At 44.8% G+C, this 72,089-nt stretch overlaps 1 protein-coding gene across 1 annotated transcript; it reads left to right on the forward strand.

The window, feature by feature from the left end:
* The first annotated feature begins 6,360 nt into the window (after positions 1-6,360).
* LOC142573917 (solute carrier organic anion transporter family member 4A1-like) lies at positions 6,361-29,621 on the forward strand. The gene is made up of 13 exons (XM_075683122.1): positions 6,361-6,441; positions 8,013-8,339; positions 8,724-8,999; positions 14,215-14,317; positions 16,538-16,637; positions 19,517-19,638; positions 20,924-21,451; positions 23,445-23,534; positions 24,287-24,485; positions 25,464-25,620; positions 26,902-27,172; positions 28,534-28,736; positions 29,340-29,621. The coding sequence occupies exons 2-13, from the start codon at positions 8,031-8,033 to the stop codon at positions 29,550-29,552; spliced, it is 2,571 nt and encodes an 856-aa protein (XP_075539237.1). The 5' UTR covers positions 6,361-6,441; positions 8,013-8,030; the 3' UTR covers positions 29,553-29,621.
* The last annotated feature ends 42,468 nt before the right edge of the window (positions 29,622-72,089 follow it).

Below are 72,089 nucleotides of genomic sequence, written 5' to 3' on the forward strand. Positions count from 1 at the left end.
CCTTTAAGGGAATGAAACTGTGATGAATCAGATTCAAACGGATAGTTCCTTTTTTTTCAAATGCCCAACATGGATTCAGGCCTGGCTTGCCCTGCATGTCTCAAGTGGTAGAATTCTGCGATGATCTTTTTTATTCTTTCAATTTAGGTTACCAGGTAGACTGTACTTTCCGGCTTTCGAAAGGCCTTAGATATCGTTCCTCATGCTGTTACATAAATTATCATGTATCTACAATCCTCCTAATATAGTCGATTGGATCAGAAATTATTTTCTTGGGCGAACGTAGCATGTCTTGATCAAGAGAGCTAAATCAAATGGTGTCGCTGTACCTACTGGCGTGTCCCAAAGGTCTGTTCTGGGGCCATTGTTATATTTAGTTCATATAAATGGTATTGTGCAAGGACTTCATTGCAAAGTGCGGTTACGTGCAGACGACTGCGTCATTAAAAGAGAGATATACAAAGTGATCGCCATGTTAGCTCCTTACAGAGCGATTTAAATATAATTCAAGGTTGACACTCGAAGTTGGCAATTTTTGCAAGAGGGCAAAATGTAAATTAATGACTTTCACCCGTAAACGCCTCCCGGTGGAATTCGCTTATAATTTGGACGGACTGCCTCCTGAACGGGTTGAACATATCTTGGGGTCTAGTTGGGGTGTACTATTCGGTCTACTAAATATCTTGGGGTCTGCTTTTCAGAAAGTTCGACCTGCCATAAAGTCCTACCTTGCCATTGACCTACCTTAATGTCATCAAGGATACTCAACCTCCTTTAGACGTAATTTTCATAAAGCCCCCAAAGTGTAAAAGAGTAGCTTTACAACACAAATGCTCGCACAATATTCGAGCACGCTTGCGCGGCTTGGGACCCTCAAACCTCTTATCTTATAGACAAACTTGAACACATTCAAAACCGCGCTGCCAGGTTTTTTTTCTGGAAATTACAACTTCCGTAGCAGTATTACATTAATTAAAGAAAACCTTGGCTGGTAAACACTAGTAGAGCACCGCTTAGCATCGAAATTAGAACTTTCCAAATTTACTCGGTACTCAAAGGAATAAACAAAAACTTGTCCATATTTTCGCTCCATTTCATTTCTTTACGAAGCGATCACGAGTTTAAAGTTCTCGAAACACGCTTTCGCACTGATGTTTCCGCAAATTATTTTCACGCTTACTTTAACGCACTGGAATAAGTTTCTTGGGAGTATTGCTGGATGTAAAACTTGCTCTGAGTGTCAGTCAATTTTGTCGTCTAACCTGTCGTAAGCGCCTATCATTGCACTTCGTGCAATAAACCGTCCTTTCCTTCCTATGATGTGAATGCGGCTGTGAGCCTGCCGCGACGCTTTTTCTTTTCTTTTTTTCCTTTTATGTTGGCTTTGTGCCTTGCTGTATACTTAATTTTGTGAATCAGGTCATTTTTCTTGCTTATGTTTTCTTTTTGTTTCTTTACAAATGTCCCCCACCTCTGCAATAATGCCCCTGTGGCAATGCAAGTGCTTGTATAGATAAGTAAGAATTAAATACATTTGGAATAGAACCGTTGTACATTATCCGGGCCTGCTTGTGTACGCGACACGCTTTGCGCAGTTTACGAGTCGGTTTGAGTTATACGCATTAAATATTTTCGCACAGGTGCTCGTTTGCCCAAAGGCAAACAGCCTTAGCACTAAAGCTGTAAAAAAATGATTTAAATAATTATGAGCTCAAATAACACGTGGAACGTGAGATGCTGTAGTTGAATCACCACCACCTCCGCCGCCACCGCCACCGCCACCACCACCGCCACCGCCACCGCCACCACCACCACCACCACCACCTCCACCACCACCACCACCACCACCACCACTACCACCAAACAGGAAAATTTAATTTGTCGCCATCAACAATTCGATCTTACCCCTTGAGGGTGAATGTGTTGGGCATGGCACCATCAATGGTCCAAAAATTGTTGTGTAATGTGTATGCGTGTTTGTTAACCGAAAACAAAACATTGCCCAAAGCCGCCGAAACAAAGAAAAAAAAAAGATGCCGCAGAATTGTCGTATTTAACGTGACAGGTCATCCATAAATGTTGATTGCAAAAAAGACGAAACCATATGGCCATTAAAATGCACATATACTACAGTCAAACTGAATAACTTTCTTTTTGCCGTTGGTTGCGCAGGACGTAACAATAACAATTTTGTATTTCCTATTCTGTATGGGGTCACTGTCAGAGCTTAATTAAACGTCGTGCCATGGGCCTTTATGAAATAAATGAATGAATGAATGAATGAATGAATGAATGAATGAATGAATGAAGGTCGTTTATTATCAAATGGGGAGGGACTTGAAAGACGAGGACTTCTTTTCCAGCAAACAAACGCGAGCCTCCTGCGCTCTAACTAAAGCCTTCGGGTGCACGTCACAGCAGTTGGCTCGTGAGGCTGGTAGACAAGACGTCTCGCGGGAGCTTCACGACTGTACTTCAACGAAAAATACATAAATAAAAAGAACTCAGAGAAATTCTTACGGCCAGATGTTCAATTCTTTAATTAGATCCTAATATGCGCGTTAAAGGTTAGATACAGCGTTCTGAGGAATATAAAAGTCAACCTTGCTTCACCTCCCCTTTCACTAATCTCATTAGCGTTTTTCTTAGTTCAGCAGACTCGTGCGTTTCGCGAGAAGCTGTTCCGAGAAAGTCAGCCAGCCAGCCACTTCCTGTGCTCTCTGAGGGAATAAACGTCTCGTCGAATCAAAGCGCCTGCATATGGAAGAAGCGTCAGACTTACAGCGGAGCAGCCAAGTCTGATTGGGTTAGGACAAATACCAGCACCTTTCTTTTTTCTTTCGCGCGTGCCTCGTCTTCCGGAAATGTAAAAAAAAAGCGGGTTCATAACGTCATTATTTCCGTTTACCTGAGAAATATTGCGTCTCGCGAAGGTGCCACTCCCGTAGGACCTTTGACTAAACTTACGCACCACATAGCCATAAGCAGCGCCGAACTTAGGTTCGTATTAATTGAAGAGTGGCTGTCAGTGTAGAGCAAGGACGGTCTTCCTTTGACTCTTTCTGTTAGGAAGTGCCGACAGCCGGAAGCGTCAACCTGTATGCACTCAACTTTCACAAAAGGAGGGCTGTCGCTGCAGTGAAAAAATAAAAATAAAATAGAGTACGGGCTTTCCTTTTCGATAGAGAGCTTCGTGCATGGGTGTTGATTTCTCTCTCTCTTTCTCTCGCCATAATTTAGTAGTAGAGCAATGATGAAAGAGGGCAAGTTGGAATTACCTGTCGTGATCACAGCGCAAGTGAGTGAGTACAGAAGAGAGAACTAGAGAAACTACTGTCTATCAAATAAAAATTTTATATTTTTCAGAACAACGCATGTAGTACTAAGAACATTCGTTAAAACGGATGTAGTGCTTCCCGGCAGAGTTTTTAGAGCATTAGCAAGCCGATCCAATAAAGCACACGTGATCCTGCTTCTCTCTCCCGTTTAGCTCCAGTGTGCGTTGGTACACTCTCTCGGAGTCGTCTTGCTAGCGTCAAATTTGGTTGTGATGTTTGGTTTGCTAACTCTTCAGCAAATAAGTTGCGCGAAAATTCGAATGGTAGAGAAAGATTATAGAAACTGGAAATCGTAATCTAAGCGGAAGATCGCGAAGCAGCACTCTTATTGGTCATGATTATTGGCTTAGTAACTACGAATATCCTTAAACAATGGTTTGTGACAAATTATTTTCTTTTTATTTTTGTCCCGTGCCATACAGCACAATTGTTGGCCTTTACGTGTATCGCCCGTTAATGGTTTTTCCCGCATTACATGTCTTCCGACGAAGCAATGGTAACAGGATGCAACAGGGATTAAAAATTTTCAATTCCCTTACATTTTTTTTTTACTTTGGTTCTGTATTGTACTCTAGACCCTTCTTTTTTTCGATACCCTCCTTACTCAGTGCCGCAGACAGCCTGGCTGTCTTCTTCATCGTTTCGACACGGAAACTTCCAGCATAAACGGCTCTCTTCCAGTATGCACAAACCAGGGGCGCTATAACGTAAAACTATTCCAAACTTTTCTATTTTAATTCTGCAATCAGCCCGCCGCGATTGGTCAAACCACCCTCACTTAACCTGTCTGTCACGAGACGCCACGAAAACCGCGATAGCTCCCCATCCGATATGACATGTACCCACCTATTATGCGTAACTGTACCGAACAAAACAAAAATAATTATTTCTGATTCGACGCCTTTTTGCCATTAGCCCTCGGCTATTGGCCAAAAGTTTTCGGGCTGCACCCACTTCACCTGCCTCTCACGCGACGTCGCAAAACCGCAAGAACTTACCACGTCAAAGTGACGCGTACGCGTTAAAGATGCATTAATATGCCGAACAAAAGTGAATTTTTTTCTGAATAGCCGCAGGCTGCCCCGTTCCGAAAGGAATAAAAGATGGCCGCCGCCGATCGCTCAGGCACTGGCTACTCTCACCTACCGGATAGCATGCCGTTTATTTGCGTGTAATAAAACTTTTTGCGCGGCTGTGTAATGTTTTCGAGTACTTTCGGCACGTTTACGACCTCGTTCTACCAACTCTTCTTTGCTAAGGATCTGTTTTAACGTCATTCTTAAGCTTCCGTTGCATGCTGCCGCGATTGTCGACGAGCCGTCGCAAGCTATGTAAGAGAAAACGGACCAATCGCAGACGCCGGCACCACCCTCTCCATCCGGTTATCAATATTCAGTGCAGTGGCTCGGCCCCATCGAATCCCTCTCCACTTGTGCATGCTCCTCGCCTCTTGTGAGCAAATTAGATAAGACAATCCGCTCAGTGCAGGCAATTTTATTCGTTTTTCAAGCAAACAAAAGTTACCTCCTATGAACGAGGAGAGTGTTTGATTGGTCTGCACAGACAACCCTGCGGGTGACCGCCCGATGCTTGCGTCGGCGGTTACGCAAATTTGACGTCGGGAGATTGGAATAAAAACATATTGGAATAGTTTTACGCTATACGGCCCCAGAGCAATCTTAACGAAATGAAAAGAACGTGAGTTACCACATGACACGGTTCTAAAGAAACTTGAAAACGGATCAAAATACATTTAGGAAACACACTACGGAATCTTACTGTGATACAACTGTAACTGAAAATCACATATAGTGAGCGTGCTTCCACTAAAGGGTTATTGCACAGTCGTTTCTGTTGCCTTGGTAAGAGTTGCAACAAAAATAAATGAGAAAACATTTGACAGCGTGGATTCAAAGAGGCTGGATTTTAGAAGAATCTGGGCTCGTTTTCGCCATTAAGTTGTCGCGTTACAACTGTTCGCAAAAGCAGATTACAGTCACTCGCGATGCTGGACACACAATTAGTCAACAAAAGCGGCAAATGGCGAACAACACTTACGAGCAAAAAGCTTTGCGATTTTGACCTTCGTGAACGTGGAGCGACAAAAAAAAAGGTAAGGAAAATAGATATTTTCATTTTATCTAGTAGACGTTTCTCTGCAATAATATTAAGAATTTTACTATCTTCGTTTCAAAATCTTGGTCTAGATTTATCTGTTCGCGTTAGCCTGTTTTTGAGAACCCCGTTGTTTTTGAGTTCTACAACGAAAATGTTTACCTGACACCGCGGAGTTATCCAACTGAAACAAATCAATTATCTTGCTAAATTAAGTCTTCTTGCTTATTTTTTTCTTTAATTTAGCCTTTTCATGCTCGCTTTTTTAAACTTCTTCCGCTACCATAACACTTTAGCTGTAAGTGGCACTCTACAGATTGTTTATCCCGCCGTCCTATCTTTTTGCTTTTACCCCCCCCCCCCCCCCCCCCGATTCATAGCCGTTTCCCCGCTGTGGGTGTGCATCACCGATTTCCACTAGAAAAAACTTTAGTGGAGGCCAGTGGTCAGTGGTGTGCACCATGAACGCTGCGGACTGCATCAACAGCAAATTGATAGTGATGATAATGGTCCTCTTCTATGGCTCGCACCCACTAAGGTCGATAGGCAAAGAATCTGGCTGCAGGAGGTAGCTCAAAAAAATTCTTATTTGAAGAACAGAAACGCGAATTAGAGGAGGAAAAGACAAAAGGAGATACTGGAATAACTAAACTAGTATGCGATCGAGCAGTCAGACCAACGGAAGGGAATGTTTTAAAAGAGGTTATAATCAAGGAGAGAATAAATAAAATGTTACTAACGAATCTGGAGAAACAACTTACGTAGAATGAAATGGCGATCCGATAGGTAGAATAAAGCCACGGTACCTAGCCGGGTAATCGTTTCGTGTCCGTTAAAAAAAATTAAGAAGAGAAAAATGAAATAACCGACGAAGAAGAAACACGACGATTGCGCGTGCTGCACGTGAAGTCTTCAGCGCGGACACGTACAAGGTCGCATCATCCGCCGTCACCGTTCTCCGCCACTCTTCGCAGGATTCTACGCTGACGTGAGCAAAGCTTGGCTTTGATTTCGGCCTTTCAAACTGCATTAACTACCATGTGTCGCGGTCTGATTCTGTTGCTATTTGGAAACAATGTAAACGTTCGGTTTTGCGAAGCTGTCCCTGCGATTGACGCGAGAGTAAGAATTAGGCCACTATGGTTTTGAACACGATCTTGACAAAGAAGCTCCACGGCAAGCTAAGCTACATCCTAAATTGGTGCAGACGGACGGGTCTGCCGAATTATGATGTTAAATCGAAGTTTTCTTTGCTTCCTCTCCCCGTTTTGTGGTGGCTTCCTGCTGTATTGCACGATGATTCTTGAAGGGTCCGTGTTGAACCATATCCACATTGGCGGTGATGGTTGGCTAGAGGGCTCGGTTCAGTGCAGTGTTGTAGAACGCGTGGCATACTGGCTGAACTTGAGGAGCGTCCATGTCGAGAATGAACACCATGGATTGCGATTAACGTTTCGCCCCCCCCCCCCGCCCCCCCCAAGAAAGAAAGCGTAAGGCGGAGCGACGTCGATATGCAGCGAAGCATGGCTTTGAACGGAAGTGTCCACTTGGTCGTAAATTTGTCAAGCTAGCTGGCATCGACAGGCAGTGACTGGCATAGCGAGAGGCAGAGAGGCAGTAGTGAAACCTTACCATGTCGGTTTACGAGGGCGAACTAGTTCTTTGAGAAACACTTCGTTGCGAAAGACTTTGCTTCGGTTTGTATAGTGTGCGATAAACCCTGGTTTCAGTCAGACGTGTCTGCTGTGTTGGTAGCACCAGAAGCTTACGTTGAAAACGTGTTAAACGTCATCTTGTGTCCATACATTTTTCTATCCTTACTTTCTTTTTGTGCCTCACCTGCTTCTAAGGTAACTATTGTCTGACACCTTTTGTATTCTATAATAAATTTAGGTGTGTTCTTGCACGGCAATTCACTAGTGCTAGCGTTTCCTTCATTTACTCTTTCGTGTTGTTGAGTGCCTCTTGGATAAGTTTCGCATTTTCCGGCTTGCCGTATTTTTACACGTCACTGAATTTTACCTAGTTTCTTTGTTTTCCTTTACAATGCTGATTGTGCGATGCGTTTAATCATTTCTTTTTGTTTCTTTCAAAGACCAACAAAAGCTGGGCTTAATCTTATTCGCGCAGCGCGTAGGATCCCTTATTTATTACAAAAAAATTTTTTGAGACGCCTTTCCTTGCATGAATTTACATGAGTTGAGCTAGTCGAAATATAATCGAGTAGTTCAATCACGTTTTGTAAGATGGAGCCTATTGAAGCAAAACAAGTAACAAAACGGCGATTGTTGACGATCACTGGGAAATAAATGCCTCCGTGCTTCAGTGGACGCTGTAATGGGGATGAAACAAGCCAGGCAGGCACATTTTTTTACCAGCACACCATCTCGACGATGAAGTGGGTTTCATTTGAGCTTTCTCTCTAAGACGCAGGTCGGCGTATGCTCATCCTTTGCCTGCGAGGTGCACAGCGCGCACGCTGCCCGATCTCGCAGGCCGTGGCTCGCGCATAGCTTTAATGCAGTGGCCGCGCGTGCTCGCTTTGACACGCGTCCGCAGGGCTTCTCCCAGACGATCATGTGGTCCGGAGAGAACCAAGGCTCGGACTTTTCCGTCTCCTCCTTCGGCATATCGGTGCCGCAGCTGGTCAAGGGTTCGCCGCAGCTGCTGCCGCGCGATCAGCCCGGCTCCGGCAGCGACCACGACGTGCACTGTGGCCTGCTTGGCTACTACCCGGCCTTCCTGCAGAGCTACCGCACGCCCCGGTGCTACCTCGTTTTCCTCTGCGTGCTCGGCATGACGCAGGGCTTCGTCGTCAACGGCCTGGTCTCCGTGGTGACGCCCACCATCGAGAAGCGCTTCCAGCTGCTCGGAATCGAAGCCGGGGCAAGTCTGCGGGCTAAGGCTTCACGATTCTGCGGCAGTTTCGTGTGTCGTACCGCGTGTGATAAATTGATGTGCAAAGTGTATATACCTTTGCTAAATGCGTTTACGTAAGACGTCAAAAAGAATTGATGTGTACAATTTTGTTGTTCTGCTATGCGCAAGTTATCGGTACACAATTTTTATTGGAGGGCCGTTATGAGGCATTTACTTGCACTGCTGTCATTGTATATGTATAGGGTCGAAGGCCTGTAAACAACGCTGTACGTTTCACCTTCGGCTCCCGTCCGTCTCACCATGGAAATAAACACCTGCTCCTCACTCTCTACAAAGCGCACGAGCTGCGACCGGCTCCTCACAGGCTGCTCTGTCGCAAAAAAACTACAGATGATCCAGAGCATGTTCAACGTGGCGTCGTGCGTCATGATAACGCCCGTGAGCTACCACGGGGGCATCGGCCACAAGCCGCTCATAATGGGCATCGGCGCGCTGGTCATGTCTGCCGGCTCGATGGTGTTCGCCTCGCCGCACTTCCTGGCGCCGCAGTACATGGTGCTGGACAGCGGCGCCGCCGACGTGTGCCCGCAGCGAGGCCCCGGACAGTGCGGCTCCTCGGCGTCGTCCGGCGCCACCAATGCCAACGCCTTCAAGTACTTCTTCATGGTACGCGTGCCGCTTCGTGCGACGTTCAGCTGCCTGGGAAACACACTGTGCGCCGTTTGCGTTTAGCAATACATGTATTAATGAAGTTAGAAATGACAGCCGCGTAGCATATCCAGGTGAAACCTGGCTATACCAATCAATCAATCAATCAATCAATCAATCAATCAATCAATCAATCAATCAATCAATCAATCAATCAATCAATCAATCAATCAATCAATCAATCAATCAATCAATCAATTAATCAATCAATCAATCAATCAATCAATCAATCAGCGGCACAAATAAATATCTTAACAGAGTGACTTCGGTACACTTGGACTTTCCACGGATAATTTGCTGTATCCCGAACAAAGTTCAAATAAATAAAAAAAACTATTCTTCTGCTGCCAAGTCCAGTGTAAACGACGAATATTTCATACAATTTGCCTCAGATTAAAACGAATGTATTGCATTCTTTAAAGACGTACTTTGCGACGAAAGTGCTTGGTGGTCGCCTTCTGCTCTATAATTTTGTTCTGTACGCCACCAAACAATTAGGCTTTTATCTAACATGGCGCCCTGAAAGCAATGGCGCTTTCTCAAGATTCGACGTAACTGTGACAGCTCATTCCGTTAGGCTCTAATGAAATCGTTCGTTGAGTGTACAAGATGTCTTACTTGTTCACCCATGGTGCACCTGTGCTGCTGTTACTAATATACCCCTTCGCGTTCCCCAGATATGTGTAACTCGAGGTATCACCAACTATATATACATTTGCAAGCCTCGAGGCGTAAATGGATCGAGGCGTAAATGGCGGAAGCTGATTGTAGAAAGAAGGTAGCTTATGTGCACGGGGGTGGGCCAGTATGAAAGGGAACGCCATATTTGTGGTAAAACTCTAAGTTTACTTGTTTCCGCTAAAATAAAAATAGTTCCATCATCTGGATTTGTCAACATGTGAACTACATGGGAAACAGCAATGATTAGGATTCTCACATATACATTTGCAGGAATCGCGCTCGGAATTCTTCCTTTTAGGTTGGTGCAGAGTATACATGTTTCATGCCTTTGGATAATGCCACCTGCAGACTGCGGGCACTAAGTGCTGTTTCCACCAATGCTCTAGCCGCTTCGCCTGTAACAGCTTGTTTAGCCATTAAGATGAACTGGTCACATGCAATTGGTAAATAAAAAAAAAACTAATTGAATTAGAGTGATCATTACTGAGTAAATAATCATTAAATTACATTATACCTAAAATGTAATTGACCACAAGTAATTAATTACATGTAAATTTGTTACGTACATGTTTGGCACACATACACGCGCACACACACTAACACCCAAGGAAGTGGGTACATGGGACGACCGACTGCAGCTCGATGGGGCGCACGCATCATACGTAGGTTGTGGGTTTGGCTCTTACCGAAGCCGAGTTCTCCATTTTCCCGTTTTCATTTCCCTTTTCGTTATGTTTCCATCTCAGTGAAAAGGCAGATAAATTTTCTTATACATTCATTGACTTCGTTGTCTATTCGCTTCATACGAGGGAGAATCAGAAAGTCTTTATCCCCCCCCCCCCTTTCTTTTTTCTAGCCACATTACGGCTGTAAATGCGAAGTCAACATATCCATTCCTGCGGCGGACCTTTCTTGGACCGTCCCGGCCTTATTTGCCGGTAGCTCCGCTGCACGGCGCTGCTGTCAGTTGAAGATGTGGTAAAAAAATTAAAATGAATTATGGGGTTTTACGTGCCAAAACCACTTTCTGATTATGAGGCATGCCGTAGTGGAGCACTCCGGAAATTTCGACCACCTGGGGTTCTTTAACGTGCACCTAAATCTAAGTACACGGGTGTTTTCGCATTTCGCCCCCATCGAAATGCGGCCGCCGTAGCCGGGATTCGATCCCGCGACCTCGTGCTCAGCAGCCTAACACCATAGCCACTGAGCAACCACGGCGGGTGAAGATGTGGTTGGATTTTCTGGCGAATGGACGTGCTTTTCGGCGCTCCGTGGCGGCGACGAAATCATAAGTTTTTGTGCATGCTTTGAGCTTGCTTCTGTTCTCTATTTGCTGATTTTTTGCCTTTAAATAGTAATTGGGTGGTTTTCTTTTTCTTTCCTTTTTTGTCTCTCGTATTTCGGGTGCGCGGGTGTGCTTCATGTACATTTGTTTTGCGGGATGGTTAGAGCGTCCTTTCGTGCCACGTGCTCGAACACGTGCAGCTGGGTGGGACGTTGAGTGTTTGTAGTCTTTAAATGGTAGCTTGGAAGTGGCAAGACAAATAGCTATTAGTGGTTTTACTGTGCGTGTTTTGGTAGAAAAGTGAGAGCGTGGCCGCGTGGTTGAGCGCGTACGAGAGTGTGTCATACCTTCGGTCTCCGCTGCATTGATTGGTTTTGAAGCAGTGGTGAGAGTTGCTGTGCGGCATATTGAGGATTTGGATCCTGTGCGTATCGGTTTTTGCTGAAAAGCATGTGCTCTGCACTGATATAGTATTATAGTATTTGCATCAGTAGTAGCATTTTCACAGTATTATAGTAATTGCAAAAAGCCGTGCAATACATGGCGAGAAAGCCGGTAAAGCAGGCAGTAAGCGGGGGGTCCCTCAAGGCAGATGAGGAGACGGATGAGAATGGAGAGGGTGTCGAATCAACCGGCACACAATGTGATCTCGATACTAGGCTGCAGAAAATGGAGGCTTTCCAAGAAGAGCTTCTCAAAGAGGTGCAAGAGCTCAAAAATGAGCTAAACAGGGAGCGTGATGCACGGAATGTAGTTGAAAAGAGACTTGAAGCAGCCGAGGAAAAGCTGAACAGGGCCACCATTGTGACCGAGAATGTGCGCGACAATGAAACGCAGATCCCCGACGCGATAGGCGAGGGAGGGTCAGCGAAATACGTGGAACACATGCAGGGTGATGAAGGGTTAGCTGGAAGGAGCGGCGCCTACCTTGAGGCCGCCACGCGGAAAAAGCAGGAGCCCAGGGGACAAAGCCCCTTGTCGAGTCCGAATCACGCGGTAAAGGACAAAGGGAAGCAGGGAGAGGTAGGAGTGAGTGAAAGGGTGATTATCGCTGGCGACTCAAACCTGGCTGGGTGGTCAAAAGCAATTGTGGAGAGGGTGAAAGGCGACAAAAGAGTGGCGGTAGGGACATTTCCAGGGCGGACACTGGGTTCTGCCATGGAACGAGCAAAAGAAAAGCTCGCGGAAAATGCCCAGGTGCGCAACCTTGTCATAGTAGCAGGTGGGCTAAATGACGTCCTAAACAGGAAAGGGCCAGGACTAGGCCAGCACTTGGCGAAGGGGGTGGACGACTTGCGCGAGCTATTCCCTCAGGTGCAGATCGTGGTGTGCACGGTGCCGGAGGTGCCTGTGCGTGACAGTCACGTACAAAGAGCCGTAGTGGCTGCTAATGAGGCAATATAGAAAATGAGCCGAGAGAAAGGCTTCGAGGTTGTCGAAGTAAACAGGGAAGTGAGAACTTGTGGTGGTTTTAAACGAGACGGGATCCACTTAAATTACACGCTAGCACGAGAAGTGGGCTGGCGACTTGGTGGTCGCGCTGTTGCTTTTTTAGGGGGCCCGCGGACGCTCAGGAGGTCAGAGTAAATAGTAATGAAGAAGGTCCCCTAGGGGAACATCAGAAGAGCATCGCCGTCGATAACAGAAAAAGGAGGAACGCAAGAAAAAGAGCTCACCATGCAATAGGCTACACAAACATGCAGGGTGGCAGGAGAAAGGAAAAGTGGGCAGAGATTGAGGAGCAGTTACATAGAGAACAACTAGGGGTGTATGCGGTTACAGAAACGCACCTTAGAGACTCAGAAGAGCCGCCAGTTATTGAGAATTATGTTTGGGAAGGGTGCAACAGAACTAAGTCGGAAAGAAAGGGAGGGGGAGTCGGAACGCTCATCCATCAGGGAGCCAAATGGAAAAGAGTAAATTCACAATGTCAAGAGCATCTTTGGTTATCAGGTACAATGAGTGGGAAAGAAACTTGGCTGGGCGTTACGTATTTGCGGACCGGAAAAAATTGCACAGAGAAGAATAAAGAGTTAGTGGAATGCATAAGCGCTGATATTAAGGGTTTCGGGAATGGTGCTGAAATTGTCTTATAGGTGGCATGAATGCCCACGTACAGGATTTAGATGGCTATACCGACAACAACGGGAGGTCAATGCTAGACGTTTGTGAGCAACATAACCTTGTTATCGTGAATACGGGGCATAAGTGTGAAGGGCAGGTCACGTGGGAAGTGGGAAACCGGTTATCGACCATTGATTACTGTCTGATGACAGAAGGAATTCATGATAAGTTGAGTGAAATGGTCACTGATGAGGAATGGCATAGCAGCATAGGGAATGACCATAAACGCACCATTTTAAAAATGGGATATGTAGTTGGGAAAGAGAGCAAGGAGCGCAACATGGCCAGCCCAAATTTGAAGGCTGAACAAATAGTAAATATAGTCACTAGAGTCAAGGAAAAAATTGGCAAATGGCCAAGTAAAGAGTGGGAATATGGTGAGCTTCTAAGTGTAATAACGACAGAAATATGGAAAGAGAAACAACATGTTCGTTTGAAAGGAACAAACAAACCGAAAAGCTGGTGGAACAGGGAGATACGCGAAGCGATCGCAGAACGACGGAAAACATCTCGAGAGCACAGGAAGGCAAAGAAGGCGCAGTTGCCACAGGATGAAGTAACCAGTAAATGGGAAATATACCGGGATAAAAAGTCTATGGTTGTCTGGTTGAAAGGTGTCTCACTTTGATAAGTGTGAGGTGGTGGTGTTGTGAGTTGGCAAAAGGCCATGGGGACTTGCATGACAATGAGCGTTTGGGGAGGCCTCGTGCGTACGAATTCTACCACAAGGGCATCTCAAATTTAGTGCTGCGATGAGACAAATATGTGAACCGGTGTGGGGACTATGTGGAAAAATAGTGTAAGGTACGTGCAATAGTACGTATATTTGTAATTACCTGTATGGACCTTACTTTGGCTAGTAAAAAAATAGGGACAAATACATTGATTCGCCCTTGTTTATTGTGCTTACTAACGAAGTCGAGGAACTTCGATCGCTTGTTCGCTCTCACTCAAAAGGAAGAGTTGTTTGAAAAATGCCAGGAGCAGCGAAACAGATGCTTCGAGGAAAAAGTGTTGAGATGTCTGTAACACAAGATGCCGTTGTGCATGTGACGTAATTTCTCTCTCTTTATCACGCAGGTGGGACATGCGCTGCATGGCGTCGGCTCGTCACCCTTCTTCACCCTCGGCGTGGCTTACTTAGACCAAAACACGCCATCGGCCAGCGCATCTATCTACATGGGTAACTATACCTCGGCTACAAACCAATGCAAGCTTACTAAGTGCCTTATAGCTCTCATTCAGATTGACGTCAATCGATGTGAAACGATGTGAAACGCTGTGGCGCTGTCATTACAGAGGTGTGCAACGCTGGGCCAGTTTACTAAACTCAGCTTGTGACCGCAAACGACGCAGCAGAACGGAGGCTGACAAAAGGAGCATGCGCAAAAAGCGCTGATGCTAAAAACTGAGGGGTTTTATTTCGAACTGAGAAATTATAGCGCCAATAGCCTGCACGATTGAAACACGAGCTCTTTGTCAGATAAGGAAGGGGTGAGCATGGCGCAGAATAACAGCTGACAAGAAATTCTACTTGACAAGAACAGACAATACGTGCTTTGTCGTTCTGCCAATGTTCATCCGCTGTTTTTCTGCGATGTTTCTCGTCACGAGCCATGCTGTTACTAGCCAACCACCAAACTGATATAAAAGAAAACTCAATTTCTAGTGACACTTAGCAACAGCTGCCGAATCCGGAACTGCTTTAATTCGTAAGTGTTCTTTGCGATTCCCTAGTCCCATTCGCTAAATATATGTCCAGTATCAGGAATAGCCGGAATGCTCTCTTACGAACAATTATTTCGTAATAACGGTCTTTCTGAATACGTTCCCGGGTGTACTGTCTAGTTCCTCAATCACTTACGAAGTAGATTGGTAAATAACGGAGGAAGAAAAGAATGAAGTTTACAACTCGCATTCCGTAGCGAAAACATGTAACACGCAACTCTACTGGGTGCCTCTAGTCATGACGAAAACATTTGTGAGACCTAATGGTGATACTGGCAAAATTCAAATGAGCTCTAAATTCAAGTACTTGTTCAGAACGATTTAAACACTCCATATAGAGAAGTGCGCACAGCTAGTATTTTTCTTGTTGTTATGCGCGTATATTTGTCTAGTATTTTTTTGCTGCGGAGTCACAGAATTTCAAGTTACAGAATTTCAAACATGATGCTTCTCTGTTTGTGTCTTTTTAAAATTTTCGCCATCTTTTGCAATGGTAGTGAAAATATATGCAGGAAATATAGATGAGGCTGCTTTCTGCTTAAAATGTTGAAGCGTTTTGCATGTTTGAGCGCTGGAGCTTCCGCTTGAGCTTACCAACGAAGACAAACAGATAGCTCTTTTTTGGCGGGCGGGCTCATGACACCAGGCCTATAGTGTATGCAATAAATACGTATTTATGAGAGTACACTTTAGGGTCATAATCTGTCTAGGCATGACAGCAAGTTACACTCGAGGAAAGGTACTCCTTATGACATGCGCATAACACCAGTACAGTATTTATCACTTCTCGGGTGTCTTTGTCACGAACAAAAACCAATCGGCTGCAAAAATTTCAGTGGTCATGTGACAGAACACGGTGGGAACGGCGGTTTTACACATCCATTGCAAGGTGTTGGTGAATAGCAAGTAACATTTAAAGCACAGCTTTCGGTGTTTTTGCGGCCATGGCTGTTATGCGCAACATTCAATATACCACAAGATGTATAAGCAAGCACCGGTATATGCTACAGCTACCATCGGAGAATCACTTATTCGTGAGTAGGGTCAATCCCATGCGCCTTACACGTCATGATGCTTTTAATATGCAAGTGTCAGTGAAAGGTCTACTTAAAGCTACTGGCTGCGCAAATGCTTTTGTCAAGGCACGTGCTTTACGACGCATGCGCACAATAACCGCTAAACGTTGCCGGCGGGAGACCCGCCCGAAAGGACTGTCACTCCACATTTGATTTCTTAATAACTTGTGGCTGGCGCAGCATGGCCTTAGTGGCTTTTGCGCCATTAAACCCGAATTAACTAACTTTGCACGAGATGTTAGAAATCTGCATCCCTGGAGGCCGCTGCGACTCTGTGCAATGCCTGTCACGTGTTTCCTGTAGAGTGATGAACATCAGTGCATAAGACACCTTCAGCTATAACACTTCATGTTTCGTGATGTGTGCACAGGTCTTGGACTATCTCTTTTTGTTTATACATTGTTCTGCATCACGAGTCAACTCAATATAAAATTAAATTCATGCATATTCAAGCGAGAACCTTGCTCAGTGGCGCCTCCTGCAGATATTGTCGGTAGCTAGGATGACGGTGCTTATTTTTTATTTTTCGCGTGAACGCGCATAGACAATAACTCTATAAGAGGCTGCCGAAACAACGTGACTGAAATGCTGTCGTGCAGGTATTTTTTATGCCACATCCGTCCTGGGTCCCGCCATGGGCTTCCTCCTAGGCGGGTACTTCCTTTCAATGTACACGGACATAACAGCCGATTCCTCAAAGTGAGTACATTCATATTTTCTTGGCCACCTTGCGAGTACTAAGCTGAAATAAATTTGGGGAGAATAAGTACATGCGAAGAATCCCTGGAAAGTATCTGACCGTGCTCCTGGTTTATGCGTTGTCCTAATCTCCTCCAAAGTAGGCCCATACTATTTGCACACAACGAGTCCCACTGTCTTTCTACTTCTTGAAATACTCCTGGAACAGCTCCTCGGGAAGTGTTGTAGAGCAACCGCGTTGCACTATAGTGATGTCGAGTATGAAAGTATGTTCTCTTCAGGGCGCCTTTCAATTTTCAGAAACAGCCAAAAGTCCCGTTAGACCATGCGTGTAGAGTAAGGAGCTTGTCGAACCAAGTGTCTAGTGCCAAAATTCTGAATCGCATGAGCCGCGTGAGCAGCGGCGTTATCGATAGCGATTTTCCAGGTGCCATACTCTTAGGCACAAACTTTGGAGGCACCCACTGCGTAGGCAAATTTGTTTAAAAGGGTACTCAGAGCAATTTTTTGTTCGTGTGCATTGGGGGCCCTCTAACGGAAAGCTATTCCAATCTGCTTTTATTCCGAACTCCCGACGTAAAAGTTACGTAACCGCCGACGCAAGCATCGGGCGGTGACCCGCAGTGTTCTTGAACGAACCACTCAAACGCTCTTCTCCTTTATACATCACTTTTGTTTGCTTTAAAAAACTAGTAGCATTGTCTATATTTACAGGTTTTTTTTTATCGAATCGGCTGACAAGAGCGAAGAAAACGCAGCAATGCCGAAAGTTTCGGTCGGGCTCAGCAATAACAGTGAAAGTAGATAACCGGAAGAGGAGAACGTTGCCGGCGTCTGCGATTGGCCCGCTTCCCCTTGCTTTACTTGCGGCGGCTGGTCGAAAATCGCGGTTGCGGGCTACCCAAAAAGGTTAAGAATGCCACTAAAACAGATCCTCAGCGAAGAAGATTTGGCAGAGTAATGTTGTAAACGTGCCGAAAGGGCTTGGCAACGTTATATACTGCCATGCGAAAATGTTTATTATACTCAAATAAAGTCATTGTCCTCGGCAGCTTCAAGTATCCAGTTTGCGAATGATCGGTAGTCACACAACTTCTATTCCTTTCGGAACGGGGCAGTCTCCGGCCATTCCGAAAACGATTAGTTTTGTTCGGCATACTAATGCATCTTTAATGTGACGTGGCAAGTTTTCGCAGTTTTCTGATGTCGCGTGACAGACAGCCGAAATGAGCACAGCCCGAAAGCTTTTGATCGATAGCGGAAGGCTAATGGCAAAAAAAGGTATTTGGAAATAATTATTTTTATTTTGTTCAGCCTATAGTCATGCATAATCAGTGTGTATACGTAATATTAGATGGGGAGCTTTCGTGGTTTTTGTGACGCTGCGGGACAGACAGGCGAAGCGGGGGGTGGGGCGAAAAATGTGACCAATCGTGCAGAGCTGATTGTAGAATTAAAGTACAAACAGTCAGGAGTAGCTTTACGTTATAGTGCACTATCTGAGAAATTTCTATGACATATAGCCGACGATCTCGCATTATTAAGGTTCGCATATAATAAAAGATTACATTATTATGCCTGGCTAACGGGCTCTTGAAGCGTGGCTCCCAGTCGACACATGTCTGGCCTTCCTTAATGCGCTTGCGCGACATTTCTATCTGCCTAATGCCTACAGCATCATATCCAAATTCTGTTGGATCTTCTGAAATTATTTTGATTGGCTACCACGATGCTTCGGCCAGAAATTTATACAGTAACTTCGTTCAATTCGCTTTGTCATTTTCACCCGCTTGGAATCACGCCGTGACCAGACGACAGTAGTCCTGCACAATCGCAGACGCAAGTGAAGGCGGCGTCACCTACTGGCTAAACACATCGCGGAACATATTTTACGACAAAGTGAGTGGCCGGCTTGCACGTTGCGGTTTTCCCTAAATTAAAGAAGGTCGGATATCTTTCAGACAAAAGTTGTAAGAGTACGTGCAAACCCAAAGATGCAAGTCCTGAGCTTCCCTATAGTATTGTTTATGTCGTTGCTCCTAATAGCTTTTAGTCACGCATAGTTTTAGGCTATGTATATAAGTTCTATAATTGTCGTAGAGAAATATTAAATTCGGACGTTTAGAAGACGGATGTTTGCAGCAAATTCTGCAATGCCGTCGTTTTTTACGTACCAGAACAAGGCAATACATGCAGTTCATTTCCGACGGTGCGAGAAAGACGGCTCTCCGACAAAGTGGGCGACAGGGCCTACTGCTTATCAATTCAAGCCCCCAACTTCCTCTCGTTCTTGGATCTTGCATAGACGTACGGGACAATTCCGGCCGAGGAACCATGGACAAAGTCCGCGAGCCAACAAATTGTGCTACATTACACGATATCAAGTAACCAGCAGTAACACGTAATAAATGACTCGCCATCTACATTTTTAGCCTACTCGCATCGTCGGTAAAGCTGCCCTCTGCGCCTGACGCGACACCATGGCTGTACATGCGTTTATAGAAACCAACCAGTCGTGCTCTATTAACGAACTCCTAGTGAGGCACAAAACAGGAGTAACCATACAGATATATATTCAAAGAGCTGTCCATACATACCTGTCTTTCCTGCTAAATACATCGGGTTCTCGAAATGGTCAGATGCATCGACTTCTGAAAACTGCTGTTTCTCCAAATGCTAGCACCGTACTGCACGCTTCTGATATGTAACGGACATTGACAGTGTGACAGTATATGCATTCTCGAGATGAGCGTCATGGGCTCGACAGCAGTTGTGTAGTCAACTCTTGCCGAGACACTTCGTATAAATGTACAACTTGAGACGTTCATTCTCTGTGCCGGAGTTGAGCTCAAGATGTAATAACCTATTTTTCCTTTCAGGCTGGGCATGGACTCTTCGAGTAACAACTGGGTGGGCGCTTGGTGGCTTGGCTTCTTCGGCGCCTCCATTGTCGCTTTCTTCAATGCCTTTCCCATCGCCAGCTTTCCAAGGGCATTACCGAGTACGCAGAAGCCTATTTTGAAACTTAACGCATTAACTGTGGTTAGCATTAACATTAACTGTGGTTGGCTACGCCCCTCAACGCATACCAAACGAGAGCGCACGCTGAAAAGATGACTAGATAGATCTGCACCAAAATGATTGAAGCTATCACTTCGAGCTTTGCTAACGGCTTACTGTTTCCATTATCTGAGTTAATAATTCCACATCCACGTGGGATACCATAACTGACTACTAGACTGTACCTGGATATTTGTACGGGTGTAGTATAGTAATAATCGCGTATTTGTGCACCTGTAGAAATGAAATCTAGCTATTTATGCCAGGCAAAAAAGAAAACACTTCGGCGTCCTTAATTCATCCACTATTGAAAGCACAGTAGCTAGAGTAACATTTCGAACACAAATGTTATCGTAGAAAAATTCTAATGGAAGAGAAAAAATCAAGTCAGTGCATTAAAATTGAAACACTGAGACCAGTGTGGGAAATCCGAAATTTCATGATATAACCCAATCGTTTGAGAAAAATAACAAATAAATCATTCCTTTTACGAAGCTATTAACGAAACTAATATATTTTCGGTTCATAATAGACACCGAGCAGCGCAATACGACAGGGCCCAAGAATAAGAAAGACGCATACACAGCGCTAACTTTCAACTAGATGCTTTATTTGATCGCACGTATTTTTACAATGTTCAGTTCAGTTATGTTTGTTTTAGTACCATTACGTTATATTTTATTTCACTTTTACAATTTGTCGCTAATACTGTATAACGCTGCACGTTTCATTCTGTTATTTTCTTTGTTTGCATGTTGTCACCCACTCCCCTCTGCAATGCCTCGGCGATTGAGCGTATCGAAAATAAATAAATAAATAAAATACATAAATGACAGCGGATCGATAATAAAATCAAGGAGACAAACAAACATATGGTACCGAACACCCACCTGTCATACTATACTATACTATACTATACGATACTATACTATACTAACAATACTGTACTATACTATACTATACTATACTATACTATACTATACTATACTATACTATACTATACTATACTATATCTTTAAGTTTATCTCCTTGGTTTTATTATGTCATTGTATAAATAACACGTGCGTTGCGTTTGTTAATGATAAGACAGCCTTGGCTATTTGCACCTAAGTAGTTCAGTCATTGAGAAGACTTGCGCATAAACGGGGACGTTCATCAAAGACATTAAGTGGACTTGTAAAGGGCGCGGAATGCTCATCGCGAACTTCTCCACTTAATCGTCGCAGCGGCCATAGAACGAGCGAAAGACCTGTCGAGGTTGCAAAAGGAGAAGCACATGCTATCCCTGAAGCAAGCGCCGAGCGCAGCCAACGTGCAAGCTGCGCCGGACGCCCTGGCTACACCGGGTTCGCAGGCAGCGCCAGATGCCCAGGCTGCTGTTACGCCGGCCTCCCAAGCTCAGTCAGATTGGCAAGTTACTCCGGGCACCCAGGTCACACCGGGCACGCAGGTTACTCCGAGCACCCAGGTCACACCGGGCACCCAGGTCACACCGGGCACCCAGGTTACTCCGAGCACCCAGGTTACTCCGGGCACCCAGGTTACTCCGGTCTCGCAAGCTACGCCGGCTTCTAAAGGCGCGCCGGGCGCACAGGGAGCGCCAGACCCCGGCGCCACGAGTGCAGCGCCCGATATGCAGATCGCGACGGAGGTGACCACCGGGGCTGAGCAGAAGAGGAGCTTCGCAAACCACGTCAAGAGGCTCCTGTGCAACCCGACCTTCGTCTGTCTCACGCTCGCTGCGTGTGCTGAAAGTGAGTTTTGACTGCCAGTGGTCTCATCTCTAGAAGGACTCGCTGTTGCGCTAGTTGATCTTGCATTCTAAATCCACAACACACTTCCCCGCATCCATGGTTATACTATTATTACGTATGCGCTTTAGGCAGTTGACAGCCAATAATTTTACGCTTATTTAAAGCCATATTACATCGGACAACACTAACCAATCATTACTGATTGCATAAATTTAGTGCTTGCGCTCTTAGGCCATTCCTGGCCCTTGCGCCACAAAACTCCACCTCGTTATCAACATTCAACACTGGGAATTTTTAAAATTGCAACAAAACTTAAATGTTGCCCTAGCTTTCGAGGCTATTAGATGAGGCTATTCGTGAAAAGGTCGAATGAGAAAGTATACGTATGTTCTATACGGCATCAATCGTTGTGGCAGACGTATGCATCACCTTCGAGGCTGTGTTTGAAATCGCTGTGTGAAGTCCTTTGAGGGCATGTGTGATGTAGTTAATATCGTATTATGCATGTTGTTCTACGTATTAAAGCTTTATTTTGGGCTAGTTGGATCATTGAGGCAAAAAAGTTGCAGCAATCATGGTCGGATGGCAATAAGAGCATGTTAACACTTCAGCATTACGATGCATTATGGCACAATTTACAAGTTTGTATATATTCTCTGTGACAAGATCTACGCCAGTTAGGGTTATTAACGCGATAGTGTTAACGACTCCGGGTCTCAGTAATTCGGGCGTCGGCGTCGGACGTCGCGCCGGCAAAAATGATTTCGCACCAAATTTCGAACCACGCATACCCAACCACTCTTCTGCCACCAAAGTCTTTCATTCTTGGCAAAGTTATTCCTCGGAATTTTGAGAACGGCAGTCCACAAACAAATGTAACTGAACACACACACACACACACACACACACACACACACACACACACACACACACACACACACACACACACACACACACACACACACACACACACACACACACACGCGCACACACGCGCGCGCACACGCGCGCGCACACACACACACACACACACACACACACACACACACACACACACACACACACACACACACACACACACACACACACACACACACAAACACACACACACACACACACACACACACACACACACACACACACACACACACACACACACACACACACACACACACACACACACACAGCGCATATCTTTTAGTATGTTAGCTATTCTCAGACTGAAATATTAAAAGCGCGAAACAATAACAGGAGATGGACCCATGCAAGAGGCCACGTTTCTACCAGAAAGCTTGCTTCGTGCATAGCGTTCGCTGGAGCTACCGGGAAGCATAAAAAGGGTCAGAGGTCTTTGAATGCTATTGCCTTTCACTCTTAAAGGTGAAGCTTGAGCATCCTCCAAATTTTCAAGGGCTCTCTATATATGACTTTTTATGACAGCGCGTTATGCACTTAGTCTGCTCAAGTATAGGAATATATATCTTCTCATACTTTCAAGCTCTACGTAGCGTACGTACCTCCTGCAAATATAACTTCGGCCCGTCCTTGCGATGGGTATTTATTTACGTGACGATAGCAGGTATTTTATTTTTGTGTGATGCACCCTCTGACTATATAGAACCTCTGATCCCCTTTTATGAACCGGGGGAGTAATATAACAAAATAACTTTTTTTACGGCTCATACAATGCGTTTGCGTGACCTGCTCTCTGTAGTGCTATCACAGTGTACCGTGGTATCAGAAATCATTCTTGAGAAGTCGGCTAGAAAGTACCTCTAGCCACAAGCATACATGAACAGCCAGAGTTGTCCAGCTACTTAAACGACTATTGTGGAACAGCGGCTGCAATGCTGCGAAGGGTTTAAATACAAAGCATGAGTAGACTGCACTTGCATTTTGACCAATAATCACGCTTATAATATAACCCTTGGTGGTGCTGCTGGCTAGAAGCTTACCTTCCTAATTTCTGATTAGTTCTCGTTTCGATATGCAGCAATGATCGCATCAGGACTCACCGGATTCGCAACGAAGATCTTCATCTCCATGTTTGGAATCTCATCTAGCCGGGCTTCCAGCCTTCTAGGTGGGCTGCACCACGAGGAAATTTATTGTCATAGCACGAAGTTGTTCTTCGAATGCGCAACTGCCGGTTCTCAATCGTTATTGGTGCTTTTGCATAGGGATCGCAACATATTATGGAACGTGCTCACTGATGTGAATTTGGCCCTTTTCTGGGCGTATGTGTACGATTGATTCGCACCGCCAAAGCGGCACATCGAATCCAAGTGCAAGGCAAACACTTTTCTCTTTCTTCATTAAAACTTCTTACTTCGGCCAGCATTGCTTCTCACCGATTACTTTTCCTGTTTTAGTGATTTGTAGTAAACCTTACGGTATAATGGTATGCTTTGCGTGTATATATATATATATATATATATATATATATATATATATATATATATATATATATATATATATATATATATATATTATCTTGAGAAACCACAATAATCGGAAACATACAGTCAGTGTGATTGTACTGTTACCACTGTGAGGAATAAAGGTCAAGCATTGACGACTATTATTGAGTAGATAAGCATTTTGGCTACGTTTGTACCTATGTTCTCTACATTTTATTGTTTTCGTACATATGTTTGTCTCATTCTAATAAAGATAGCTCTTAATGCATAGTGATTCTGCGCCATAGATTCTCTTGACAACGTTTAAGTGAATAAAGTAATTGTAGAACTTTTGACGTTATCACCGTGCTTATTCTGTTCCGCACGGCAAACTGCACTGCCTCTAACTCGATCGCATTGCGCATGCGCGCTGCAGGCATTGTATCAGTGCCGAGTGCTTGCGGTGGAACTCTGCTGGGAGGCTACGTCATAACGAAGCTGAACGTCAAGTCGTCCACGATCGTGCGTTACTGCGTCGTGCTGTCATTCATACCGTGGTTCACGCTCTTTGTCTTCATGCACTCCTGCCCCAGCAATCACAGAGCACTTTTCAACCTCACCACCAATGGCGACGAGTATGAATCTATTGATAATTTGGAGCGATTGAAATCATACTCTATTCTAACATTTTCTGGTTGTTTTCGGTCATTCTTGCATATGGCGCGTCGCTAATTAAGGACGTTTTCGAGACTCCTATTCGCTTGACTCGTCTGTGGGCATCCTGGCGCAAATTCATTCATTCATTCACTCATTCATTCATTCAGTGTGGCCAGATTGCTTTATGATAGAGTTCATACACACTAAGGGTGAAAAGTGTACTTGTGAAAGCCCCATACGACTTACAAACAGAAACACTCACCTATAAACTGAAATTATACAAAATGCTGCATGAATAAAACACATTAGAAACATAATGCTATGTTTAGTACTGCAGCACCGGTGAAAACACGATTTTCTTTAAGTTTATAGACGCGTTAAAGAATAGAAAGAAAGGAAAAAGAACGCCTGAACGCAATGCAAAATAATTTACACTACCTGAAGCCCTTTGTGCAGTACTAAAATGCGTTAATATGGGCCAATTAATTCTAATGTAGAATAATAGTGGACCTGGGGTCTGACTGGTTTAAAATAATTTTGCTTACCGACTGTATAGCGGGTAGAGGACAACATGAAAAAAGAAAGAAAATGTTATTGTGAGCCTAAATTTGCTGCTTGACTATAATCCGGACACTGCGGCACTGACACTACCACATATTTAAATGGTACATGAAGAAAAATACCAATGAGAATACAAACAATTTAATCTCTTAAAATAGAGCAAGCATTATGTAGACATAATTGAATCAATGGAAATTAAAAATCCGGTTCAAATTCCCGTGCAAATTCCGGTTAGTGCAAGAGAACGAAGGATTTCGTCGAGTCTCCGAGCACGAATGTGATTTCAACTTGGTGTATTCGGCTACCAGACATAAAGGAGGATAAATAACCAGGCATAAAGGAGGCTTGCTTCAGGAATATAAAGTAACTGATGCCGTGGCTATTGGTGCACGCAGCCGCAAGCTGACTATGCGTGACCTCGAGCACAGCTGCAACGCGTACTGCAACTGCTCGGGCGTCGGTTACGACCCGGTGTGCGGGAGCGACAACTTCACCTACTACTCGCCCTGCATCGCCGGGTGCGGCAACGTGAGGAACTTCAAGAGGACTAAGGTGCGAATCACTTAACTGGAACAACGCTGGTGGCCGAGGAAAGGCCGTTTCACATGTTGGGAATTCTCTGCGATTTAGGCCGCAGCGGCCGCAGAGACCGCTTTCGCGCGGTAGCTGCGACCACCGTGGCTGCGACGAAGCCGCGGAGTTCGGACTCGCTGGACATTGTCGTAGTGGCGCTGCGTGTTGCCGACGGCAGCGCGGCAGCAGAGTGCAACGCACGTGCTGACGTGACGGCGGTAGCGAACACTCGCTGATCGCAGAGTGGCGGTCGCTGCGTCGGCAGACGCTCGAAAGCGAAGCGTGTGAAGCAAACCTCCTGGAGCAAAATAAATGTTTATCTCTCTCTCTCTCGCGGCAGCGGCGTGACGCCTCTCGTCCGAGAGTTTCGCAACGCAGAATCGTACCCTCTGAACGAGAATTTGTGGGCATGTTGCGTAAATGCTGAATGTTAATACGAGTGCTATGGTATACGTGACTCTATGGTGTAAAATACGAGTGCTAGGTATACGTGACTCTTTCAGCTAAACTGCCTGGTCGTTCACGCCCAAATTTCGCAAAGGTCTAGCGCTTCGCACTGGGTTCGGTTTAACAACCAAGTCTGCGGACGTTACTTGCACGTTGCGCTAGTGAAACACTGCACTGTGCTGCGAGAGCGCAGTATAGCTATTGAGCGAATGGGCATATAGAATAAAGTCGTAGGTAGAGTAACCATTAAACTCTACGGGGAGAGGTTTCTCTACGAAGTACTTTTTAAGGGAAGCAGGAAGGGGAATTGGCAAAATTGGATAGTTGTTGTTTAACGTACTGTGCCTAGACCATGTCTCCGTTCATTCTTGAAATAGATCATTTCGGCCGCGCACTTCGTATACCTGTCTCGCCGAAGATGGTCACCAGTTCCCGCATTTACAAAAAAACATCCTTACGCTAAAACTGTTCGTAATGGCAGATGCTAGCCAACCATGATGTTGGACGGATTATTAGCGAAATTTGCTGGCCAATGGCAGATGACACTCTATCACGAAAGAAAAGCTTTGTGGATTCGGCACTGAACACGGGTGCAAAAGGAGACACTGAAGAAAGCAAGCCGGCAGCACGAGGCTTTGCCACGTGATCTCTCTCATATATAGTAACGAGTACAATAATGCTGTTCAGCTTCGGTGAGTGATCTGACATGTACTACCAGGTTATGCAGTATGACGCAGGCCTAACTGCAACCATGTTTTACTGCACACCGGAATTTGTGGAGATCTTTCTTATAAGCATTGCGCTCGCGTGCAGCTGTACACTCAGTGCTCGTGTGTGAATGGTCCGACGCTGTTCATGGCTGCCGAGGAAAAGAGCAACGAGACGGGCAATTATTACATGGCCAGGCGTGACCCGTGTACCGCCAAATGCCGCCTCATCTTTGTCTACGCTGTCGCCATATTTGTCGCGCTTTTCTTCACGTTCCTGCTCATCGTGCCCGCCCTTACGGCGCTGCTACGCTCGCTTGACGAAGACATCAAGTCCACCGGCATCGGCGTCAATTACGTCGCCATTAGACTCTTGGGTACGCAGGCACGCTCTCTATGGGCGGGCATTCGTCTGGGCTAAACGATGTATTGGGCGCCTAAACGGTTGGTCATTGCCCACGATTGCAATGTGACAATAAGTACTACGCTAAAAAATACAGATTCGTCATCCAATGTTGCAAGATAAGCTAGTAAAATCTCATCGACGTCGAAATAAAAGGATTGCAGTACGAAAGATGAATCGCTGAAAGATGTTGATGCACTTTTAGTAAAACTAAACACTCATGTTCAACTTACAGAACGTTGTGTACTTTTTCAAGTTTGACTACGTAATTTGACTTCTGTGGAGACTTGAAAGCAGTTTTAAATCAGCACGGCAACCGAGGGTGCTTACGGCAGATGGTCGTGACCGAAGTGACAGCTTGTTTTGCGCAGGGCAAGCGCTATTTGCCGGAAAAGTTGAGCTAGACGAAAGTAAAACGGCATTAGTGGCATTTATACAGCATGGCGGAGCACTGCGCGGGGAAGGAGGTGAAACTTACGGCGAATTCGGCAAATCGCACCGGGGCGCCCTGGGGCGACGATGATTGGATGAAACGGCGCATTGAGACGCCCCGTTGCGCACCGGTGCGATTTCCTGAAGTCGTCATTAGAGAGACACGAGCATATGGCTCTGAAAAAACAGGCAACAAAATCGTACAACAGACGGATATTTCTATAGGCACAGACACAAACGTATACCACTATAGGTGTCTACACGAATGCATAAGAGCAATAGTCTCTTTGCATGAGCACTCTCCGTGCTCAAGCGGACTGCTTTCTTTATGCACTAACTAGAAAGTGGCTAAATATGGGAAGGGAACTGTTTCATTCGGTTTCTCAGGCGGTTAACTAAACAACGAAAAAAAAAAGAAACTCACCCCGGTTGAAGCTGTGTCACACCATGTCGCAAGATTTATGATGCCTGCAGCTCTTTCGAAAGGGAAGCTTCGGAAGCGAAATAATAAAAAGAACAGACACTGAAAGATTCTTGTGCGCAATGATTGTCTTCGTGAGCCTTTTCACCTTTGGTAGCATACTCACATGATAGCTAATGTTCTATATCGCGACTTCGAAGGCGCTTCGTTCTCTTTCATGTGAATTACTTCTAGCTATATGCGATGCCTGTGCATATAGTACGCTTGCTTAGAGCGCGTAAGTGACATGCTGCGCATCAAAGAAGCCAGCCAGGCTTTTAGGTAGGGTAGTGCCAATGTTTTCAAGCACTGAACTCCTACGTATGCACAGCTGCGTTCACCCACAATTTTAGCTTAAACTTATTTAACAGCGGTACGAAGTCTCCTTCTGCACAAGCTCTATAGATTCAGAGTCGAATGCGCGCTTCCACCCTCTTCGACAGGCACCATTCCGGGCCCGATAGTGTTCGGTCACCTGATCGACCGCAGCTGTTTTCTGTGGCAAGGCACCTGTGGTGGTGGGTCGGGTGCCTGTGCCGTCTACGAGAACTCGGCCATGGGCATGAACCTGTTCCGCATCATGTTGAGCGTCAAGTCGGCATCCATAGTGTTCTTCTTCTGCGCCTCACTTAGCAGCAAGACGGAGGTACGCTCAATCATTTCTACATCCCCATAGTGCACGCGAAGTACAGGCAAACATTCTGTATCATGCCAAGGCCTTCGATACCAGGCATGGGCTGCCCGGTCTTTCAGGATAATATGCATGTTTTATACCTTTCCCTAGTTGCCTCGAAACTTACACCACGCAGCATCAAATGAAATTGAATTCATCCACACGGTTAGCCAGGCTACTCAATCAAGGGAGGGAAGAAAGCTGAGTGGCGTAAATGTGGCCGTCGCTACATTAATTCTGCTTAGCAGCATGTCGGCGTCCTGGCTCGGTAGCTGAATATCTTTTTGTACTTCGCACCCAGCCCACGCTCGCCTTTGTTGGTGGCCATAGCGAGCGACTCGTGGTGGTGCCGCTGCAGGCTATGGTGCTTTCATCAGTTAACCACATTGGACACTTTTCATCGTGCGTATAGCGACGTGGACGAACCATGTTAGTGCGCTCGTGGCGACGCCAGGCCGAGGAAATGTCGCGAAAGTTCATTTCATGTCGCTGCACTTGCTCGAGCATCTTTCTAGTGCTTGATGAAATTGCCATTTTGCTTCAAATTTTCATTCGAAACGGGGCGAATATTTACAGAGTATTTCGTCAACCGTGGCGGCAGTGACACCTTTAGGTGAAAGGCCCGAGGACGACGCGCTCTTCAAGCAGCAAGGATCCGACGGTAGTCTTAAAGCGGACACCGTCGGCCAGGAGGAAGAGAGGGGAGAAGCCGGTGACAAGTTGAAAGTGGCGTGCGACGAACAGGGGGAGGAAGAAGCCAGCAAGGACAACCCCGTCTCAAAGGGCTGAACCTTCCGCAAAGCATGCAAAAAAAAAAAAGAAGAGCAATTTGAATATGTAGTAAAGAGGCATGATGTCTCTCAGTTGGGCAGACATTGGTGTGGCCGGACTTCTCTTCCTCATTTTTCTGAACAATCTTGAGGGAAAGAACAAAAGACGAGTGGCGGAAAAAGTACGCGTTGTTGCTGCAGGCGAGGTAGAGCAAATTGCAAGACTGATTCCTTATTCGCAGAAAGTTATGCAATAACTATTCGCAAGAGGAGGGAGGGGCCAGATGATCGTGATGTCGGACATGAAGTATATAGCCGGCAGGATAATGGGGAACGCCTCTTAAGAAGCTTTGTGGATTTGGTTTTTGGGAAGTAATTTGGTTCGCTGTTCTTAGACCCCCGGAGTCACGGCGATAACGGTGACATGGCGCCGTGCGAAACCCGATAACTAAGCGCGAAATAAAAAAGATAATTGATAGGAAATACTTTCCCTATGATGTCTAATTAAAGGTCGTCGTCATCATCATCATCATCATCATCATTGTCCACTGCAGGACGAAGGCCTCTTCCTGCGATCTCCAATTGCCCCTATCCTGCGCCAACCGATTCCAACTACGCCTGCAAATTTCCTAATTTCATCGCCCCACTTAGTCTTCAATACCTCAATTATTTTTGCACACGGATAAGTGACATAGCTGGAGGGAAGGCAAGAGGGGGGGGGGGGGAGGTGGATGCCTGACGTTTTAATGTGTAGTCTAAAGGAGGTCAAACCGCGAATCCTTCAAACAAACATGCTTAATTCGCCGAAAGTACGAAGCGGGGACAGCTATAGCTTGCATCACTACGGGGACTTATCGCTTGTGAACCTCCCTAACGTTCGGTACCACTGAACACCTGGGCGCTTTAGTTACTGTGCAGAACGCTAGGCCTTGAAGCCCGGCCATTTCAGAGCAAGGAGAGGCGAGTGATACATAGACGAGTACCCCTTATCACACATTTGTCTAGAGCACGGAAGTGGTCCTTACGCCCTCTACTGAAAGTCACAGCATCAAGACAACTGCACCTCATATAAATTGCTACTCACACTTCCTCCTCTGTGCAGCTGAGATGGCCACTGTATACGTAGTATTTAAAACATAGCGACCATAACGTGTTTAATTCTAGCTCCTGCAATTGGTTCCGGTGCTTGCACTACGAAAAAACAAAGTGCCAACAACAACGTGGCTTTCCAGATTGGCTTCTGTTGCTTCGAGAGAACTGTTTTTGAGGATGCGTTTTCGACACCACCTATTGAGAGTAGGGTAGCGCTTTAGCTTTGGATCTTGGCGACTGCTGAGACTCGCCAGACGTAGGCCGGTACCGCATGCATGATACATACCAGAGGTTAACGGCGCGACAAGAATGACTATATTTATGACGACGACGATGATGATGATGATGACGATGACGACGAAGCTCAGCAGTCGCACGTGCCCATAAAGGGGCTTGGCCAAGAGTGTGGCGGCGGAAAGTCCCGTAACACAAACAAATACCTTAACGAGGGAAATTAAGTGTGGTAAAGGAAATACGACAACAAAAGAAGGGAAAACAGTGTGAAATTGGGCAGCCAGAATAACTGAAACGAAAATATAGAATAGAAATTGAGGAAGGATATATAAAAGACCACGTTCATAGGGGAATTGGGACAATAAATAATTTCGCTTGGAAGTTTGGAAGGCTTCAACACCACACTGCGACGTGTTGCGTGCGTTTATCGCGTTTGGACTACTGAGTGTCATAGGAAGCACACGGCTGGCAGCAGTTATCTAGCACGGCTATCTTAATACTGTCTGATTGATTATGCGTAATTACTCCAATGATAAATAAGCAACAAAAATTCACCGGCGATTACGATACTGCCTAATGAGAAATTTGAGCCATGTTTCATTTCGCGTGCCAATATTTTGTATTATTATTGAATATGTTTATATTGGGAAGAGAACGCTGTGATCTACAGCGAGCTTTGTTTCCATACAGACGACGCGTGCTACTCTAGCTCCATGTCGTAGCCATTATCGCCGCACAGCCCGTATTGCGCGGCACTACGCTTTTATTCTCACATTTTCCTTCCACCAACGACGAGAGCGGCCCTGCGTCGCAGGAAAATCCTGCCATCAGTGTCAGCGGCGACAACACCCAAGGGGGCTTCACATCGAGCCTTGCTCGTAGCCGCTCGCCATCATCCCTCGCAGGAGCGGCGACACAAGTCACACACGCAGGCACCGCGGACTGACCCCAGCAGCTGACGCCGCGGACGAGCGTGGCCCTCCCAACCTCACGCCATCCTGACCCCCCTTTTGAAGCGCACATTATATTGCCCACGCGGCGGCGGATGCCATGGCCACCGGCAAATCAGCGCATGCGAAGGCCATTTCCCCTCCACTCCTACTCCGCTTTCCTCCTCGCGCGCTCTTCTTTCATCTACCGCTGCGCTCCGCGTTCGCTATCATCTTTAGCCTGTGCTCGTTCGCTTGGGTTACGAGGTGCAACGCCGCCGCCAAGGTACGCCTACGCTTAACGCAGGAACGGGCTCTGAAGAGCTGCGCTCTAAAACAAAATCTACGCAGGGTTTGAGTACCTTCGGCTAAAATGTATTCGTACAGAAGGATCTTGCTCTTCTCACAAAGCCAATGAGGCTCTAGTACATGGGCTTCCCGTTGGGCGAGCACCGTCAAACACCTTAGAAGCGTTCTACCTCTCTTGTCGCAAGACATCCACGTCTCGTTCGTTTTGTGTAGGTTTCAGGCCACAAAAGTTTAGCCCTAAATAACTATGCTAATGCACACGTAGTATCATAACGTGATAATCCTGTGATTTCTATTTTACCAACACGGCCGTTTTTCATGGCGAGGTTAAGAAAATTTGCTAATGCAAATAACTTTGTAATTGATTGGGAGTATTCTTCGTTGTCCCCATCTGACTTCCCCACACCTCAATTTTACTTGGCGCTGTAAATGATGTTCTATTAGCAAGTCTACAGTCACAGGACTATGTTACCGAGTCACCCCACTGAACTTTTACCATCATAAGTCTGGTCTGGCTCTATAACTTCTGCGTGTTTTTTTGCATTGAGAGTGAATCTCTGTAACATTTATTAATCCAAGTAAAATATTTTAAAGAAAAACCCTTTCGGAACCTTGAATTTTTCTCTTCCGGTGGTCTTTTCTTTCGGCGCTACCGTATCGGGTTATCGCCACAGGAATGCTCATGATGCCTTCCGAAATTTTCAGCCCGAGACAAGAAGAATAGCACCCTAAATTTGTTCTTTTTTAAGGCGAAAGCCTCAAGTCCTTCGTTGCGCGATAGTCCTGAAAAAAAGAAAAAAAAAAGATGCGATGTGTACTCGAGTGGTACTAGGAAAAACCACGCGTCCTTCCCCAAGCGAGACGCGTGTGGAGAGGGGAACGAGCGGCGTGCGCAGACAGGAAAACAGGTGTTGCGTCGCTGACGTCACGCGGCGGCGGCTGCGGTTGTGGCGACAGCCTACTGCGAAACGAGACGCTCACCCGGGGCCTAGCGGGCTGCGTGTTAGGCCTCGGAAGTGCGCTACGGCCGAGGATGCTGGCAAGCAAGAAACGAGGTGCAATGTGCGAAGTGGCGGGAGCAAGGTGTTCTACCGTGAGTGCTCAGCACTTTCCCCTGCTGAGAGGATGCAACGTAATTGTGTTCGGCTTGTGTTTCACATTTGTCACCCTTACTGGTGACAGGCATGGTGCACCTTTAGGTAGTGCATTAAGTGCTCGAATGTGTCGTTGAGGAGGTCGACCTAAAGCGCGACACGTGTACTTCACACTGCGGCTCGTTATGTCTCGCAAGAAGTCTGACCCTTCCGATCGTATAACCATTACCAAGTGTGCAGCAGGCTTTCTGCTTCACGCGTTAGATGGCTGTAACATGCTGCCAAAGTTTTGTTTTTATGATCACATATTTATTTAGTGTAATATTTACTTACTTTAGCCTCCATACCTGTGAGAGTGGACAATTAATTTCACAATTACAAGTGAATAATTTCATTTCAATTCACTTTTCTTACATTAAGGCAGCTTCGGTAGTGGTTGACAACGCAGGCTAGCTAATCACCTGTGCAATAGAGTTACTGTATATGCTACCAAAGGTAGCGGAGTTGCGCGTCTGTTTTATCACGTCGCTAGCGCCTCTATTGGCAGAACGTCATCACGTGGTAGTCAAGCAACCGTGCATTGCGGAGAAGCAGATGCCCGGGCCAATTTTCGTATTTCCCGACGCCGCCGCTGCAGCGAACTGGATTGACACAAGTTATCGCCAGTCAAATTCAAAGTGAATTCGGCCAATCTTGGCGTTCGCTGTTCCGTGCGCGCTAGCCGCGAAGCAACAACATTACGTGCGCAGCGCATCTCACAGTTGGTTCATCTCAGTGTCCCCGCAGTCCCATCGGAATGATATAATGACCGGGTGCTCTGCTCCCGACTGCACGAATCGCTCTGAAAGCAGAAAAGCTTTTTATTCGATCCCATTCAATCCCATGCACCACACTGCTTTCACAGAACTGTCATAAAAAGGCCAGCTCACATTTTCATGATAATGCACTGCTTGGGTTGTTGTTTCTGAACATAAAAGAGGTTACACTACTAAGTAAAGATATTTCATCTACTACTGCTTATGTGAAGCAGGATGCAAGAGGAAGTAATGTCGTTATTTACCATACGGTAAGGGCCTAACTGTGTTTTGCATTATTACCCATAATGTAGCTATGTCAATCCTGTGAGAGAAAAACTTTCACTACACTCCCACAGAAGGTTACTTTTGGAATCCCTGCAGTGAAAAGGCACATAATGAAGTTACACTTCCAGGTGTGGCTGATATCCAGTGCCTGCTAGTAGGTGGGTACGTTTCTACAGCAAATTTAATGGAGTACCAGAGTCGAAATACTAATGGTTGGTCATTGATTCACCAGTAATATTTAAGACTGCCAACACGTTGAGAGCTTTGGCACATAAGCAGGTATGCCTATTGCAAAACCCAGTACCCAGTGTCCAGTGCAGCGCCGGATTATGGGCCCAGTGCCGCGTGCTGGGCAGGCGCGGCGTACTGGTGCGAAAAACAGCTACAGTGCGTTAAATACGCGGTGCCTGGCCACCGTATATACATTTGTTGAGAACAGAAAGCAACAGAGAGCGTTATGGTGCAATAAAAAGAAAAAGAAACAGACACGCTCCGATCGTTGGACCTACAAATCCCCAGCCCGGTGCTTAACGACTACGCCACGCCAGGAGCCGAACAGCGGCGCATAATTTTCCACGTCAAGGACCGAGGAGCAGTTTTAGTGTCGCAGAGAAGTCTCGCGCAGTCATGGTAGATGCGCTATCGCCCAGAAACTAAAACTCACGCCTATACCACAAAGAAAATTTTGCTGTCCATATTCAGTAGCATGCTCGGAAGTGCCACGACACCGATTTTCACTTGCGATTGGCATTTTAACTTCGAAAAAAGTCCTAAATGAACCACCGACCCGAGACGCTGTATGGGCTATTACTACCGATTTTGATAGCCGTTTCTTGTTCTTCACGCGAAGGATATGCATCGTTTTCTTAGTTCAGTGATGCCTTTCAGTCGACACGTCTGTCTATTCATATATCTTCGTCAGAGAAGCGCAGGCTAGGGCTGTGAGCCTTCGGCGACAGCACATATGTACCTGTGTTTATGACGCGTCACATCGGCGCTCATCGCTACTTGTGCTGGCATTGTAAACATGGAAAAGTGTTTTATTTAAGAACATTCATGCGAAAGCTGAAATATGGTGATTTATCCTTGTTAGACTTCTTGATTCCTGAGCCTAGACGCGCCGAGAGCGTGCAGACGGACTCGGCGGACACGCTTGGCCTAAGCTTCTGTGAGGACCGATCTCGGCGCCTTTTTTTGACGATCTTATTCAGTCAGCTGTTTTGATGCACTTTGTTTGCGATTAGGCGGAAAAGCAGTCTACTAGCGATGCAAAAGCGTCCGCGGTCGATCGACGATACGGTAGGCATGTCGCCTGCAAAAACATAGTGCGGCTTCGCCGCATAAATTTGGTTGCTTCCCAGGCAAGATGGCGGACCTACGCGCAACTCTGCTACCTTTGGTAGCATACACAGTAACTCTGCTGTGCAATTACACGTAGCGCCAGGATAGTGGAAGCGGAGGAGGTCGCTGTTGCGCTGGCGGTGGATGAGGGCTATCGAAAGGACAAATCAATGGTCATTTTAACGGATTCAAAAGAGACATGCAGGAACTACACAAAGGGTAGAATCTGCAGGGCTGCCTTAGCTATCCTCAGCAAGGCAGAACACCTCAGACACACCACAACCCACAAACTAATCTGGATTCCGGCACACACGGGGATAGAAGGAAATGAAAGGTCAGACAGCTTGGCTCGCGAGATCACGTACCGAGTCGAGCAGCCACACGCCCTGTGACAACACTTCACCGTGGATCTCGGATATTCAGAGTTACTGAACTACCACAGAGGTACGAGAATTAGATACACCCCGCCACACAAAGCACAGCAAGAAGCAGCTAGTTGGCGGAGGCTGCATACGGGAACCTTCTCTAACTTACATATACTAAGCAAGATGTATCGTGCACAATTTAGGAACACATGCCCGTGGTGCGGAGCAACCCCCACGCTTTACGATATAACCTGGGAGTGTAAACGTAACTACACATTCCACCAACACAAAACCCCGAGGGCGGAGCAGTGGGAGAGCCGGCTCACCAGCTGCGAGCTCGCCACCCAAAGGGCAATGGTGCAGCACGCAAGCGAAGCAGCGCGGCTCAGTGGAGCCCTGAACTAAACCCTGCCAAGAAGGTCAAGCGTCTGCAGCGATGAAGACGAAGACCGAACGCTGAACCCTTAATGGACCAAATAAAGTTTTCTCTCTCTCTCTCTCTCTCTCTCTCTCTCTAAAAAAGAAATCATTCTTAACCTTTGCAGCGGCCGGTTCATGGCTGATCCCCCGTTTGGATTGCATCCATTGCACCTAGGCACAACCAATTGAACATATATCACAGGCCTTATCTCGCGAACCCTAAATGGACAGTCCATGGAGGGTCTGCTGCGTCTGAGGCGCCAGCGTCTGTGATTCTCATATAAGTCTGTATAATGCACGTATTCTTCAAAGCGCTTCCTGTCGAGTAAATATTTTTTTAAATACTTTCCTGCGCACATTAGCGAGCTGTACACTGTTCAGATCGTGGAACCACATCATGCAGTGCCGCACGGGCACAGACCAAATATGCAATCGGTGAAGATCTCACTACGAATGTTTTTTCTTTTATTAAGGCATTTGGAAAAACAACGTTCAAGTGTAGAGCCCACGGCCAGCACTTTTCATAATATTCCGAGGCTTAATGCTGTGAAGCATTTCCTCATTGGATGCGTATGCTTGAAGAAGGACGGCCATACCTGAAGATTCGTGGTAAAAGACAAAATCACCCGGAAGTTTGTAAATATGACATAGAAAAGTGGAAGAAAGTGACTGAAAAATATGCCATTCCACAATGATATCGGTAGCAGCTGGTGAAAGAAGCGGTAATCCTCAGGAATTCGAAAGCAACCGTGTGGCTTTGAACGCGGCGAGCGCAGCAAATTTTTGTTGAAGCTATCTGGTTTAGATCCGCGTGCTCTTGTTTAGCTCTTGTGTTTGGGTGAAGTTCTCTTTTGTTTAAACGAAATTTCCAGTCTTTTTTTTTTATTACAGAGAGAGCAAAGTGACCATTGAGGAAATGTATGTGCGCGTATTTATACATTAGTAGCAACAGTATCCCATCGAATTGCGGTAATATAGCTTAAAGAAAATTACGAGAATAAATTGAAAATCCGGCAAATGTATAGGCAAGAAATGTATGTGACTGCGGCTGCATATGAAAACACATAACTGTAGAGGCCATGTGCGGAGACGAAGTCGTATTATATTTTCTGGCTGTTTATGCAGTCACGAAACATGATGATGATAATAATAATAAACGTAATTATAAGACCGAGTATAGATAAGGCTGTGACCGCATCGCAGGAGTAAATTCTCGCTTTCGTTCTTTCGCTATTTCTCTTTTTATCTATGCGTTCCCATTCCCTTGCGTAAGATGGCAAACCACGCTAGGACATCAAAGTTAGATTAAAGCCATGGCGTTAAGGGCCCCGTGTTGTAAAAGAAATCTGAGGTTGGCTTGTTGCGTAGGAAGTGGTTTCATGAAAAATCATTCCGAACCACAACCACGCAGGCCCTCCGCTTGGCGCAGAGGCGTTACAAAACTAATTGAATTCCTCAAAGTAAAATGCGTCAAAAAATTCTGCGATAGGTGGCATGAAAACAGCAAGAAGTGCGCAATGATTGCGAATTATATGTATTATTGCGGGTTTAATTGTGTGCTTTCTGTTCTTTCTTTGCCATGAATGTCGTCGCGTGTTCTTTGCATCGGGAACTCGCTCCATATATGTTGGACTGTGAAATATACAACGGAAAGAGAAAGAGGGACAGAAAGAGAGAGAGAAACAGGTAAAAATAACGCAGAAACTCCTCTGGTAGTCTCAGTATGCGTAAGCATTGTGACACTTGCTGACCTCCCCGCAAACCGGTGTCGTAATCAATGTAATGAAACTTGATCCGACCAGTACAAATGACAGCACTGTGGCAACACAAACCACAGCCTACGGCGGCGCAAGGGGGATTGCTTACGAAAGGAAACTACTGCAGGTGGTGGCGCCAGGTGCGCTGATGATGTTACGATGATTATAAGCCGTTATCGCTCTTTAGCGCCTTATCCATCCGCGTCGAACCATTATAAACCGTGATCAAGCGCACTTCGGCGGCGGTTGCGTCTGGCGCCGCCGCGAGGGCTGTATCATAGGCCTTATCTTGAAAGCGATCTACGAAGGAGACAGCGCGCCGACTGCTAACAGCTTCGTGTGCTCCTTATCCTCCCCGCGTAGCTAGCGTTGAAGCGAGAGACAGCACGGAGGTGAATTCGCTCGCTGCCGCGTGCGCTATCTTGACAGCGATCATCTTACCGGACGGACGGCCGGTTTCTCTCGTTTAGTAAGCATAGAAGTGCTTACGCCTTTGAAACAAATCGGATGGCTGTTTGATGATGACACGCGATAACACGAACATAAACAAACATAAGTTAACCTTACATAGAAACAAGTCTGTTTACAGCTGCGGTTGAAAAAAATACAGGCTCGAATAACATTGATTCAGCATTTAATTGACATTATTAGTCATTCAAGTAAAGACGCCGAATGCACATAACAAAAATAACTTACAAGAAATATTGCTTCCCAAGATCAAAACACCATCGCAGAAAAAACTGAAAATGGAAGAATGTTTTTGGCAGTCTGATTTCTGAAGCTCAAAGCAAAACATTCTTGCAAGAAATAGTTTTAAGGTAACAGAGAAACTGACTCCTGAGTATGGTAAGAGCCAGCATTAATTTTCAGGCGAGAATAACGTACTAAATCATAAAATTTAGCTCGGGCACTAAAGCTAGAACTGTATCACGGATGCGATCGCTGTGGATAGACTGCTTAGTGCTTAAGGTACAGTTAACACAGTGAAATTATTAGTAAAATTTTCTAAAAGAAAGAAGGTGTAGATTCGGTTTATAAAAATAATGTAATTTTGGTATGTGACTGGAAACGCGTAGGGAAGGACCTAAATAAAAGAACAATCGAAAAATTTTAGGCTTAGCAGGAAAGAATTTGCTAATGAGACATACGCACACAACATACGTAGGCAACAGGCCATGGAAAATGTTAAAATAATGTGAGAATGCTATATTTGCAAAGAAAACAATTTCTGAGAAACTTCCCTTTAAACCTCTACCTCACACCCACGGCCTAAATATCGCCTCCTTATCGCATTTTTAGAAAATTTTATATTTGTGGATAGTAAATACGCACCACTAGAGAGGACAACCGCAAGCTGTGACAATACGTCACATGACGCATGTTAAGAAAATAAGAAACACATGCAGACGAAGAAATACAATATAATAAGAGATTACTTTCACAGAAAATGTCCTGTTCATAGAAAGCAAACTTTCTACAAGGAAGAATACGCTATTCAGCTAATGAAGATGAAAAAAATTGTTAATAGGTTTCAACGGGATATCTTACCTACCCGAATTTCGAGCTAATAAGGAAATTGCATTTGCAAAATAAAGCTCAGTGCCCTTCCACTCAGTGAAGGATGACAAGCGAAGCTGTGTATGTTGGCCCCTTACTGGAGAACTGCACCTCCGCAGCGGGCCGGCCTGGCATTGCACTATTTTCGAGATTTTGTGCCTACACACGGGCATGATCCTAGGGGAACTCGCCCTTAACAGCTTCGCTGTAAAATTCCGTGCATTTTCACTCTGTGAAGGCGGAAGACAAGCGAAGCTGTGTATGTGGGCTCCTTAACGGCGAACTGTCCATTGCCTTGCGTCAAACGCCGTATGCACATAAATGGAAGGCGAGGCGCGTCTAGTTGCTCCTACACGATGTTGAGCCTCGGAAGATGATGAGGCACAGGGGGTGGGGGGGGGGACGTATACGTACCCATGTATTGCTGCAAAACGCGGCGCGACACCTTTTACTAACAAATCCCTGCACGTAGAACATACAGGACCTAAGATATTAAACTAAATTCTGCAACTTGGCGGAATGCTTAAAGCCTGCTTCACCTCCGCCGCGGATCGGCCCAGTATTGCACTATCTTGGGATCGGCACACGTACGGGGAGAAATTCTCGATCTACATGGCTCGATAGACGCACGTAATTTTTTCCAGAACCTAGCCGTATACAACTTCGCTGTAATAAGTAATTAGCTTTAAGTTCTTCAGCACCTTCTGTGTCAGTGCTCTTACTTCGACGGTGAATGTAATATTTTGCGAGCTGTAGTCTCAGTTGATGAGATGACAAATCGTTCTCGAAAGAAAAGTGCCTGGGGCTTTGGTCAGGTATTTCTTTTTTATTTACAAGGGCCACAAAAGCCATACTACACTCCTTGAGCAAAACTGGATTGCTCTACCACCTGTGAAGATGCATCAACCAACGTTAGCCTGCGAGTACACCTAACTGACTAGCACTTTATCTCTATTTCCGCCTTTTCCCCTTCCCTACGTGTAGGGTAGACGACCTAGTGTAGCCTCGGCCAACCGTTCCACTCTTTCTTTATTCTCTATTCCTCTCTCTTGTTTTATTATTTCTGTGTTACTCTCTATCAGATTGTTGTTGCGAAAAAAGTGACAACGGACGTGACCGTTGCGCTAAAGAAAGATCGCTCACCGTAAGAGCCATGGAACGTCAACATTGGGCAACTAGTCAGACTGTGAACATTGCTTTAACTTCTTGAAGCTCGAACAAAACCAGACACTTCACAAACTTTCACTGAGCGCCCTCTATTGTGCCATCGTTCGGATACCGCTGACAGAAGAGTTATTTGCACAATAGACAGTACCCAGTCGTCCTCGCTGACTTTTTTTGTCCCAAGTTTTCGTTGCCTCCAGCGTTTTTTGTAGCGTCAGTTGAGCCAAAAGTTGCGACAGACAAAGAAGCGAGAGGAGCCTCAGACGCCCGCCTTTGCAGATAACAGTTGTAGGTCACATTGCCCGAAACACTGGAGTTACGCAATCGACATCAACCAGAGAGAAGCGACTGAGGTGCAACTTGGCCAAGAGATGAGTCAGGGTGTTCAGCTCTGGACTCCACTGGCAAAAATGAATGAAATAATGAAAAACAAAAACAAAATTCAAGAAGAACTCTCGATGAGTGGCTTACTGGCGCATTAACAAAACAATGTTGTGGCAACGATCGAACTTGTCACAAAGCTCCATCTAGCGCAGAGGCAGCTCACAACATACTAAAATTTTACTTCAAAAGACCAATACAAGAGGACACCTAGTTGCCAATATATAGATGCGAATTTCAAATCCTGACGGGGGAGTCAATAACAATAAAGTTCTTGTCACGATGACCACTGACTCTTTAAGTCAATAAGCTTGAGTTTTACGGGCCAAAATCAGAATCTGATTGCGAGGCGCGGAGTTGTGGGAACTTTGAAATAACGTTGACTATCTGGAGTTTTTTTAATGAGCACCAAATGCATTGCAAATGAGATTTTTTTTTCATTCCGCTCCGATCAGAATGCGGTCAATGTGACCGCCATAGCTCAGATCAAACCGTTGACCACGTGCTGAGCAGTGCCATAACCACTTAGGTACTGATGTGGTTCTTCCAGTTCAGTTGGCTAAAACAAGACTGAATTTATAGAAAGACGAAGAACAGCTTTGTTGTCGGTAAAACAAATCTACACACAAAAGCACTTCTATTCGAAGCAGAGAGACAGTGTTATTAAAAGCAAATTGAGAAAACAGGTGTGTTCAGGTATACCGCGATCGCGAACGAGAATTTGGAGCCCCCGGGTGGGGCGAACAAATGAAGTTTCTTTAAAATTCATAGCCTACACGTGTAGTCCATAAGGAACTAGCCCAACGCACGTGCTCTACCGACGTAGTATATGTTCTAACTCAAAAGTGTGCTTGTTCGTGAAAAAAAAAAGTTTTCGCTGCTGCTATGTTCCCTCGATACTTTTGCTGACAGAGAGCAATCTAAAATATATAGAAGAAAGAAAGAAGAACCACAGGGTGCTCACATAAAGTATATTTTCTTTTTCAAAGGTGTCGAAAGAGAAAGCAGGCCTTTATTCCCAATCCGTTCACCTCTGTCGGTCGACCTACGGTATTGGCGAGGTAGCTTCGAACGGCAGTGGAAGTTTGTCACACCAGACATACCACACTCTTTTCGGTGGTTCAATACAAGAGCTAGCCACACAATCTGGCGCCTCGCTAAAGGAACGAAAGTCAAGAAATGTCTGACGGGCTACGCATTACTTAACAACTGATGGCAGACGGCGTTTGCTTCAGCACTATTCTATGTGCCATGTTCACATGTGACTTCTAGGTATTTTTAAATTGTAACTTGTTTTTGCTGGTTTTGTAGCAGTGGTAGCAATACAAAATAAAAAAAGCTCTCTAGAATAAACTCGAATGTTAAGAAAAAATAGATTCAAGAGGATATTGACCTCGGTGTGCTTTCGAAAGAGGTTTCAGATTCTAAAAGCTGAATAAAAGCGTTTAAAAAAGAACAAACCGTTGCTATGACAGTCGCAAATTACATTACTGAATAAGAGCCGCGAAGCCACATGATGTATATTGTACGCCACTTCGACAGCTTGTTATTGTTGATGCTAAGGGAGTAGGGGTGGCCTTTGTATTCCGGGAGTGGGCTACTGCTCTGACGTCAACAAATGGAAATTGGTCTTGTTTACTCTCCCTACCCAAACCACATTTCACGACGTTCGTTTGTTTCTATAAACGGCGAAGCTGCTTGCAGGATTGCGCGTTGTTTACTTATTTTACGGTAAAAGCTTAGATTACGAAATACGCCGGTTAGAGCGCTTGCTGCGTTCACTCGCTACGAAAAGGAAGCAATGCCCGTCAGGGTTCCTCTGTCTTTTTACCCTCAAAGGTGTAGATTCCTCCCAAGGAGGGTGCCGATGGACGGTTCAAGAGAGAATTACTCGGCCGTGAGTGCAGCCACAGCTGCAAGGTGTGTGATAGAATGTGGTTCGAACACAACCTCACGCAACTGAAGAGTGTGCGCAATCAGGAACAGGAGCTCGAATCTAGCAAACCGACGACAACGAGACAAAAGGCCTTCACAAAAATCGCGCTTCAAACCGTTTTATCAAACTTGATAAAACGACCACGATGTTTCTACACCTAAAAAAAAGAAAGAAAGAAAGAAAGTTAGTGACTGTGGTCACATACTAGGTGTTCTGCACAGTAAAGCTTAAAAGTTGGCTGGGTTATAGGCGGTTCACTTGGAGATGTGATAGTACTAATGGTAGGCAAAAAGAGCTGAAAGTAACATTAATATAAAATACGGTGAAAGGAGTTACCAAGAGAAAATTTCTGCAGAATACTGAACAATGTTTCTTTTATTTTGAATGCAAAAAAATGATAAGGTATGGCTTTGTAAGGCCGGCTATACCAAAATTTCGAATGCACAACTCCCTCATACTGAATAATGAAGGAAAAATGCAACCAAGAAAAAAGTTTCGCCCGAAAGGCGAAGCACTGATCGCGATAGCAAATCATTAGACAGTTATACGCCGTATGGTTATTTCTTCTATAAGCTGTATAAACTGCTGTAAACATTCGCTTACTAACTAAATTAACAAACAAAATGTCACACGCGCACAGGCATACATCAACACAACGCCCTCGATGACCGCGGACACTCGCTAGCTGTTAGAACGCTGGCGCGATGAAGAGTGGCATCAGGGGCGAGCGAATTCCCCTTCATGCTGCTTCTCGCTTAAAGGCAAACAGGCCCTTGAGAACACAGCGCGCACGAAGCCATCAGCTTTCTAAGGTCAGTTAGCCTTCGAACCCACCGCAAATTACCTCCAAGATAGGAGCACGCGGTCGCGCTCAAGCAAGCCATGCGCAGCAGCGGCCAGAGTAGAAGTGAAATGATGCTTTATACGCAAGCTCACGGCGACGACGACATCGCAAAGAAGACACCAACCCCAATGACGGTGACGATCGCGGAAATTCGCTAGAGTGCACATATAATTGCTATCGCAATAAAATGATTGTGGTCCAGTTTTTGGCCAGCCTGCACATCTTACGTCATCTCTCAGTCGACAGGAATTGCTCAAGGTATGCGCGGCCAATCATGTCGCACTCTTAGGTTTTTATGGCTTCGTAAAAATATCGCTACCAACATTTTTAGGACAATATATGATTAGATACACTCTTTAACAGCATATATTCCCGAACTCAGTGAATGAAACTGGGATAAAAAAATTGTCGCACGATTACGATACTTCCTAATGTGAAATTTGAGCGGAGCAGTATAGGTGTTTTCATTTCACGATATATTGAGGCAATGAAATTAAAAGAGTTTGTACAAAGAGCCGAAGAGGCACGCCAACTTGCTCGGCATCGTATCCGGAGCCACCAGCATACCGAGACCCTTCAACACAACCAGGGTCGACGCAACGTCCATTATAATACCGGCGCCTGAGTGTGGGCCTGGACGCCCCTCCGTAGCCGTGGACTGGGAAAAGTTGATCCGCCGGTATTTTGGTCCCTACAAGGTTACACGCCGCCTCAGTGACGTAACCTATGAACTCGTCCCCTGCAGTTCTGACCCCGGTTCGCTCCGTCGTCGTCCTCGCGCTGAAGTTGTTCATGTAGTGCGCATGAAACCATACTATGCGCCTACGTGAACCCCGAGATGCACCTGAGGCGCTCCATTTCTTACGTCGCTGAAAGAACTTTGTGACGCGACCGAGACGGTCGGTTGTCGCATGGGGGGATATTTACACAAAGATGTGGGGCTCCCGCACCACAGGACGGCGCGCGCAAAGGTCGGCGCCATGAAAGATGAAGTGCGTATGCTGCACGCTCTTCTTCTGGCCCGCGAATAAAAAGAAACGTCTATTTTGTAAGACTTCGTCTCCAATCTACGTTACAATATCAATTTTGTCCGCTTCAGATGCACTATTAGATGCAGTTCACAGAATTGTGATATCATTTTTCTCTGCTGAGTTACAGAGTTGCAAACTTGATAGTTTTGTTTTCTGAAAATTTTCCTCTAGCTTCTTCTAGCACTTCAGAGATACTATCTTTATGCGTGAGCTTCTTGATTGCATCCTCTTTGCTTGATCCCGCGGGAATGCTGCACAGGGTGTTTCACTTCGTTTGGGCAAACTTTAAAAATATGCGAGTGCTACTTAGCAAGGCAGAACCAAGGTAATGTTGTTTGCCATCGCTTCGTGATGTTAAGATTATTTTTGGCAATATGCCTCATTAGATAATCAGTCATATAATTAATTAATGAACATATAAATTATTATAACTAGATGAAAAAGTGCCAGCTAGAAAATTGTAGAGCAACAAGAGAAAGCCCGATATAGCTTTTTTTTTCTCAATACGTGCTGCATAAAAATGTTTTTCCGAGCGTAAAAGAAGCCCGCGAATACATGCAAAATGGGCGCCTGACTGGCCGCTCGAGGCACTTTGCGTGTATTCGTGGTAATCTTTCACACTCGGAAAAAACTATCTCTGTAGCACGTATTGAGCAGCAGAAAGCTTGGTCTATAATTTTCTCAATGACGCTTTTCATCTAAGCAAGATAATTGAGCAAGTGAATAATTAATTAAGACTAATTGTCTAATTAGGAGGAATGAAAAAGATTATCTGAGTATCTTCAAACGACGGCAAACAACATTACCTTGGTCCTGTCCAGCTTTGAAGAACAGCGAGCCAAGACACATTAGTGGCAATTGGGAGAGAGAAAGAAAAAATATATTTAACGGGAGCCGAAGACATAGTAAATGCAAGGGGTTGCTACGTAAGATGAGGTGCTTGAGTTAACTTAGAGGAAAACTAAACAAAGTAAAAAATAGATGCGTCGGCCGTGCGTGTCCAGACACTTCTTATCTCGAGCCCAGCAGCTCCCGTTAGACGTCGCTGGCTGCCTCTCGCGCGGCCCGGCGGCCCCCGTTCCCACGCTCTACACAGAGGTCACGCGAACTGTACTGCTCTGTACCTGTGATCGCTCATGATTCCGTGGTGCCCATAATACATAGTGTGCAACACTGCCAAGGCTACGGAGCGTAAAATTTCAGCTACGTGGCGTTCGCGTGACTTTAACGTTTCTTCCAAGTTAAGTGAAACACCCGGCATGTTCACTTATTCACGATTCCCTGTTACCAAGGCGATGTGTGTTAAGCGGGCTCAAGCAGTATCAGCGCAACGTAAGTGACCTTGCCCTGCTTTTGACTTTAGTTTTCCAGCGATTGCATCTAAAGCACAGGTCAAGAGTCTCGCTTGTTGACCTTGGCTCGTTTCTGGTCGTTCCACGGCTCGCCTGCAGCTGGATAGACGAATACGTGTCCCTCATTAGGACGACTGCAAAGAAGCCGTACTGTTTTGCGCGGTGCACTGGTCGGAGCAAAAGAGCACGGTTGCTCAATAACGTTCGCGCATTCTGAAAGAAAGCTTACGTGGGCAGCAAAGTTGTTTGTTGTGTTTTCTCTTCTTCTGCAAAAACATCGGCTGCTCTATAGTGACTAGGGGTGGAAGAGACAGAAGCGAAGTTAGTGGTTTACCAAGGAAGGCTTGATTCTCGGGCGTCTAGGGTCATTCAATATGCGTATATTGCTTTCTTGCCTTCCTGTCATTGCTGGCGTCGTCAGCGTGACGTCAGTGTGAGCGTCAGTGCTGTCTTCGTAGTTATTGTTGCCGTTATTTCATTATTGTCTATAACCTCGGCATGGAAATCCAACCAATTAACACCGTTTTCAAAGGCCTTCAAGCTGGCTCTCTATGTAACATTTGCATGACATTTTTGGGGCCATCTCCTAGTGACACACGTCAGGACCAATAGACATTTATTACCTTTGGTCAGTCATATGGGCTTGACTTGTTTGTTTCTATTTTTTATTTCCATTTTGTTTAGTTTTCGCCTATGTTAACTCAAGCACCTCATCTTAAGTAGCAAGCTCTTGCAAACACTGAGATCTCCAGCTCCCGCTAAATATTTTTTTCTTTCTCTCTCCCAATTGCCACTAATATGTGTGGCTCATTGTTATTCAAAGGCATCTATTTTGATATAATCAATGATTCCCCAACAGGCCCCCTATGTGAGGGAGGGGGGGTGAACCAACCCCTTGTTTTTCTGAAGGTAGCCCCTTAATTCGTACATACTGTTTTTTTACGCGCAACGGGGAATCTTGCTGGGGAATAGCGTCGGAAAAAGGCCGCGTACGTGAATGGACACATCGTTCGGAGCTGGCTTGTGGTGGAAGAAACCACGACTTTCACATAATTACTAGAAAGTATACATAGAGGCTCCTATATTGGTTTATATTTATTTTACTAGTTTAATTATTGAGTGAATTGTTGGGATGTGCAAACTGCCTGCGCTTGTACAATATTGAACAATATTGAACAATATCGAACAGATTGTTGTGTGTAGCAGCTGTAACTTCACATCTACAAATGTGTCAGTGTCATGCATATCATTGTGGCTGATATCAAATATCTGATATGCACTTTCCACATGTATGTACAGTGTCGAGCATAAATTAGACTTCCCAGTATTTATGTAGAGGGCGTATGTTACCTAGTCTTTGTTCTTTAGTTTCGTGGGTTTGTAAATACAGCTTTCGTCCTCGTGTAAAGTTGAGTAATTGTTCGCACTTCTTGCTATGATGGTTTATAGGGCAGCCCTTTATACCAAATCCTGGGGAAAGCGCTGCACACAATGTTCGGCCCAACATGACTTTTGTCATAGTGTCGACGAGGCGGAAATGTTTGCTATAGAGTTTGGCCATGAAGATACCCTCTGCAAGCTTCTTATTATAATTTCTTTGACTCTGCTTGTGGCATAGCTGAAAAAGCTGCGCTTCCTCGTAAAGTCAGTATCTCTCTAGGGACCTGTCTTTCTGTCTTGCATTTCCAACTACTGATTCGCCTTCTCGGAACCGGTGAACTGTCTTGGCTCGAAGTTACTTTCTTAGAGAAGGTTCCTCGGCACCGAAGATACAATAATTCAAGCCTAGCTTTGCCTTCATAGAAATAAAGAAAGCTTTGTGCAGCTTTAGCAGAGTTAAAACCTATCAATGAAATCCTGACACAAAAGAGCAAGGACGGAAACGTACCGCTAGTCCGACAGCGCGTCTTAAAACGGCTAGAGCGACTGAAAGAGTTCCTCTCTGTTGGTGGAATAGTTAGATTCATTGCTTTACTCTTTTCCCCTTTGCGCTGAACGCATGGATTTGAGTTTACAATCTTGAAGCTTCCCAAAACACTCTTTCTGCAATTTTTTAGTATTGATGCGGAGTCTTTTTCAATGGAGTTTGGAATGGCAGCTTTGGAAGAGAAGTGAAATTAAGATTGTCATGTTTCCATTGTGCAATGGTAAAACATACAGTTTTAGTGCCATAGGATGTTTTTATTTTCCGTTTCATACAGAGCCTGCAACGCTGCCAAGGCTACGGAACGTAATAGGGCGCCGCTTGCGGCGAGAAAAAGTAGTGCAATAACGCTGTTCAAAGCAACAAAATTTAAAATACTGTGAATACAAGAATAAGTTAGGATTTTCCGACTTTTTTGGTGGGAGACGAAGTGACGCACGTTTAAAGCTCCAATATTGAAAGCCTGTTGCTTTCAATAACCGTCTTACAGTTCGCATAATCTTTCGCGCCAACCGCACAGCCGACAAACGGCATCTCCCGCTTCACCGGGATGCGCATCGCCTCCTCGCTTGTTTTCTAAAATGCGTTCAGCGAAGTTATCAAAGCAATGCAAGCAACTTATTGTGAAATTCCATGCAGCGACAAGAACACGCTTCGCGGAGAAGACGGCACACGAACTTCTTGATATCGTGAGCGCTGATACGGGTATGTTCACTCGCACTGTCGCGAAGCATAAGATGCAATGTCTCTCCAGCTGGCTGAGCTCACCGAAGAAGATGCCTCGCAAAGCGACTCTATCACGCCCTCGTTCCGTCAAGCACGACAGTTTTAAGTTACACACTGTTGGCAGATACGATGGTACATCGTATGTACGCCGAAAAAGAACTTCCAACTTTTTGGAAAGTTCTACAAGCGGTTAACGAAGACGACGACCGGCCGCAGTTCAGCAAGACGACGTTCTGGAGGCTGTTGCATGACGTCGGCTTCAGATTTGGCAACAGGAAACGAGAGCTGGTGCACATCGAGCGCGACGACAACCTTGCCTGGCGTCGGACGCACCTGAGAGCCATTAAGGAATTCTGGAAGCAGGGCAGGCACGCGACACGCTCTGTATATTAGCGAATTAAATGCTCAGCTCAATTTACGACGTTTTCATGGCGCCTTGAAGTTAGAATACAGAACGTTTAGGCGCTTTAATGACTGTCATACAGCAACACGTGCGTTAGTTCGCATTTTATTTGTTGTTTACGCGCCGGCACGTCACTAAGCTTCAGGTGCTTTGTAGTTGTAAATAAGATTTCAGGTAGGTTACGGATATATATGCTCGTCCAATTTTTGCGCAGGACAATCATTAACCTGGACGAAATGTGGGTGAATGCTGGCCCTATCAAGCAGCAAGTATGGCAACACAGCACAGTGTAGTTGCCTATGGACGCCTTCGTGAGGGGCCTAACAGAGGGTCGTGCAGCCCCTCCGGAAAGGGAGTTCGCCTAATCATTGTGCACGAGAAACCAGTAACACTGGAATTGTTAAAGATGCAGCAGACTTCTTCAGGGCCTAGATATGCAGTAATGTGGACTAGAATTCGGGCATGGTCGGCACGTATACCTCAGGCACTGTTTGTATGCCAAAACTGTTGCCGAACATTTCCGCCAACAGCGTCATTGTTATGGACAATACATCGTATCACAGTGTCACTCAACAAAAAGGGCCCACAGCGTCGACACTAAAAGGTGACATACAAGCGTGCTTACAAGGCAGGAAATTACTTGGCGCTCAGATAAGGTTCGTGCCGAACTGTTGGAACTTTCAGGGAGAGCGAGCCCGTTCAACGTTGGCACTGTGTACCGTGTAGACACCACTGCTGCTCAACGCAGTCATGATGTGTTACGACTGCCTCCATACCACTTTGAATTCAACCCAACTGAGAATTTATGGGGTCTAGTGAAAGGGGGAGGGGTTGGAAAGGGCACGTAACCATGAGAAACAGAGTTTACTTTGGCGCACGTTGAACAGCTTTTGCCAGAGTCATTGGTATCAGAAAGCCAACAAATGTGGAGAAACTGTTGCGGTTTTGTTGACCATGTTGAAGATGAGGCTTGGAAACGTAATGCGATTAAATATACTCAAATCGAGCCGGCCAGTTTTAACGCTGGTGGTTCAAGTGACTCTTCTGGCGAGTTTAACTCAGCATTGAGCGGTATTGATGAGCTTGCTGAAGTTTTTTGTTTCTAATTTGCATAGGTCAAGCATTTGTCACAAGTCTTCTCCTGCATGTATATTGCAGAAAAATAAACTCGTGTGTTGATTTTCAACAATGACGCAATTCCTTTCTTCATAACAGACCAACTTCTTTATGCGCATGTTTACAATTATAGCCAGCGTATATAGCGGAGTCCATTCGCATTCTTTTTGTAATTTCTTGACTGAGTAATGCACCGCAATGATCTTACATCGACCAGAAATTCATGCAGTAATTTTATTTCACCGTGGTAACACATGGGATAAAAAGACAGTAAATCATTGTTTTGCGTGCGCGTACTCTTTCTTTAGCGATTCATCATTCATGCCCTTTCTCTCGCACAGCTCTTTCGAGGAACGAGAAGAAAGGGGGTTAACAGATGGGCCCAATCTCTATTAATAATATCATGAGAAGCCAACAAAGACACCAAGGCCAACGTAGGGTAAATTATTTGTACTTTCTAATTGAATTAAAGAAATGATAAATTAATGCATGGCCATGAAAGTGGATGAAAAAACAACTTGCCGCAGGTGGGGAACGATCCCACGTCTTCGCATTACGTATGTGATGCTCTAATGTCCCCTACGTTGTGCTTGATGTCTTTGTTTGTTGGCTCCTTCCAGGAGTACTTCATTGCGAGAAAGAGTTAAACAAATACCATGCACATCAACTCCCTTTCTTTACTGCAAAAACCTCACCCGCACACAAGTTTAAGCCTTTGTCGCGGAGGTGCAGAGCCAACGCACAAGTCGTAACGCTCGCTTGCAAGCTCATTTACTAAAACGTTTATAAGGGTGCCAGCTGAATTCAGATTTTCACCCACATGGGTGAAAACAAACGTTTTACACATAATCCATCACGAAGCCACTCCGCCGACGCCAGAGGAAAAAACAAAGAGAGAGAGAGAGAATCAACTTTTGTGCTGAGCCCTTAGTGACGGTTGGTGCGCGCTGGCACCAGATGGGGTGGGATGGGATGTCCTCTTGAGCACTCAAGTGTTTGGCTCATGCCTCGCTGTGCAGATTATCCGTAAACCATCGCCGAGGAGGCAAAAAAAATGAAGTAAGCCATGGGTAAGTATCACCCGCCGTGGTTGTTCAGTGGCTATGGTGTTGGGCTGCTTAGCAGGCAGGACGTCGCGCGATGGAATCCCGGCTACGGCGGCCGTATTTCGATAGGGGCGAAATGCGGAAACAACCGTGTAGTTAGATTTATGTGTACATTAAAGAATCCCAGGCGGTAAAAATTTCCGGAGTCCTCTACTATATAGGCGTGCCTCATAATCAGAAAGTGGTCTTGGCACGTAAAACCCCCTAATGTTTAAGGGTAAGTATCAAACGGCAGGATAGGAAAAATTGGAAAAAACAAAACCCCGGGTCCCTTCACTTCTTTCTCCACCATAAGAGAACTCTAATTCCACAAATAAAAATGCATCATCATCATCATCATCACCACCACTATTATTATTATTATTATTATTATTATTATTATTATTATTATTATTATTATTATTATTATTACAAGATCGTTAACGTGCATCTACGAATGTTCCTATACGAATACTGTGTAAAACAGTCCCAGGCCTACTGCGCAAAAAGACGCGCCAGCTACCGCGTTACTGCTTCGTATTATGGTCGGAACCGCAACTTTTTTATTTCTTCGTACTATCCGCCTTCTTGTTAAAGAGAACGGTCGCAAGGAGCCCTGAGCTAATGAAAGATTACGAGGGATCGAAACCTAATTCCTCTTTCCCGGAGGCTTGCATTATGATCGCGGTTTTCGCAACGTGTATCAAGCGAGCCGTGGTACTCTGGATACGCCATTAACCTCTTTTCGTTCTCTTTCTTTTTACTTTGTGGCTTGCTCTGAGTTGTAAATGCTAAGGAGGCAGCGTGAAGATCCACGAACGGGCGCATCGAAGAAGCCGTTACTTATCGGCTGAAGCAACAAGCGTCGTAAAGCCATCGTGAGGCGCGGCGACCTAAAGCACTTTCTGGAAGAACGGAGAAATAACGGCAAATCTTTCTTTTACTTGCGTAATAACTTGCCAGCAAGACGGAAATGTGCCCTATGCGTCGGGTAGACTGCGTTACTTGCAACTTGTTATGCCCGCCACAACTGATAGGAGCAAATATTTTCGTAATTTTATTTCGCAAACTCTCGTCAATTTGGTTTCATATTTTGTAGTTAGAGTTCACTAACCTCAGTGCACGAGGTAAAATAAGATATATGGCTTAAGAATAACGGAAATTAAAAAAAATAATGTGATCGGTATGAAGACATGGTCGCATGAATTGTTGAATGGAGTTTGGGTAGAGTGTCATGATCTCGCAGCCGCAATAGTGCAAAGTAATTGGATCGATGTTTTTCTATATAGCAGTGTGACGTATCACTTATTGGTTCGAAACATGGGCTTTTTCTTTTTCGCACATATGCATGATTCGACGAATTAATGGTCTTTTCAGACCTTGCTAATATCCCCTTTGTAGTGACTAAACACCTTGGACATGTCAATTCATTTAATTCTTATCCCCATGGCGTCTGGCAAAGTAACAACTCTTCGTCTATTTCTTAGTTGTTCATCTAAATAATCCACATGCTCCCCAGATTACCCGCACACAAAGACAAACGCTTCTCTTCGTATCTTTAAATTTGGTGCACTCGTATGCACTCAAGCTGCAGTGCCGACTCACCCAAACGTCCACCTTGTCGACAAGTGGTTTCCTATATTGCTGAGATCGTCCACGTGTCACTATTCGTCCTATTTTCGTGATTACGAAGTAAGTAAAAGAAGATATTAGAAATTCAGCAGTAATTGTAGTGATGATGAGATTGTAGCCCCTGACCAGAAAAAGAAAGAGTGGGAGATTGCAACGTTTTGCAGCTGTGGAAAATTTTACCCCTTCTAAACAGCGCAGAGTAACATGGTAAATCGAGAAATGCAGTGCTCTTAAGACCAACGTTTCTGCCCTTTACATTAACTCTCTATTTCATCTCTTGCTCAATGGGCTGAAAGAAGGCATTTATTATTCCTCGTGCCCAATCAGCCTGCAGCAATGATCGTGGGAAGCATAATTTGCAGTCTCCGTCAAAACTAAGCAGAAACATTTGCGGATCCCTGGTGGAAACTGGCCCGGCACGTCACCACCGCACTTAGCAGTTGATTCTTTGTTCCTCGGCCAACCGTTTGGTGTACGCCTATACTTCTCAGCATACTTGATTGCATCGAGTATAATGAGCGCATTTCCACAAATTCACGCGTTACCAGCTTTTCTTTTCACGTGCTTTCTCTCCTCTGCGTTTTTCGTTTTGTTCCTCTGTCCAATGAACCTCTTTACCAACTTTTGCCTTTGCATGGCAAAGAGGAAGGAGACAAGGAAGGGTACTTGGCAGGAGCAAGTTATTGTTGCGCGGACAAATCCAGCTCTCCGAAGAGGTATACTACAGGAGAGGGGCTAGGACCTCTTTCTCAGTTGTGGCTCCACTGTTGATATTATAACGCTCAACAGGAACTGAACACGGGTAGTGTGAACATAACTGGCGCATTCTCAGGCGCTGTCAAGGCGAAATTTTATGGACCAGCAATAAGACGAACAAGAAGCGCTTTCCTCTGTCTGTCTCCTTTCTTCCCGAAAAAGTTTCATCATGACAGTGGCTGCAAATACTTGAGTCTTGGTATCGCTCATTACTAGAAACTTGCGAGGCACCACGAAGAGTCATACACGTTTAGAGTAAGTAAAACATTTCCAAAAACACAGCAGATAGATTCTTCGTTCTTTATTCATACATATACTTCTATATAATAGCCAGGGAGTCGAAGTAAGCGGCCTGTTAACAAGCACAATTTAGTCAAACGAGGTAACTAATTTAGCGCCCAGTAAATAGGAACAGAAACAAAAAGCAGCTTTTTCGTCAGGATGGTTCACTGTTCATATGGACATTTTGTTACAGTTTTAAGGTCACGTTAGTGTCCTTCGTTCTCCATTTGAAATTTTTGCTACACTTACGGGGCAATGGGGCATTATATGTATAAGTTTACATATTTATAATAATTAAAGCAGGAGGCCTCGTCAAGTAAAAACTTGAAATACTTTATATGCTTTTATACGCAACGCTACTCCTCTACCGTTTTAAAATAGTGAATAATTAAAGAACACTTGATATTTATATAAGACGACAATGGAAGGGTGGGCATGGCCTATTTAAACTTTCCTCGTTGGCTATTTTAACGCAGCAAAGTAGAAGAAATGAGTGACTTTCATGAGTGACAGAGAAAACCGAGCAACTAACCTCTGAAGCATTTCAGCATCTATGTGGCGTAAACGCCGTCATGACCATTTAGTGGGCAGAGAGAGATGTACCAATAGAGGCGAAACTGGAAGTTTATTGTGATTTTCAGTCATTGATAATTCGACAGATTATTCGATCAATTAATCAACCTAATAAATAATGATTTATTTTGATTGACTGATTGATTGGTTGAGTGAGTGAGTGAGTGAGTGAGTGAGTGAGTGAGTGAGTGAGTGAGTGAGTGAGTGAGTGAGTGAGTGAGTTACAAAGGGAGCAAACGAACAAGCGAGCTATCTCCAAGCACTTCGCAGTCGAAAGACCTCGCACAATGTCGAAAGTCGGATATATTTCCCATCCCCCATGATTACGAAGAAATGAAGATGAATCTGACAGGGGTTTGTTAATAATGTGAGACTATGCTGATTGGGGAACAGTGTTTTTGTATCAAACGCAGCTGAACTGAATATTCGGTGAACAGTGTCTATGCTGTTCAGAGTGCCCCACATAAATTTAGCCATGAATTTAAAAGTGAAAGGCGCGTCGGAAGCAAATTGAACCGAACGCATATTATTCGCAATAGCCTATAGTAACTCAGACAGTCTTTTTGTTTTCCCCACAACTCACTAATTAATTATGTTTATTTACCCAACGTTTTAATTATTGGCTGAGGACTCCAAGTAGGATACGCAGATTTGTAGAGAACCTTCAGAAACCACCGATCGAGTTGTTTCCTTTACGAGACATCTCACATAGTCCTTTTTTCCGTGCTGCAAAAATAGCCCACGAAATATAAAAAAAAGCGACGCGATGAAGAGTTTGCGCAGTGGTATTGAGTTGCTCTCAAGCGTGCGTTCGGTGAACAAGGTCGGCTGCATCGTTGCTGGCGATGAGGAAGCGGCAGGGCGTTATTTATCTCATCGGCAGCGCTCGGCCAGGAGCATGCATTTTCGCCACCGTCCGACGGTAGCCGACCTTGTTCACCGAACTCACGCTTGAGAGCAGCACGATACTGCCGCGCAAGCGCTCTGTCAAGTGGCTTTTTTTCATATTTTGCGGGCTTTATTTGCAACCCGGAAAAAACGACTACATGAGACGTATCGTAAAGGAAACAACTCAGTCGGTGGTTTCTGTAGGTGCTCTAGAAATCTGCGTATTTTACTTGGGGTCCTCAGCCAACAATTAAAAGTTAGGTAATTAAGCTTAATTAATTAGCGAGTTATGTGGAAAAATATTGTCTGAGTTACTGTAGGCTATTGCGAATAGTATGCGTTCGGTTCAATTCGCTTCCGATGCGCCTATCATTTTTAAATTCTTGGCTCAAATTATGTGGGACAGCCTGTATAAACCTTACCTGACCCAATGAACGCAACCGCACATGGTGATGCAAACAGCTCGAATATCAGCAGAAGAGTTGATCCAACGGTATGAGCTTGTCACATGAGTGATTACTGGTGTTGTAATTAATGTGACATTCACTTGTATGAAGCATTTTAGACGTGAGTCGATTGACGATGTCGATTGACCACGATGCAGCCAAGGCGTCACTGCGTTGTTGCTTGACTAACATGCTTGCAAATTGTCTTGAGTAAGCGCACCCACTTTACGCAAGCAACTATACGCCGGATTTTCCCACACGTTTGCTACGCTCTGAACAGAACTTCAGTCGGCATTACTGCTTATGTGTTGCATGTGCTTTTTGCTGTTTGTAGTGTTAGAAATAGCGTTCTATTGTACTGCAAATTGTTTCTTAGCGCATCTGTTTGCATAATTGTAACATATAACTATATGAAATAGACCAAATCAGTCTGTTCCCGTAGTTATTTCTATATTTATATAGTGAGTCCTGCCCAAATAGCACTCCCCCCCCCCCTCCACACATTTATTTAAATGATATAAATCAACAAAAAGAAAACAAACAAACTAAAAACAACAACATAACGACATCCTAATTGCCATCTGAAGATGTGCCCACGTGCTGCCTCCGGCAGTAAAGTAATTTCTGATGCAACAGCCCAAACATTACGCAACTCTTCTTTTCCAGCGTCAAAAGGCATGTCGGGCGCCTAAAAAGACAAACTGCCGCAGGAGATAAGCTAAAGTCAAAAGAACAGAAATAAAAAAAATGAAGGGTGTCAGGACACTAGAAAACAAAAAAGTTGAAGAATTTTTTCAGAGCGTAAACGCGGGAAAAGAAACCTTGACGCCATCGCGAAGTATCAGGCACCTTGTTGCGAAACGAGACTGTCGCTTTCTTGGCAGAGACCAGCACTCCTCTCCTTTAGTGACTGCTTAGACCAAAGTGGCTTACGCATCGCCCTTTATGCACTAAAAGCGGTGAAGGAGCGAAAAATCAGGTAGTGGAAAACCAGGTAAGTATCACCTGAACAGATGGCAATCTTATAGTTCCGATGCAATGTGGTTTCGTAAAAGCATTGAAAAACAAGCCTGCCTCTCAGAAGCTAACCCCTACTGCGTTCACAGAGGGAAACTTACACTTCTACAGCGCCGTGAATGGCTACAGTAATAGGTGAAGTGGAGTATGAAGCGGAGCAAACCATCTCTTTTTCTCTGCCTGTACTCTTTCATTCTGTCTGCCTCTCACGGTACTGCCATCACTTCAAATCCGTCCCAGTGCTCCAGTTGGCTTATTTTATACTGGGATTCGGCCGCTACTTCGCTTCGAAAGCAACGCAATTTTAAGCGTGCTCCATAAGCGAGCTTTAGGAACATGACTGAGTCTGTAGTACACGTGGACCTCAGCACTCCTCACTGGCCGGGTGCTTCCTTGGATACCTGATCTTAAAACAAACGACACGACTTTTTAGGTTATCGTTTGCTTTCTTATCATTGGTGTAGTGTGTACAAACATTAGTACATTTGAACATTCGAAGACGCCTTAGTTATTTTGCCATTAATGAATGGAAAGCGTCATGCACGTTTCCGCAGTGACCTGTCAGCGTCTGAAGCATTGCGTCGATGAATTGTTAAGATAAAACGCAGTCCTGTGATTTTACAAACAAAGACGGCACATAATTAAAGCAGATGGACGTCAAAGGCACTTGATTGATGAGTATTCTCAGAATGCGTAATAACAACTTCTGCGTGGCAGTCTAAAGAAGTAAGACGATTAGCAATTGAACGAGTGGCGCTGGTGACTATTGTTTCAATCCTGGGCAGGAAGTCGCTGGAAGAAACATGCAACGAAAGCGCTGCTGCATTAAAAATCTAGAGAGCGCAAGGCATTCCCTACAGAAACAGAGAACAAACCCAGGTGCCAGAAAAAAATGAACGCAACGCCTAGTACTCATCTCAATCAAATAATTTTTTGTTTCCAATTGGGGGTTTCTTTCCCTGCTTCCTTGTTCTTCCTTTATACAAAGTTAGGTACCAGGCTAAGCGTATTCGACATTTCACATCAGAAGGTGACCGTTTCTTCCCCGTAAGTACGAATCGGTAATCCCAAGGATATGTGCACAGCAAGCAGTGACACCGACATCTACAGCAGCAGCGACAATGCAATTATGGCTAGATATGACAAGGCAAAAGCAAATAACTGTATTCGCGGCTTCTAAAAACGTTTCCGCAGACTTCGTTACTATAATTCTTCACTGACGTAGCTAGGTGCCAGGGATTGTATTGAATTTTATCATCTGTAGAAGAGTGTTGCCAGGACACCGACTGCGAGCGTGATAAGCAAGGAGTGCCCACGTGCTGTAGGTAGCTTGGGCGCTTCCTTTTTGTTCCTCGGTTTTCAGTGATGTCGTGCGCTTTTGAGACTGGTAAGCTAGTGAAAAAATAGCGAAAAACCCGAGGCAGGTTAAGGACGAGGTAGTAGGGTTTCCCTCGCAAGAGATAATTCGACTGATGCACCACATCGCTAACGAGCGTGTTCTCGAGTGCAGCGGATTGCCGTATAACAGCCTTCGGGTGAAAGGGCGGCACCTGGTCTTGACATTTCGGAAGGAAGGAGTTGCTGCAGCCAGTCGTTGAAAGAAGGAAAACCACACGAAGGAGCCGAAACCTTTTTATCCCTTCTTGTTATGCCCTGTAAAATCTCGTTACTACAAAGTTCGGAACAATGAAACTGCACCTTGTTAGCCGAGTATGGTGGCGGAACAAAGGAAAGGAAAATATGAAGAGCCGTAACTTCAAGAAGCGTCAGAAGCGGAAATCTTTCAAGAAGGCAAGGAAGTAGCCAAATGAGAAAAAAAAAATGCTGCGGTGTCTCGAGCGCCGAGTTTGCTTCTGTGGTATTTGTTATCACAGACGTAGCCTGGTACTTCTTATAGACATGTGTGCCTTGAACACAACGAGTTTGAGGTTGCTCCACAGCAGCACTGTGTGCCCAAGGTCATCAGAAAAAAAGAAAAGACAAAAAATCACTTGAAAATATGACTTAGTTTTGTTGATAAAGCACGACAAAATCCTAACGTAAGAGACATGAACAAACAATTGTACTTTGGCGGTGCACACAGCAGCGGCGCGCAAAGCTCACTTCGTACTTTGTATAAGCAAAAGCTTGATGAGACTGACGTGGCCGCTCTGCAATACCACGTGGCTGTTGAAGGCCCCGTCGTCGGCGCTTATACCTCAACATGTGATATGTTAGGTTCTAGATCACCGAATTAGTATTCCTTTGACACGGTCATAGAGTACAACCGTTATCATTAAATAATTGAACTCGTTGACCATCTGTACATGTATTTACCCTGATTAATGTACTGTGCTTTAGATATTTCATTACGTACGTAGAGGCTAATCACAGTGCAGCCGACCTAAACATGTGTTCGATTGTATGAACCGAACGATGAATGCGCAAAACAAGAAGACGTACAGGTGGCCTGAGATGGACAAGTCTTCTGTCGAAGTTGTGCAAATCGCTGATAAAGAGTTCACGAACACTTCGTCCCTCGGAAGTACAGAACAAAGAGATAAACGAAGAAGCCTCGAAAATGGTGCCGTTGCCTGCCATTCTATCGAGGGTTTAAGGTGATCGTTATAAATTCACAGAGGGTGCACAATACAAAGGTCTCACGGGAAGATTTAAGCTTGAAATAATAAGCGGGGTTAAACAAGAGAATGCTAAGCCTGGAGCCAATGTTTCAAAAGAGGAATTTGTCTTCGTCAAGGTAGCTGCTGCTTTTCCTTAGCAGAGCTTATATGCAAATTTCACCTTCTCCCTCCTCCCTACCCCTTCTCTGCGAAGTAAGGCATATAAGCGAATACAAAAGAGTATGGTGAAGGATAAGAAAATGGAAGTCACGGTAAAAAAGGAAAGATTAGTTACGATACCAAAAGAGGTTCCTCCTTTGTACATTAGCAGTTCTCTGACCCTCACCTTACTCTATCTAAAGAGGCTGGTGCTTTGGGCCTGTTGAGGAAGCATATTGTGAGGCGCACGTCGAAAAGGCAAGGCATAAAGCGTGTTTCGTTCTAGAATTGCTTTTGTATGTCGTGCATGCCACGCGTATAGTAATTCCGCCCCTCGAGACTAAGGAGTTCGCGAGTTTGCCTCGCGCACAATATTGCCAATTAAAGAACGTCTAGGCCCCTCTTTCAGCTGCAAAGCCTATTAGTCGCAGCAGCAAATTTATATAGTTCTTCACCAGCCGTCATCCAACCCGCCATGTTGTGCAGAATACGCGAGCTTTCGGAAAATACCCGCGGTGGTGGCGTAGTGCCTATGTAGCATGCGTTGCTAAACCTGAGGGCGCCACTGCGACCGAATTTCAATGGGGGCGAAGAAATGCAAAACAACACCCGCGTGCCACGCACGTGCATTGGGTGAACGCTAAAGAACCCCAAGTGGTCGGAATTAATCCGGAGTCCCCCACTACGGCGTGCTTCATAATCATGTCGTGGTTTTGGTACGTACAAGTCCAGAATTAAATTGTTTAAAGATTCGTTCCTGCGTTGAGCATCGGCGTAACCGAACGAACGAGCATAACGAAAGATGAAAGACCGAACGCAGAGCGCAGCGGGGGAGGGAAAGCGAAGAAAGCGCGAGGAGGAAAGCAGAGGAGGAGGATACAGTGAAAGCACAAGCCGGAAAGTGGAGGAGGATGGTATGGGGAAAGCGTGTGAAGAAAAGCGCAGTGCTGCTTTGCGGCGACGATGGCTACAAGATGGCCCCACATTAGCACTACTTGTCGGTTCACCGATGGCATGCGGCGAGCGTGTCCAACGATACTTTGTATGAAAACAATGCGATGCATTAGCGGAGGTCTGGTTGCGGCAGCTGCTGTGAATCGCGCCGACGCGTCATCCAGCGCTGCCTCTCGCAATCTCCCGATTAAAGAGGCAGTCGCGCCACATTTCACTCCGCTTGGAACGTGCCGCACTATATAGATTGTCCGCGCCAGCCAATATATCCCAAAATGAAAACACGTATAGAGCTGAGTTCAAATTTTGCATTAGGGAGTATCATAATTGTCGGTGAAATTTTTCCCCCGAAAGCACAGGTGAGCATTTAGGGCGTGCACAGCTAGGAGTGAGACCGTTCAAACTCACGTCTGCGAGTTGACAACATTAGTTCTGTGCTTACCACTATTCTCAGAATTGGTGTTAAGAATTTACGTAATTGTTTCGATATTTGCTTCTCTCCATTGTTCTTGCACCGCTGACTACTGACTGTGTAAAAGGCCGGCTCCTCGCGGGGATACTCGTGTAAGGGTTACAAAGAGACGGGACGGTCGCCCTCAGGCAGTCCTGTTGGAAACAGATGCGTCAGTTGCCACTCCGAGAATTAGAGCACACCGTCGCCCTCAGATAAGTTGCGTAACAACAAAACGACTTACTGCTGTTATTCGTGAAGCAACCATCTCTTCCCATCGTGGGTGCTTGCCGGGTTACTTCCCTCGATCGTAGTACCTAAGCATGGTTTCCCGCTGCATCAGATATCACTGTAAAGGTTTTTGTTCGTTAACCGACACCCAGGTACGTTTAAGCAGCGTTACATTTAGCAATAATGAGGTACATGTGCAACAGAGCTCTACGTCGTAGAAACTTTGTGGGTCTACGCAACCGCCTTCATAACAGCAGCTCTTTAGTGCTACGCTGAAAAAGGTGGAAGGGCAACAGACAGCCCCAGCAGTTTTACGCTACACTTTCCCCTTCTTGATGTAAGCCAAGTTTCTAGAAGGAGTAACATGGCCGGCTAAAAGCCAGGTTTCATGACCCTTAAACTGCCACCTAAGCAGAAATGCGCCTAACCGCGAAGTCAAGCACGGTTACGGTAGTGCAACAGACCCACAATGTTAGGCTAATTATGTGTAATTTTGTTGTACCTCCCGTCACAATTCTTTGGCACCACGCGCATACATCATGGTTTAAAGTCGTTTGCATTCAAACTAGTCCACTACAGCGTGTTTTCATACACTGAAGAGTAGTGACTGTTTTGTGGCAGGCGAACTTCTAAAGTGCTGTTAGTTTTGTCTATGTGTCCGAGATTAGAGATCCTTAGGAGAGCTAGCTAATAAGATTTAAACACAGGATACAGATATCGAGAAGGAGTTTCTTAGTGTTCTCGTAAGTATCGATTTGGAGTCTACCGCGCATATGACAGTGTAAAGAGATCAGCGCCTAATGGACCAAAATTGCTGGGAGAAGTTGCTAGAACTGCTCGAAGTGGTGGTACCGGGCAGCACTTTACTGGCGTGGCTTCATACGCCATCGGGCAGTCTTATTGGGTTTGATTTCTATGCCGGCATTCAACGCGTATGTTCGCTCATAGAAAATAGAACACGTGCAGTTTTCTAGCTCCATTATTTCTAATGCGCTGTTGCCTGGATATGAAGGTTAAGAAACTCTGCAGCTGTAGTTATCAACGTGAGAGAAAGAAAGTATCAATAGTGGGTTCTCGAAAATATCGGTTGTGAAAGCACCAAAATGCTAAACTTTTGGAAAGGTGACACCAGTTCTTAACATGGTGCGTTATTAAGCAGGCTTTAGGATGTGCAGGCAAAACAGGTGTATGTGGTTCAAGATACTTACTCTTGATTTGCATATATAAGAAAAATAATAGACAGGATCACAAGCACGTTGATCTTCTTTCGATCCGCATAAGTTTACTTCCCGTTTGGGCCTCAGTTTCAACGTATCAGCAGTATTTAGGAGAACAGAAGAGGGGTCAAATGACAGAAGTGCCATAATGAAGACGAATGAAGGCTGACATCCCCCTCTCGTATTACTTGGCCATTCGCTTTAGTATATATACTTTCGCATACCCAACCATCGACGGAAGCAGCTTTAGTGAAGACAGCGTCGAGCAGGGCGGAATATGATAAGTCAGAGCAGCGACGGTCGAAGTAAAGCCACCTTCGACCACAATCGACCCGTTGAGGCCAGATGACACCAAGACGGCTCAAGTCGCGAGTTCCAAGCATCCGTCATCATTCAGTGTTTGCCGTGGGCTCTATATTTTCCCCTTTCCTATTGCGAATATCTCTGCTGCAGTCGCCTACACGGTGTACAAGGCAGGGCAAAGTGATTTCGACCCAGGAAATTTGATCCGTGACCTTTTCCTTTCTTCCTCCTCAGCGCAATCGTTATTTACGGCCAAAGACGAAGTTCCACGATGATGTGATTCTGGGAAGTGTTAGGACTTCAGGTTTCGCGATGCAACGCTTTGAACTGAATGTACTTTTTCTGCAGAAAATCTCAAGAAATCCTAGTCACTCTATAGGCTAAGGCTTTGTGGGTTAGCCAAAAAACAACTTTTCGCGTGTACAGCCTATCACTCGTGACGTGTGGCGGAAGTCAGCATAGCATGTGAAAATACACCAATTGTGTGTTCACGTTTCCTCTATCGCGACGTGTTGCATTCACTTATCTTAACAGAGTAGTTTATTTCCTTTCCCGCTTTGTGAAGAGGAATGCACGTTACATAACAACAAAAATACATTTTGAAATCCCGCGCATACCGTGAAACTACTTTTTCAACGTTAATTTTTAAATGAACTGAAATCTGTGGTATGTATGTGTGTGTGTGTGTGTGTGTGTGTGTGTGTGTGTGTGTGTGTGTGTGTGTGTGTGTGTGTGTGTGTGTGTGTGTGTGTGTGTGTGTGTGTGTGTGTGTGTGTGTGTGTGTGTGCACGCGCGCGCGCCTGTGCGTGAGTTTGTGTGTGCACTTAAAATTAGCTCGAACAGTTAGCTTTGATAAAATATTAACAGCATTATTAAAGAGTTACCCATGGCTGATAGCCTGATTTTCTTCCTCAAGCGGAAGAGTTGGACATTACTTCCAATATAAATAGAAATGCGCACTTCAGCAATAACAAAATTTCACAAATTTAATTTTTGATCAAATCGGTCGAAGGGACATATTGCAATTCGCGAAGGGGGGCAATTCTCGATGTATTTGTTCACAAATGGTACGACGAAATGCTGTGAAGTTCCAGTTATGTTGCGCCTCCTCTTCTTGACGGGGCGTTTCAGTAAAAAGTAAGGAGAACAGGGTATTTTACAGTAACTTTATGGCGTTTACGTCAAAAAATAAAAAATAAAGAAAGCCTGGCGCTAGTTCTCAAATTGATTCCACGCCAGCCATAGTGCGCATACTAGGGAGCTTATAGTATGTAGGACTGTTTGACATAACTGAGTATCAGGAAACACGCCAAAGCTAACTAAATATTTCAGTGCTGCTATATGCGGCTATAGTTCAATATCTAAATGTAAAGTCATACGATCAGAAAATGATATGTAGCGTAGTGGTGCACCTGGTGTCGCATGAGCACAGAAGTTTAGCGCAAACGCGCATAGAAATTCCATTATATTCATAGTACTAACAGAAGACTTCCAATGCACAGATATACAAATGAAGAGGCTCTAAATGTCGTCTGCAAAGTTATGCAAAGGAAGATTACTACATATATTAAATACTCAAAAGAATATAAAATCTACGATGACTTCAAGAGTTTTGGAAGGAGTATCTACTGCAAACAGAAATTCTTAAAAGAAACACGAGAAATAAAACAAACCAACAAAGTACTCCCTCGAAAAACGAGAATAGCTGACATCAATAGACAATATAACCCGGAACGAAAATGGCTTTCCTTCGCTTGACTGCGTTCCTTCCGCAAACTATCTGTTTCCCCATCTACAGATATCTGAAGTCAAGCTGGCTGCAATAATAAAGAAATAAGACGTGTGAAAGCCACAACTTTGAGAAGGATGATATAGCATGACTTGAAAGTGAATCGTGTGTCGTTGTTTCCTGATGTGTCTTGCGAAAAAAAAATCAATATCTCTTGTATTTCCAGGGTAGCTCTCCTATGTTTCTTTCTCTCTTTTTTGCCAATAATGTGCAAAGTAGTTCAGATTGACCGGCACTCGCTCTACTATTGTGATCAGACAATAAGGACTGTGCAGGGAAGAAAGTCTAGAATAAATCTGGGGCAAGCAATCTGCAACCGCACTTCCACTGGATCACTTTCCAGGATGGTATGAGTGTTGCATGACAAGACATCCGGCACAACGCTTCGTTGGAGCGACGTTCCCACAGGCTTGGTAAATGAGGGTCCACTGAAATTTGTTATCCAGTTAACGTGATTAATCCAGGATGCTACCTCCTGCCGAAAATTTATTCACGCGATAGCGTTCAGGGTCCCGTGTCGCAGAAAATCCGGTGTCGGACATCGTTTCTGCAATAGGATTTTCGAACCACCCGTACCCAGGCTCTCCATATAGCGCAAGGAAGCTACTGAACTAATCGAATTTCTCATGGTAAAATATGTAGAAAAATTGCAAAGTACGACTTACACACAACCTCCAGACAAGATAGCGTCGAATTGTAATTTCACTATATGAGAACTGTAATTATGTTAGGCGAAAACTCAAAGAACCCCCTTTTCCAGCGTTTCTACCATTCATAGATCGGCTACGGCGTCCGCCATTCGTGCGTGTGTAAGTAAGGGCCACGGAGCGGCGCGCCCGGTTCCTTGCAATACCTCCAGATGGAGCTCGCCTTCGCCGCATCGCGGCCGACGCAACAGGCCGCGTTTCTACCAGAAAGCCCGCCTTCGTGCATAGCGTTGGTGGCCAGCGTTTCCCGGTAAACATTACGGTTAGATACGCTCGAGTTGCCGGGAAGTGTGAGAAGCACTCAGAGACCTTTGAATGCTATCGGGTTCCACTCTGAAAGGCGAAGCTTAAGCATCCTCAGTGTTTTTCTACTGCTGCTCTACATGAACCGCTGTCGCAGCATTGTAGAGATACTGGGTGTACCGATATTGTCAAGTCATTGTTTAGGCAAGATACCAGTGGTTCAATTTTAATTTGATTGTTCCGAAAGTTTCCTTCTTTTTATTGCTGCCTCCCCTCCCTCATCAATCTGTGCCGGAATATAAGGTGTCCCATAGAAAGGCAGCTTCCTCCATGGGATATATTGCTCAGCACTTCTTTGTTGCCATCAAGCGCAGCTACTTACCACAGTGCACAAAGCATATCTTTATATAATGCGTGTTGTAGCTTTACGAAATACGCAACGCGCAGCTCTCGAATATTCATCCAAGCTAAAATGTTTGTCATTGTTTTATGCTTATTTTTTCATTTCGCAAGATCTCAAACTCGTTCTCGAACAATAAATTGTTGCGACAAACTCAGCCAACTAAGTTGCCAACATTCTGATTGTCAGGAAGTGATTGATAAACACCAGCATCGACCAAAATGAATTGTCGTATTATAAAGCTGTCTGTCCGCTTTGTCCATCAAATTACATTCACCGACTCGACAGGCGGCATCGCACACTGCCGTTCCTGGCCCCTTCTCTTATGTCTTGACATATTCTCACAAAGCCGCCATCCGTAACTATTGGTAGTAAAGGCGATGACGGCAACCATTTCCTCATATCTGTGCTACTTTTCTAGGCTGAGCATGCCAGAAGTCTAGTCCTAAAAGGAAGAATGAATAGCTGCACGTATGAGGTTGCCTTATTCACTTAGAGATTTCCACCGTCGTTGATCTATACCGTGCTGGCAATCCTCTGCGCAACGTCTCTATTGTTCCATTGTGTGGACGACATCGAACAGGATCGCTATAAGGCGGTGTGCCTGACTCGATGGCATGGTGTTTGCGCTGACAGAGCTTGAATGCTTCCGGTTTGGTCCTCGACGCCGCCTTTGCCCGCTTTGCGGCTCGGAACAGTGAGAGACGTGCCTTTTCACAACATGTCGGTTCAGCTTCTTTTATATCTCTCTTTACTGAAACCTTGGAAGATGGATGCAGACACAGGCAATAGCGGTGGCCGTGAATAATAGGCTGCCGTGCTGCAACTTCTGTCGCGTTCGTAAACGCACGGCTAAGCAAGCGTCGAGCTCCTTTCCGATATATTTGTGACTGGCGCATGCAGAGGCACCCTTTCTTTATCGAATCAGCCACCCACCATTTCTATCTCTTTTGAGTAAACAATAGACTTGTTCTTTGCTGAGTAGCGGCTTTTCTATGTAGCCACGGGTCTGCTCTGGGAAGTTCACGTGTCACGTGACGCCATCGGACAAAAAAGCATCCGCAAACCATGGCTCTGAGTGGTACTGGTAAACACAAATGCCCTAATTAGCGGACGGATTGATACAATTTGTGGCGCAACGCACGCGTTATGCAGAAGTTGTGGGAACGGCTGTATATAGTAGATATATATATATATATATATATATATATATATATATAAACGAGAAGGAAGGGGGCTATCCGAGGGGCCCGATTTTTATTAGTCATATCATAAGCAGCCAACAAACACTCAAACCAAGGAGTACGCAGGGGAAATTACTTGTGCTTAATATATGAAATAAAGAAACGATACGTTAATGGTCATTAAAGTGGATGAAAAAAACAACTTACCGCAGGAGGGACACGATGCCACAACCTTCGCATTTCGCGTGCGATGCTCTACCAATTGAGCTACCGCAGCGCCGTTTCCCCATCCACATTCTTGGGTATTTATGTTTCCTAGTAGAACACCCTGGGAGTGTTAGCCAGCGCCACCACCCGCAGACTTTGACGGTGGATGTGGAACATCCTTTCTGCCGCAGGCGTCACGAGAACGTGATCTTTCTGGGTGAAGGCAAACGGTCAATAAACCCACACATGCTACCTGAAGGCATCAATGTTGCTGGATTCCGGATCCTCGTTTATATATATATATATATATATATATATATATATATATATATATATATATATATATATATATATATATATATATATATATATATATATATATATATATATATATATATATATATACATATATATAACTTCAGGTAATCACCTTTAAAATAATTAGTGAATGTTTGTTAAATAACCTACCCTACAGTTCGATTTCTCGAGCAATCCACTTTTTAAAGTGGACCAACCCCAGGGACCAGAAATGTGCTATCTGCCACAGGTGGCCTTTGAGAATTCTTTAGAAGTCTTCGCACAAAGATCTGGTATGCTGGGCTAGCAATAATAATGTCCGCTGCTGAATACCACGAATCATCTATTTGTGACAGGGCTTCTCTATACCGAGACCGCCGTTTGTTTTCGTCAAATTGAACCCGGAAGTGCAAATAGCGGTGACGATGGAAATGAAGCTATTAACATCGGCTCATTCGCACCTTATTGATTCCGGTGTCGTCCCTAAGCTTGTTGGTTATAATTTATATGGGGATCGCTTTTCTTTTTTTGTCTGATGTGTTTCTGGCCTGTCAAGCTGCCGAATCTTTCATAACGGCGCTCGGTGAAGTTATGAAATTCACTGGCACGTGTCTTAGATCTTTGTATGTTTTGTTTTTCCGAAAACGTGCTTATCCTTTTTACGTGTTCAAGAGAGCATCTCTCATAACGTGGCCCCTTCAAAGAGCAAGATGAACGTAACGTGCATCCGTTCTCTACCAGCAAAAGTTAGAAAAATAAGTGGCAGAAAGAACATTAAGTAATAATATAGACGTATTCACTGCTTTCTCAATATCCATTACAAACATTTCGAAACTGCGGTAAATTAAAGAAAATTGTCAAACAGCATTCGTACTACTATGTTGCACTCCTATTGTATAAGATTAAGCAGGAATCGATCATAATAGTTTTCATTTAATCTAACGTCAAAGAAGGTATGCAAGCCACATTTTATAGGACCTAGTGTTTGTTCTATTGACTGTCCACATAGATTAATGTGAAAAAAGAAGACCTAGAGTACTTTCTTATGTCTGAACTGGCAAGTGCAACATCGCTCCTTCTAAGAAAAAAAGATGCACGGTTCGGAGAACACAAACTTTTACGAAACTGGGCAGGTCATTGAAGGCGCACAATTATGGACACATATGATCAACAAAGATCTAAACGACATAGACTGGGTGGGCACTATGAAGTATCTAAGTCACCCATGTAAACACAAACTTCTGGTTACTGAAGCAAACGGCCACTGAAGTTTCGAGAACCATCCAGTTATTCAGTCGTACTGAGCACAGGCAAGAAATAGGGTATTACCATCGAAAATGCTGTGATCTTGAGATGCACGTAAAGCGTCAACATTTTAGAACCCTGATTTTTTTTTGCGTCATGGTCATCATTATTTGGATATCTTGGGCACAATTGTAATTAGTGCACATTTGATTTTGAACTATATATCTTTCTTAGTGTTTTCCCACTTTATAAAGCGCTTCGATGACAAGCAACCAAAATTTATACGGTGCGGGCGAAATGCGAAAACACCCGTATATTTAGATTTAGGTGCACGTTAATGATCCCCAGGTGGTCAAAATTTCTGGAGTCCTCCACTACTGCGTGCCTCATAACCAGAAAGTGGTTTTGGCACGTAAAACTCCATAATTAATGTTTTTTAAATTTATATCTCCTTGATGCAATCGCTGACTGTTTGATCTTGATGCGGAACATGTTTGAGGCCGGGCTTTGTCAAGCTGTTTTAAAGCAGCTTTTTACTGACTCCTCCTTTCTCTTTTGCAGAGGAAATGTAGATTGATTTCTTCCGATGCGCATAGGTGCATCACAAGAGAAGCATGTCCTTACGTCTGCTTACAAGCGGATGCGACGCATTATTTCAGCGTAAGTTGCCAAAAATCGTACCGAAACCGGTGCTTTTGCTACAGTGCTCAACAAAGGGTATCGAAGATGTTTAACGTCGATGCGGGGAAAGAAAATAAAACTGTATCTACATGATGGTACTTCTCTAGTCCTATATGAGATATAGCTTCAGGTTTCGCTTCAGGAAATACTTCTTTCATTTATGTCTCTTCATGCAAAGCTCACAACGCGTACCTTAACTTCCGAGTACTGTATGAAATCGTAGGTCGCGTACAGACTTTAACATGCTATATAAGTAAGAAAACGTCTGTTTTAGTTTTAAATTGAAAACATGTTGACACTTCAGGTACCACTTCATTTGTGGACTTGCTAGCTATGACGCTGACGAGCGGAAAAGCTCCTTTCAATCACCGTGCGCTTTCGGCTGTTGGAACTTCGTGAATCCGCAACGATATTCGAGCTGCGATTATCGATTTTCATTGCCAGCGCGTCCTCACAATCAATTGAGCAATTTACGGCAGCGTGGCCGAGTGTAATTCAAAGGAAGAGACAGGCTCGCGCACTCGGACTGCGGGGATGGGCAAAGGACATGAAGAGGTAGGAGAAGAAGGCGTCCAGGAGGACGATCGGAGGCCTGCCTGTCTCCTTTACAACACACACACACACACACACACACACACACACACACACACACACACACACACACACACACACACACACACACACACACACACACACACACACACACACACACACACACACACACACAAACACACACACACACACACACACATATATATATATATATATATATATATATATATATATATATATATATATATATATATATATATATATATATTATTTATTTATTTATTGATACTGCGGTCCTGTTTCCAGGACCTTAGCAGGGTGCATACAAAGTGAAAACATCCAAGTAAATATACAGCGATACATAACATAGGTCACTCGCGATGTACAAATGCAAGCAGTTACAGTAAATCACTCGCTACATAAACATAGGTGCGACTCAAATAATGGCAATGAGCATTGAGTTACAACGTCATCAGTAAGATTATTCCATTCAACAATAGTTCTGGGGAAAAAGGAAAATTTGAAGCAATTCTTTTTAGTAATTAACGGTGTTATTGTCTGTGAGTGTCGATGACGTGTAGCATAACCAGTAGAGAAAGTGATAAAGCGTGATGTATCAATGTTGTAGTGCCCCTTTATGAGCTGAAATAAAAACTTTAAACGGCATGTTTGGTTCCTTTGTGTTACAGGTGGCAATCCACTTCTCTTGAGAAGCTCCGTAACTGAAGTGCGGCCATACGAATTATATATGAATCGTACTGCCCTTTTTTGAACTTTTTCTAGTTTAGTAATGTTTCTTTTAGTAAAGGGATCCCATATGACAATTGCGTATTCCAACGTTGGGCGAATGATGGCATTGTAAGAAAGAAAACGCACAGGAGGCGTAGAGAATTTTAGAGAGCGTCTCAGGAAAAATAGTTTTCGTAGGCAGTTTGCCGTGACAATGTCAACATGTTTGTTCCATGAGAGAGTGTTAGTAATCCAGAGGCCAAGGTATTTATATGCGGTTACCTCAGAAAGCATGATGTTTTCGGCATTGTAGTTGTACAATAAAGGCTTGTTTTTTAACGATATTCTCATAAAGACAGTTTTATCGAAGTTAATTTCCATTTGCCAATCATTGCACCATGTTACTATGCTTTTAAAGGCATCATTCAGTCTAATTTGATCGTCAACAGAGGAAATTTTTTCGTACAGAACACAGTCATCAGCGTACAACCTAATACCCACAGAAATCTGATCCACAATGTCATTTATGTAAAGTAAAAAAAAAGGACTGTTCCTGTCCCACGAATGTCTTCCAGGAAGTTGGTAGGAAGTCCAACTATAAAAGAGTTCTGCGTCGAAAAACATAGAATAAGATAAGAAACGTTAGTAGTGAGTTCGTAAGAACTGTTGCGTTTCGCCTGCGACACGTGGTTTTGCCGGCGCGACTGCGGCGGGGCGGCAGACATTTTGGCCCGATCGTCGTCGCCGCAACACTCATCGCCAGGTGTTTCCAGGCGCGACTGCGGCGATGCGACCGCCTAGGGATCATCCTCGCATTCCAGTCATTGTGCCCGAAACAGGCGATGCCAAAGCAGGGATCTCATTCCAGTCATTG

Source organism: Dermacentor variabilis, chromosome 3 (genome assembly GCF_050947875.1).
Source record: "Dermacentor variabilis isolate Ectoservices chromosome 3, ASM5094787v1, whole genome shotgun sequence".
Classification (NCBI taxonomy): Eukaryota; Metazoa; Arthropoda; class Arachnida; order Ixodida; family Ixodidae; genus Dermacentor; species Dermacentor variabilis.

Coding starts and splice junctions, on each gene's coding strand:
- LOC142573917 (XM_075683122.1), top strand. CDS start 8,031: ATGTGGTCCGGAGAGAACCAAGGCTCGGACTTTTCCGTCTCCTCCTTC. Junction 19,639..20,923: donor CTTTCCAAGGGCATTACCGA/GTACGCAGAAGC, acceptor TAATCGTCGCAG/CGGCCATAGAACGAGCGAAA. Junction 27,173..28,533: donor CGTCGCCATTAGACTCTTGG/GTACGCAGGCAC, acceptor CCTCTTCGACAG/GCACCATTCCGGGCCCGATA.